Source organism: Bidens hawaiensis, unplaced genomic scaffold (genome assembly GCF_021521415.1).
Source record: "Bidens hawaiensis isolate Kalapana, Puna unplaced genomic scaffold, B.hawaiensis_p1.1 tig00053977_1, whole genome shotgun sequence".
Lineage (NCBI taxonomy): Eukaryota > Viridiplantae > Streptophyta > Magnoliopsida > Asterales > Asteraceae > Bidens > Bidens hawaiensis.
The window spans coordinates 3,971-76,059 of NW_027506279.1; the positions used below are offsets into that span (position 1 = coordinate 3,971).

Below are 72,089 nucleotides of genomic sequence, written 5' to 3' on the forward strand. Positions count from 1 at the left end.
ATTTAAAATAAAGATATAAAATAAACAGCTGAAATTAAAAAAGAAGATAAAAGTATGAAACTATACTCGACTCTGCAAAATAATAACAACCACCGAGCCAATAAATTTATATGTTGAATCTTTCTTTATTACTATTGACAATGCTTGCATTGATTCCATATTGCCTATTTGGCTACACACATAACAAAATCAATAAAATGTTAATCTAAAATTGGCATTTAAATAGAAATAGATTGAAAAACATAAAAATAAGATTCAATCAAGTGATTAAATTAAAAGTAACCCCTTGAGACCAAGAAATTGTATGCCTTTCTGGCTTTCTTTACACTCTGTTCCCGAGTTTCATTTAACAAGTGAAAAGAAAGGAAAGAAAACTATGAGGGGAAAAGAAAGGAAATGAAATGAAAATTGTGAATTCATTTTGTGTTCCTGAGTTTAAATTAAAGGAAAGAAAATTAAACATTTCGTGTGTTCCCGAGATGGATGGAAAAAAAAAAGAAAGTTGCATTTTTACTATTATACCTTTTATAGAGAAAATTAAATAAAAACACTCCAACATGCCAAACCGCGAACCAAACCATTGGTAACGGTTTTTGGTTTTTGCAAACCAAAACTAGACCGTAGAATTCTTAAACCGAACCAAACCAAACCGTTAACGGTTTGGTCCAGTTTAATTTCATGGTTTGGGCTCGTTTGGCGTTTTATACCAGATGTCCAAAATGACATACAATATGCATACAAATAAAGTTGTCTATAATTTCCAGATTTTAAGTAGCTGCACTACTGCACTAGTATCACAAGAAATAGAAATTACAAGTATGTGCTTGTTAACACTAATTTCATTTGACTTCAAAATTAGAGAAATTACAGCATGGCATGTGAAGGTCCCTGTATGATACATTTGACTTCAAAAGCTTGACTTCAAAACAGAACATGTTCCTTTTATGGTTTTGTGTACATTATGACATATTATATGGCATGTGAAATTACAGTATGGCATGTGAAGGTCCCTGTATGATACATTCTACATTTAGCAAACACATTCTACTAGTTTTGTATAATAAAAATGTGCTAACTCTGTATTTTGTTCATAGATAAATAATGTCATTATCTATAATGTCAAAAACCGACTACACCATCAACCCAAAAAACATAGCAAAGCCAAGAATCAATAAATGCATAAAAGTAATCACTTAACCATAACCAAAAGATAATTGTTCACAATATCCATAACAACTTACAATGTCATCTTTGCCTGAATAACAAAAAAAAACACATGGCATCTAAAGATGACAACTAATAACATCATCAAATACATAACCAACATCTACTACAAGTGCCATCTTTGCCTGAATTACCAAAAAAAACACACGGCCTCTAAAGATGTCACCATTTCCTAAGCTTACTTACTTACCATCCTTCATCATACCTTTCAGTATACCCATGCGCATCTGAAGAGGACAACTAAATAACACCCTTGCTTTTGCTTGATTGTTAGCCAAATAAAATAAGCGTCCGGTATTTCATTAGGTTCCAAACCCATTGGCCCCAATTCTTTACAAATTTCCTCACCTTTAAACTCACGATGATAAGCTCGATCAAATATTTCGTTCGTTTCTGCCAATATTTTATTACCTTCTGAAATAGCATTAGCCACATTGTCAAGGCAATTCACAAGCTTCGAGTTAAACGCTTCAGCTTCATCTTCTTGTTCTAGTTTTCTTTTTTTACTTTTACATTTTTTTGCATTTGAAGATGGCTTGGGTGGAGAAACCACAGAATCTAACACTTGAATATCATCATCAAAGTTGCATTGGTTCTCTAGAGTCACTTCTTTGGAAGCTAGTAAGTCATCCAATTCAGAAATTGTTTCTACTTTAATGTTGTCATTTTCCAGCAATCGAGCATTTCGTTCTTTAGCGATTTCAGCATGTGCACCGGATGCCCTATCCCTTCCAAACAAGTCTAGCATTTCATTGTAGTTTGACACTTTTTTCGTCTTCAACATTATAGCATCAGGCTTTGACTGTTTACAAAATAAAGATAATTAGTATTATTATAATCGGTTAAGTAATTGTTTAAGAAAAGAGCTAGAACGCTTACAGCTATTAATTTAGCCCAAACTTCGTCCTCAGCCTCAATTAGTTGAGTCTCATAATTCCATGAAAAACCACTCAATGAAGTTCCTTGAAACATATCATACCATTGAGAAAAATGGCCTTTCAATGTTTTTAAATGATGCAACAAATGATTTTTGGTAAAATGCATTTGAAGCTTTGTAGTTAGCTCCTAAATCATATTAGTGTATGCTTGTGAGGTGAATTTTCCGTTTATCCTATTGCCCTTGTCTTTTTGTGTTATCATCGCTTGAACGAATGCATCATCCATCATCTCTGTCCATTTGAAGTGTTCCTTCTTACCAGTGTTTCTAATGCCTTCTTGTTTGCTCATGATAACTTCCTACATTATAACAAAAATAAAAGGATACATTGCTTAAAAATTGAACTGCAAATGCTAAATATCATAACTATGATATATAAAAATACTAAATAACGTCAATAATTTCAAACACCAATTCTCATTTAGCAGTTAACGTGATAATAGGGGCGTATACGAGCTCGACTCGAGCTCGGCCGATTCGAGTTACTCTTTTAAAGCTCGAGCTTGGCTCGTGAGTTGCTTTTTCGAGCTCGGGTTCGACTTGTTTATTATCTATTAATCAATTTATATAAGTTTTTAATTATTTATATACACTTTTAAAAAAAATCCGTAACAGATTTGATCAATAGAAAGTATGTATATGCAACAAATAAAGATTTGAAGTTGGTTTGGTGCATAACATTATTCCCAATTGCTTCAAAATTCTTTTAGCAAGCTTAATTAACTCAGCACAAGAGAAACCATTACTAACTCAGACTAATACAATAGAATAACATGTAAAAATCAAAACAAAGTGTTGTAAAGCAAATGATAATACATGATTAGGGAAGGGTTGCTTGGGGTGTTGAGAAGAAGACATGGTGACGGCAGCTTAGGTTTAGAAACATGAACAAATATATAACCTAATACAAAAAGAAGATGACAACATGGTAATTTTAAGTTTGATTACAATGTCCAGTTTTCCTTTTCTCACGTATTCCTTCCGATTTGGAAGGAAAGAAATTGGTATCAATGTTAATAACTTTCTTTTCCTTTCTCATCCTTTCCTTAAAAAAATCTGTGAAACACCTTTCCTTCCTTATTTCTTTCACTTTCTTTTCCTTTCTATTGCTAAATGAGGCTCTGGAACAGACTGTTATGCTTTTGACCTTGAGAGTTTTTTTTTTCATAAATTGTATAACTTTAAAAAAAATAAGAATAAATCCAATTAATTATACATCTTTTATGTAATCACTAAATATTAAATCAAATTCTTGGTTGATAGTTTACAATGAACTCAAAAATTGTGCATTAAGTTGACGAAATATACCAAAAATTCAAGATTGAGGGTTTACATTACATGGGCCAATAAGAACCTTTTAAGCGAAATACCAAAAACATCCTCACCTGGATCTAATGCAAACACATCAATCATTGAAGGTAACAACAAACAAATATATTTAGGGTTTACGTTTCTTGAAAGAAAGAGAAAATCAAATCAATTTACTACCTACCATTGAAGTAAAAACATAAGGTACTAAATTGATATATTACTTGAATCAAAACGAACCATTCAAAAACCCTAAGATTTCGAAGTTATGGTTCGTTCGTTCGTACCAAAATTTTTGTAAATCAAGCAAATCGCCAAACAAAAAACAGTCAAAAGTGTGCTATTCATGAGTTTTACCTTTGAAATCAGCAGAGCTTCCGACTGTAGAGGTGGAGCTAGGGTGGGTTTGCATCTGGTTGAGTTAAATCGATCTTCAGATTTTCCATATTCTTGGAGGAAAACCACCTTGGGTTTTGGTTCTAAGACTGCCACCAAATCCCTATTAATCAACATAAACTTGAACTAATAAACAATACCCAAAGTCGCATCAATGGAAGTAAAAGGTTAATATTCAACATCCAAGTACTTCATGTTTCTTCAATGCAAAGCATAGGTAGATAACTTATGACATCTTCTTAAGTAAGCAATACTTATAAAGTGAAGCTATTAAACATATCATTTATGCTATATATACCATTTTAAAGAATAATAATTCTATAACTATTTGAGCATATAATCCAAAAACATAAGATTTAGAAACTCCATCAAATAGGCTAATAGAGTAAATTGTGTTTATCCCTCCACGTGATCCACCAACATAATAGAGTAAAATGGATTAACACTATATTGTTTTTTCTAACAGACCTATAACCAAAATAGAGTAACTCCATCAGTGAATTAGTCTAATAAAGCATATATTCAGATACTAAATGTTCTAAACAACTATCGATCACCGTATTTCATAAATGCATATACCAAAAATCTTAACAAATCCAGCGTTGAGGAACACACCTAAAGTCCTAAATTCGTGTAGCGAGATACGAAGAACACACTTGAAGGCCTAACTTTATGTAGCTTTGAATTATGTAAGAAGCCCTAACTTTATTAGATAAAGGATCCTTAAACAAATTCGTACTTCGAGATTCTGTGTTTAATTGGTATGTAAGAAACCCTAAACTTTATCATACGAAGAAGACATTTTGGAAAGAAGAGGCGGACCTTGCGATTGCGTTGAATAAAAACAAAAAAGGTTTATAACAATATATAGATCCAAAAATTAATAGTTGAGTCGGGTAAGACCCACGCGAGATCCGAAAATGAAACCATATATTGAAAATGGGTTTAAAACTATGAGGAGGGTTGAAAGAGTGACAAGTGACAACAAGTGGTATTCTTTTATTAGAGTCGATAGATACGATAAGTCGAAAACCCTAATATAATAATTACAATAAAGTATCGAAACAAATTACTATGTCGGATTCTCAATGCATCGAACATTGATTGTCTAAATAATTAAATTAAATACTTATAACAATTAACAAGCATATACGTATACGTCATGTGTCACAACTAATTAATGAATGACATGAATGTCTATCAACAAATGAAATCAAATGGAATAAAAGAAGCTTTTGTGTCAACCGACAAATAATGAAAAGGGAATATATCAAATAAGTAAACAACTATATAAAAAGAAGAGGTTCAAATGAATTTATTTGTGTTGCTGCAATACTTTCAATCTCTTAGCAAAGATGGCGCGACTTCCTTTTCTTATAAACCTTCAACGCGTAAAACACGGGATTTAGAATCCTTTACAAAAAATCAAATGATCATATAATAATCGTTTCCTTTAAACTGATACACTCTTCCCTTAAATCTGTCTAAGAGCCTTCTGTCCTCTCACCACCCTCTGTTCATCTTCAAGACAATTGAAGAAATCTTAGCCAAAGTTAACTGTTGTTGCAGAGAAAACCATAGATAGCCAGAGTCACTAACGCCGCCGTCATCACACCCCGCTTCTCTCCTACCACTTTATGCTTGTTCGCGTTAAGGACCTCCACCACCGGAAAGCACTATTGCCGCTCGTTGGAAGTCCGAAACCCAACAGTTCACCTCGATTCAAGGTAATATTATGTGCAGTTGTTAATTCGATGTTATTTTAAACGAAATTCCTTTGTCTATAAACTTGGTTTTAGTTAGAATAAAGGTTTCTGAATAATAATAATAATAATAAGTTTTCAGGTCACCATAAAACGAACGTGAACGTGAAGATGCAAGTTCCTTCCATATGAAATTTGTTTTCTAAACCTTCAACCGTAGTTTTATCAATTTAATATAAAAGTAGTATTATATAAACTAATTTAGTTGTTTTCCTTAAAAAATTCTACATATTCTTCCTGGTTGCTACTATAATATGTTTATACAAACTTAACAATGTGTGCTCTTGAATCCAAGTAAATACCAAGTAAATAAGGTGTATTTTATTTTTATGAAAATGTGATAATGTGCTATAGATATATCGGCCTATGCATCCTATTAAAATCAACTCCAACTAAGAATTAACTTTCCATGAATCAAGAGTATTTCTTTCAGATTCGGTGAGGTAAGTATTATAAGCCTACGAACTGAAGAGTAAAATTTTACAGGATTGTCAAATATTAAAAGCGAGACCATTAGTATGTAAACGCCAACAATAAACGCGAATACCAAAATATAATGTTAGTTATGATAGCATTATAGGTTCTTGTGGCGATTAATTCAAGCTTAAGGATTTTTACGATTTTATTTCTATTGCTATCGCTATCGTTAATAAGGTACGGATCCTGTGGTATTTAAATTATAGCTTAATATTGTTTTTCATCAATCTTATAGTGTACGGACTTCGTGGTCTTGCACTTTTAGCGTCATACCATGTCTTCCCCCTCATAGTATATGGGTTCTTGAGTCGTTAATCGCGTTATCATTATTGAATTATTTTATAGTATCGTGTCACCTTTATTAAATAAATTCTTTTACTTATTTATTACAAGTTGTTAAATTGATCATTGTTATATTGATAAGTGAAATCATCATGCATGATATAGAATATATTTTTATTGTACTCGTGATCGCATGTTCCTAATAGACCATTCATTGATTGAAAGTTATTGAAACCTATTGAATTGACATTGATTAATGTTATTGCCTTTTATTTGACCTTAATATCGGAGCATTTATCCACCTATGGGGACATAGGGCGTCAATCAAGGCACCATTGACGTCCTCTATCTGTTGCGGAGCGATTAGTCCACAACGTCTCTAATGAATTGATGAACCGGAAGCTTTGGGATGATGTAAAATTGTCCTAGGGTTCTTCTCTGGCTGCTGGAATAGAAGATATCTCGAATGGAGCTCAAAAACTAATTTTATATGATTTAGGTTTAATTTTCCATTTTAACTCCCTTGGCGTAGCGCGAACTACTTGTATACTGGTCCTTCGCGTAGCGCGAAGGACAAAATAGTCGGGCTCCAATTTAGCTTGCTTCGCGTAGAGAGAAGCCTTTCTTCCTGGTCCCTTCGCGTCGGGCGAATGACAAACATGCCAGGCCAACTTTGGCATTTTCTTGATTTGTGTATTGGGAAGTGTGTCAATCCAATTCCATTCTTCTAAGTCTTCATTCCAAGCTCGTAAATCATTCGAAAAGCATCCTTAGCATTCAATGACCTGAAACACGTACACACGCTTGAAATATGTGTTAAGTTTCTTCTTTTTATGGTTTTATATTGATTTTGTTACTTAACAGCCCTTTAATAACAAAATGGAGGCTACTTTGTGTTATTATCCTGTTGGTTTAGAATAAAGATATTGATATCTTAATCATTATTTTCGGCCACGCTTCTTTTTCAACCTAAAATTTTCAAGCTAAAATGGCAAAACTAAACCAAAACCGAAAAGGCCAAAACTAAATGGTTTCAAAAATTTTAGCCCAAAACCACACGGAACGGCACCACGCACACCCCAAGCCATCATCGACTGTAGAAGAAAACCGTGAACAAAGGTAATTGATTCAAGAAACCGATTATGGAAATAACTTTGTTGTATGTTTTAAATTTAACTCTTCATTATATACTTAATGTTGGCATCGTGTGATTTCAATTTTGTTTGTTGTGGTTAACTACAGATTCTATCTTAAGACGATGTTGCAATTGTCAATTCAAACTTATGTAAATCCAATTCACTATGTAAGCAGCCAAGCAGGTTGCCATTATTAAATATTGTTTTTAGGATTTTGTATGACATTTTAGTTTGCTTTTAGTAAGTATAGTACGTACTCGGTACGTTTATTTTGTACGCTTATTTTGTAATTACTGGAGAAATGAAACCTATAAAAGGGTCACTTACCCATTTCTCTAAAGAACTCCAACTCCAACTCCAACTCCAACTCCAACTCCAACAACACTCATTCATGACAACGTTTGGAAATAAAGTCTCTCTCTCTCATCTCCATTTTCTCTCTTTTACATAAACAAACTAAGATCCGAGTGTCGTTGGTGATTTCCGCTAACCAACAACACGGATTGATCCGAGTAAAGTTGTGAGATCAATCTAGAGGACCTATAAGTGGTATCAGAGCGGGTCGAATATTATGATTCAATTTTGCTCTTGATATTCGGGTTCTATTTCCGCGGTTACCCGAACCGATATGTTAAAGACCCGTTGAAGTTTGAAAATAAAGTTAGAAATAAGCGTGTTTGAAGCTTCTCCTTGTAGATCCGGATGTTCGGGAGCTACAAGTGCCAAATCCGGGCGTTTCGGAAACCGTTCCGCCATATGCCGAAAATCCGGCAACCCTGCGGTCCTTCCCGGCGTTGATTCCGAAGTTTAAGATGTAAAAATCAAACTCCGATGTGCGTGAGCGTCGGTTATTTCTGATCGGCAACTGTTGGATAAAGATGTGACCGACGGGTTTGCCGGTAACTGCTGGCAGTAGCGGTGGTGGCTGCGTTTTTCCAGCCGATATGTAGAAGAAAAGAAGAAGACGGCAGCGGCGGTGGTTTTGAACGGCGGGCGAAGAGAGCTAACGTTCAGCCGCTTAGGTTTTGTCCGCAGATAGATATCCGGCAGAGGGTTTATGAAAAAAAAATTATGACTGTTGATTTTAGGAGGTTGGTTATGGTCGGCGGTGACCTTGACGGGGGTTCGTGATGATCTGGGATGATGAAGTAGGGCGGCATTTTCCGGGTGGAAGGTCACCGGTGGCTTTGATCATGGCGGCTGTTAGAATGATGCTAGGGTTTGCATCACCTTAGTAATTAAAGATTAGGTACGACACTTTTCTGGAAATTATTAACTTCTGCCATATCCAGAGACCCAACTTGTTAATTTGTTTCTTTTAGACCGAGTTTGTTTGTTGTGGGCCAAAAACTACTTTGGAAGCTTTGATGTTATTATTGGTATGGACTGGCTCTCGAAGAATCACGCCGAAGTTATTTGCGCCAAGAAATTGATTCGCATACCTCGAGAAAATGGTGATCTTCATATTTACGGCGAGAAACCCTCCCGCGGTCTTAAACTTATGTCTTGCGCCGAAGCCAAAAGACTCATGCGGAAGAAGTGTATTGCATTCCTAGCCCATGTGGTTAAACCCGATGAAGGAAAGAAGCTTCGCGATATCCCTGTTGTGCGTGATTTTCCTGAAGTTTTTCCTGATGATCTTCCTGGTATCCCTCCCGCTCGTGAAGTCGAGTTCCGTATTGATCTTGTCCCTGGTGCTTCCCCCGTAGCCAAATCTCCTTATCGTCTTGCACCCGCTGAGATGCAAGAATTGGCCAGCCAACTTCAAGAGTTGACTGCTAAAGGATTCATTCGCCCTAGCTCTTCGCCCTGGGGTGCTCCGGTGTTGTTCGTTAAAAAGAAAGATGGATCGTTTCGCATGTGTATTGATTACCGCGAGTTGAACAAACTCACCATTAAAAACCGGTATCCCTTACCGCGTATTGACGACCTCTTTGATCAACTCCAAGGTGCCTCCTGTTTCTCGAAGATCGATCTCCGTTCTGGTTATCATCAGTTGCGTATCCGCGATGAAGATGTTCCGAAGACTGCTTTTCGTACTCGTTATGGCCATTTTGAATTCTTGGTCATGTCCTTCGGTCTAACCAACGCACCCGCCGTTTTCATGGATCTAATGAATCGGGTGTGTAGGCCTTTCTTGGATAAATTCGTGATCGTGTTTATCGATGATGTTCTGGTGTATTCTAAGACCAAGACCGAGCATGAGCAACATCTCCGATTGGTATTGCAAAAGCTTAGAGCCGAGCAACTCTATGCTAAGCTTTCCAAGTGTGAATTTTGGTCTGATGAAGTACAGTTTCTTGGTCATGTTGTAAACAAGATGGGTATTCATGTCGACCCATCCAAGATTGAAGCAATCAAGAACTGGATTACGCCATCCTCTCCTTCTGAGATCCGTTCCTTTCTGGGCTTAGCTGGTTATTACCGGCGTTTCATTTCGAACTTCTCAAAGATCGCTTTGCCTTTAACAGCTCTGACGCACAAAGGTAAACCGTATATTTGGGGCTCGAAGCAAGAAGAAGCCTTTCTAACGCTTAAGCGATTGTTGTGTGAAGCTCCTGTTCTTGCGCTACCTGAGGGTAATGATGATTTTATCGTGTATTGCGATGCATCCAACCAAGGTCTCGGTTGTGTTCTTATGCAACGAGGCAAGGTTATCGCTTACGCATCAAGGCAACTTAAGGTTCATGAAAAGAATTATACAACTCACGACCTCGAGCTTGGTGCAGTTGTTTTTGCCTTGAAGATCTGGAGACACTACCTTTATGGTACTAAGTGTATCCTCTACACTGACCATAAAAGCCTTCAGCATATCTTTGATCAAAAGGAACTTAACATGAGGCAACGCCGATGGAACGAACTCATCAGCGATTACGATTGTGAGATCCGGTATCATCCTGGTAAGGCTAATGTGGTAGCCGATGCGCTCAGCCGAAAACCCTGCCAACTTAACTGTATCTTGCCGCGCACCCAGCTTCACTTCGCGCCGATTCAAAGCAACCTTGAATCGCGTATTCGTGACGCGCAGCGCGCATCTATCAGTAATGGTAACCTTCGCGCCGAGTTAGCGTGTGGCGCGGAAGCACTCTTTGTCCCTAATCTGAGTGGAATTCTCTGCTATCTCAATCGCATCTGGATCCCTTGTGATGAGAATCTTCGCGCTGATATCCTGAGTGAAGCGCACAAATCTCGGTATTCTATTCATCCCGGCGCTGATAAGATGTACAAGGATTTGCGCATAACTTATTGGTGGCCCGGTATGAAAAAGGATATTGCTGTGTTCGTAGCTAAGTGCCTGACTTGTTCTAAAGTTAAAGCTGAACACCAACGCCCATCTGGTTTGCTCGAACAACCGGAAATTCCTACGTGGAAATGGGAAGGTATAGCGATGGACTTTATTACCAAGTTACCTTTGACAGCAAGCAAACATGATAGCATCTGGGTAATAGTGGATCGATTGACTAAATCTGCTCACTTTCTGCCCATTCGTGAAAACTACCGTGTTGAGCATCTCGCGCAGCTTTATGTCAAGGAAATTGTCTGCCGCCATGGTACTCCTTTGAGCATCATATCCGATCGCGATGGCCGTTTTATATCTCGCTTTTGGAAATCTCTCCAATCTGCTCTAGGAACTCGCTTGGACATGAGTACGGCATATCATCCTCAGACTGACGGTCAGTCTGAGCGAACTATTCAAACTCTTGAGGATATGCTCCGATCTTGTGTTCTTGATTTTGGAGGTAATTGGGATTCACACCTGCCTTTGATCGAGTTCTCTTATAATAACAGCTATCATTCCAGTATCGGTATGGCCCCATTTGAAGCACTTTACGGTCGTAAGTGCCGCTCCCCGATTTGTTGGAGCGAAGTGGGTGAAACTCAAATCACAGGACCCGAACTTGTTCAAGAGACAACCGATAAAATCGCCAAGATCCGTGATCATTTGCTGACTGCCAGAAGCCGACAGAAGAGTTACGCAGATCGTAGGCGAAAGCCTCTCGAATTTCAAGTTGGTGATCTTGTTCTCCTCAAAGTGTCGCCTTGGAAGGGTGTTGTCCGCTTTGGGAAGAAAGGTAAGCTTGCTCCTCGTTATGTTGGTCCATTCAAGATTCTCGCGCGTGTGGGAAAAGTTGCCTACAGACTTGACCTGCCGCCCGCGCTCAGTAATGTGCATCCAACGTTCCATGTATCCAATCTCAAGAAGTGTTTAGCTGACGAGAACCTTCACATTCCGCTTGATGAAGTTCAAGTTGATGAAACTATGCATTTCGTTGAGAAGCCTGTTGAGATTATGGATCGCGAGGTTAAGCAAACCAAGCGCAGTCGTATCCCTATCGTGAAAGTTCGCTGGGAGTCCAAGCGCGGAGCCGAGTTTACATGGGAAAGGGAAGATCAAATGAAGATCAAGTACCCGCACCTGTTCTCTGCGCAACCTACTTCGAGATAAATTTCGGGACGAAATTTCTTAAAGTAGGGGAGACTGTGACATCTGACCCGATCCGACCCGACCCAGGTACCCGTTTCTCTGACCCGATCTCTCTTTTATGATTTAATATTTATTTATACTTATATTTTACTTTTAATAATAATATATATTTTCCTTCCCGCCTCTTTCTCTCTCTTTCTTTCCGCCGTCCCGTCCCTCTTCTCTCTTTCCGCCTTCTGTTCCCTCTTGTCGCTGTCCCGCCCTTAAGCCTTCCTTTTTCTTCTAACTCTTTGCTTGTCCTTTGGTTCCTCCCGCCTAAGGTTGTCTGCGCAGCTCCACGCGCCAGACCCCTTACAAGGAATCCTGCGTGAAGACCACCTGTTTCAGCGATACGCGAGACGAACTCTTCTCGCAGCGCGCTAAGAATTGTAAGTCTTCTCGCAGCGCGCTAAGAACGGTAGTTCTTCCCGCGACGCGCTAAGGATTGTAGTTCTTCTCGCAGCACGCTAAGAATCGTAGTTCATCCCTCGACGCGCGAAGAATTATAGTTCTTCCCGCGGCGCGCTAGGAATTTTAGTTCCTCCCGCGGCGCGCTAAGAAATGTGATTCTTCCCGCGGCGCGCTTAGAAATGGTAGTTCTTTCCGCGACGCGTTAAGGTTGGTTCTGTCTGCCTTCGCGCTCGCGCTCTCATGACCTTCTGTGTCTGCCTTCGCGCCTTAGCCTTCTCGCGCTAAACCCTTTGAGTTTTCTTCTGTTTAATCTAGCCGTTTGCTTTTGTGTTGTCTTATCTTTTGAGCTGTTGACCTAATCTGCTTTATGTCTGAAAAGTTACTTTCGGCGCAACATGCGCGCCAACCCCATTGGTTGGCAGATAAAGTGACTGACATAATCTTTTGAGATCTGCTTTTTCCATGCTTGACCAGTACCTTTATCTGAACTGCCCATGCCTTTTTACTGTTCGCTGACAGCTTTATCTTGCCCCCTGCAGCTGCCATATCTTTTGATATCTTTTGCTTTTGGAATCTTTTGCTTTTTGAGATCTTTTCCCCTTTTCTAGGATTGTGTTCCCTAGGGTTTCTCTATAAATAATAGCATTATTTTTCCTAACACATCACACACAAACACTTAATCTCTCCTGTTCTCTTCCTCCCTTTTTGCTCTCTGCCGTTGTCCTCCTGCCGCCTCCCTCTCCGCCTCCGTCTTCCTCCGTTCTGCCCTGCTTTTCCGGTAATGTATATATGTATATATAATAATTTACTTATTAATTATGCTAACTTATAATCAAGACTTAAAACCAATCGTTAAAACAATAATCTTATTTATAGGTTAACTTGTGCTTGTTTAAAGTTGGTTCTTGCTTTATCTATCACCGCATCGTTTATCATGTGAGTTATCTCGTATCTAATCCCTTTTTATTTTAAATGCTTTGGGGTGTTCATGTGTTCATACAAAACTTGAGTCTTAAACTTGTTTACGAACTTTAGTCGCGCAGTATCCCATGTGTTGAGGACGTTTACTTGGCTGTTTATTTGTATGTGTGTATCATTAACCGCTTTGTTCGGCCTATTCCGCAGTTCCGTTGGTACCATTAGTTGAACACGGGAGACCTATCGTTTACGGTTTTCTTTGTTTACACTTGCACAGATGTTTTCTCGTTTTTATGCTCAATTGGGAGCATGGATTGAACTATGATCTATGAACTATCTTAGGCTTGATCACAATCTGATTACACCCTTATTAAACTCTAGACATACACGTGTTGCGCGCAGATTTACTGTGATTATCTATGATTATCTATTAAACTTGATTTCTCACCAACACGCAAGTGTTTGACGTTTATTTTAACACATGTTCAGGTTTGCAGTAGCTGTTTTGGAGCTTGTGGACACGTAGGACGTTTTTACTTTTGGACCTAGAATTAAAATGTATCAAGACAAGTTAATGTTGTTTAAATGTTATAATTTATAATATATTGATTTATGTTTGATTCATGTTCTTTATTTTCCCCGCTGCGCGTGCGCGATAAAATGTGTATTAATAAATATTGACACCAATAGTGTCGCGAGTAATGAAGCAATATGTGGCGCCCCGATGTATAATCCGCCTTTGGTCGGGGTGTTACAGATTGGTATCAGAGCTCGTTGACTTTAGGATAGGTGGTTAGACGTAACGGCCTAGAATACCTAAGAGTCCCTTCTCGCGCATGAGAGAAATCTCATGTTTGCGCGCTTATTGTTAATTACTCGTTATTTATGAATATGCTCGCGCTTGCGCAGTATATGATTTTATGTTTTATTTCGCGATATTTCGATTTTTGTCGAATTTCGATTTTTATTGATTTTTCTTACATATTCGTTTGTTGGGTTTGAAAATCCGAAAAGTCATGGTGATACATGAATAGTTGATTTTCAATTTCCATTTACGATTATGTTCTGAGGTTGGAGACTTGAAAAGTCATGGTGATACATGAATTGTCAACCTCCAATACTCATTTTCTTGTATATTTTATATTGAAGATTGGAAAGTCATGGTGATACATGAATCGTCAATCTCCAATACTCGTTTACTCGTATATTTTAAATTGGGAATTCGGAAAGTCATGGTGATACATGAATTGTCGATTTCTGATTCGAATTTGTTACCTTTATTAAGTCTGCATTTAGGATCATTTATTTTACTTTAACTTTTGATAGTATCTAACTCCGTGAAACCAAGCTTTATAAGATTAAAACTTTGCGCTAAAACCAAGATATTAACTAAAATTAAAATTTTTATAGAATGCCTCCGCTATCTCGCCGATTTCAGAGAAGAGAAGCCTCGCGCATGCGTAGACAGCAACGTTCCCAGGAAATGGCCGCCGCAATAGCCCAAGCTTTGAGCCAAAACAATACCAACACCACCAGTTATAACATTAAGTCCTTTAATGCGGGTAACCCTCCGAAGTTCACAGGTCTTGAAGGAGCCACCGTGATGCTCCAATGGCTTGAGAAGATTGAAAACGCTTTCCTCCACACCCAATGCCCCTCAGACAGACGAACCCTATATGCTTCCAGTGTCCTGGAATCCAGAGCGCTTACATGGTGGAATGGAGTAGCTCATGCGCGTGGCGCAGAGGCTGCTTCTAGCATGACATGGGAGGAATTCAAGGAAATTCTTACGCGAGAATTCTGCCCTCCCAACGAAGTTAAGCGCCTGGAGGAAGAATTCTGGAACTTGAAGCAATACAGCGGTGAAGCGCGCGAGTACGCGACGCGCTTCCATGAACTAAGTCTGCTTGTCCCTCACCTTGTTACCCCTTCCCGCCGAGCCATAGAGAAATTCCTTGGGGGTCTCCCCATGGAAATTCAAGATTCTGTATGGGCCAGAAACCCAGTTACCCTCTCTGACGCCATCGAATTGGCCGCTGTGCTCAGCGACAACCATGTCAGAGCAGGAACCCTGTTCCTGCGGGGAACTGAGAAGACCAAACCCACCAAGACTGTCCCTGAACCAACAGAAACCAAACCAGAACCCTCAAACCATAACCAGAAACGTAGGCGCAGACAAGCCTATGCGCTTACCAACCCGCCCATTGTCCAACAACCCATTTATCAACCCCCAGTTTACGCGCCTAACCCACTGTCAACCTACCCAGCACCTCCTGCAGTCCACAACTATGCCTTAACCAATCCCGCACTCCCTGCCCCGCCAACTAAGAAACCTTACACAGGAAACCAACCCTTTTGCCCAACCTGTAGACTTCATCACCCACCTCAAGTCCCGTGTCGACAATGTAACCGATGTGGCCGCGTAGGTCACTCCGTTGAGTACTGTAGAACCCCTCCCTCCAATCCGATTGCGCCAACACCACCAGCTTACCCGCAGAACCCACAGCCAACTTACCAAAACCCACGACCCAGATCGTGCTTTAACTGCGGTGATCCAAGTCATTTCCGGAACGCGTGCCCAAGGCTACAAGTTCAGATTACTCAAGCGAATCCGGTGAACCAAATTTCGAACCAAGTGACGCGTGGCCGAGCTTTTAACATAACCGCGCACCAAGCGCAAGCGAATAACGACGTAGTTAATGGTACATTTTTGCTTAACGGATTTTATGCATCTATGCTTTTTGATACTGGCGCCGATCGAAGTTTTATCTCTCGCGCCTTCGAGCAGAAGCTTGCGCGACCGCGCGATAACTTAAAAGAAGATTTTTCAGTTGAATTGGCTAATGGCGAAACTGTTTTAATAAACTCGGTAATTAAAGATTGCACGCTTAACCTTAACGAAAACGATTTTCTGATCGACCTCATCCCTATGCCTCTTGGAAGCTTTGATGTTATTATTGGTATGGACTGGCTCTCGAAGAATCACGCCGAAGTTATTTGCGCCAAGAAATTGATTCGCATACCTCGAGAAAATGGTGATCTTCATATTTACGGCGAGAAACCCTCCCGCGGTCTTAAACTTATGTCTTGCGCCGAAGCCAAAAGACTCATGCGGAAGAAGTGTATTGCATTCCTAGCCCATGTGGTTAAACCCGATGAAGGAAAGAAGCTTCGCGATATCCCTGTTGTGCGTGATTTTCCTGAAGTTTTTCCTGATGATCTTCCTGGTATCCCTCCCGCTCGTGAAGTCGAGTTCCGTATTGATCTTGTCCCTGGTGCTTCCCCCGTAGCCAAATCTCCTTATCGTCTTGCACCCGCTGAGATGCAAGAATTGGCCAGCCAACTTCAAGAGTTGACTGCTAAAGGATTCATTCGCCCTAGCTCTTCGCCCTGGGGTGCTCCGGTGTTGTTCGTTAAAAAGAAAGATGGATCGTTTCGCATGTGTATTGATTACCGCGAGTTGAACAAACTCACCATTAAAAACCGGTATCCCTTACCGCGTATTGACGACCTCTTTGATCAACTCCAAGGTGCCTCCTGTTTCTCGAAGATCGATCTCCGTTCTGGTTATCATCAGTTGCGTATCCGCGATGAAGATGTTCCGAAGACTGCTTTTCGTACTCGTTATGGCCATTTTGAATTCTTGGTCATGTCCTTCGGTCTAACCAACGCACCCGCCGTTTTCATGGATCTAATGAATCGGGTGTGTAGGCCTTTCTTGGATAAATTCGTGATCGTGTTTATCGATGATGTTCTGGTGTATTCTAAGACCAAGACCGAGCATGAGCAACATCTCCGATTGGTATTGCAAAAGCTTAGAGCCGAGCAACTCTATGCTAAGCTTTCCAAGTGTGAATTTTGGTCTGATGAAGTACAGTTTCTTGGTCATGTTGTAAACAAGATGGGTATTCATGTCGACCCATCCAAGATTGAAGCAATCAAGAACTGGATTACGCCATCCTCTCCTTCTGAGATCCGTTCCTTTCTGGGCTTAGCTGGTTATTACCGGCGTTTCATTTCGAACTTCTCAAAGATCGCTTTGCCTTTAACAGCTCTGACGCACAAAGGTAAACCGTATATTTGGGGCTCGAAGCAAGAAGAAGCCTTTCTAACGCTTAAGCGATTGTTGTGTGAAGCTCCTGTTCTTGCGCTACCTGAGGGTAATGATGATTTTATCGTGTATTGCGATGCATCCAACCAAGGTCTCGGTTGTGTTCTTATGCAACGAGGCAAGGTTATCGCTTACGCATCAAGGCAACTTAAGGTTCATGAAAAGAATTATACAACTCACGACCTCGAGCTTGGTGCAGTTGTTTTTGCCTTGAAGATCTGGAGACACTACCTTTATGGTACTAAGTGTATCCTCTACACTGACCATAAAAGCCTTCAGCATATCTTTGATCAAAAGGAACTTAACATGAGGCAACGCCGATGGAACGAACTCATCAGCGATTACGATTGTGAGATCCGGTATCATCCTGGTAAGGCTAATGTGGTAGCCGATGCGCTCAGCCGAAAACCCTGCCAACTTAACTGTATCTTGCCGCGCACCCAGCTTCACTTCGCGCCGATTCAAAGCAACCTTGAATCGCGTATTCGTGACGCGCAGCGCGCATCTATCAGTAATGGTAACCTTCGCGCCGAGTTAGCGTGTGGCGCGGAAGCACTCTTTGTCCCTAATCTGAGTGGAATTCTCTGCTATCTCAATCGCATCTGGATCCCTTGTGATGAGAATCTTCGCGCTGATATCCTGAGTGAAGCGCACAAATCTCGGTATTCTATTCATCCCGGCGCTGATAAGATGTACAAGGATTTGCGCATAACTTATTGGTGGCCCGGTATGAAAAAGGATATTGCTGTGTTCGTAGCTAAGTGCCTGACTTGTTCTAAAGTTAAAGCTGAACACCAACGCCCATCTGGTTTGCTCGAACAACCGGAAATTCCTACGTGGAAATGGGAAGGTATAGCGATGGACTTTATTACCAAGTTACCTTTGACAGCAAGCAAACATGATAGCATCTGGGTAATAGTGGATCGATTGACTAAATCTGCTCACTTTCTGCCCATTCGTGAAAACTACCGTGTTGAGCATCTCGCGCAGCTTTATGTCAAGGAAATTGTCTGCCGCCATGGTACTCCTTTGAGCATCATATCCGATCGCGATGGCCGTTTTATATCTCGCTTTTGGAAATCTCTCCAATCTGCTCTAGGAACTCGCTTGGACATGAGTACGGCATATCATCCTCAGACTGACGGTCAGTCTGAGCGAACTATTCAAACTCTTGAGGATATGCTCCGATCTTGTGTTCTTGATTTTGGAGGTAATTGGGATTCACACCTGCCTTTGATCGAGTTCTCTTATAATAACAGCTATCATTCCAGTATCGGTATGGCCCCATTTGAAGCACTTTACGGTCGTAAGTGCCGCTCCCCGATTTGTTGGAGCGAAGTGGGTGAAACTCAAATCACAGGACCCGAACTTGTTCAAGAGACAACCGATAAAATCGCCAAGATCCGTGATCATTTGCTGACTGCCAGAAGCCGACAGAAGAGTTACGCAGATCGTAGGCGAAAGCCTCTCGAATTTCAAGTTGGTGATCTTGTTCTCCTCAAAGTGTCGCCTTGGAAGGGTGTTGTCCGCTTTGGGAAGAAAGGTAAGCTTGCTCCTCGTTATGTTGGTCCATTCAAGATTCTCGCGCGTGTGGGAAAAGTTGCCTACAGACTTGACCTGCCGCCCGCGCTCAGTAATGTGCATCCAACGTTCCATGTATCCAATCTCAAGAAGTGTTTAGCTGACGAGAACCTTCACATTCCGCTTGATGAAGTTCAAGTTGATGAAACTATGCATTTCGTTGAGAAGCCTGTTGAGATTATGGATCGCGAGGTTAAGCAAACCAAGCGCAGTCGTATCCCTATCGTGAAAGTTCGCTGGGAGTCCAAGCGCGGAGCCGAGTTTACATGGGAAAGGGAAGATCAAATGAAGATCAAGTACCCGCACCTGTTCTCTGCGCAACCTACTTCGAGATAAATTTCGGGACGAAATTTCTTAAAGTAGGGGAGACTGTGACATCTGACCCGATCCGACCCGACCCAGGTACCCGTTTCTCTGACCCGATCTCTCTTTTATGATTTAATATTTATTTATACTTATATTTTACTTTTAATAATAATATATATTTTCCTTCCCGCCTCTTTCTCTCTCTTTCTTTCCGCCGTCCCGTCCCTCTTCTCTCTTTCCGCCTTCTGTTCCCTCTTGTCGCTGTCCCGCCCTTAAGCCTTCCTTTTTCTTCTAACTCTTTGCTTGTCCTTTGGTTCCTCCCGCCTAAGGTTGTCTGCGCAGCTCCACGCGCCAGACCCCTTACAAGGAATCCTGCGTGAAGACCACCTGTTTCAGCGATACGCGAGACGAACTCTTCTCGCAGCGCGCTAAGAATTGTAAGTCTTCTCGCAGCGCGCTAAGAACGGTAGTTCTTCCCGCGACGCGCTAAGGATTGTAGTTCTTCTCGCAGCACGCTAAGAATCGTAGTTCATCCCTCGACGCGCGAAGAATTATAGTTCTTCCCGCGGCGCGCTAGGAATTTTAGTTCCTCCCGCGGCGCGCTAAGAAATGTGATTCTTCCCGCGGCGCGCTTAGAAATGGTAGTTCTTTCCGCGACGCGTTAAGGTTGGTTCTGTCTGCCTTCGCGCTCGCGCTCTCATGACCTTCTGTGTCTGCCTTCGCGCCTTAGCCTTCTCGCGCTAAACCCTTTGAGTTTTCTTCTGTTTAATCTAGCCGTTTGCTTTTGTGTTGTCTTATCTTTTGAGCTGTTGACCTAATCTGCTTTATGTCTGAAAAGTTACTTTCGGCGCAACATGCGCGCCAACCCCATTGGTTGGCAGATAAAGTGACTGACATAATCTTTTGAGATCTGCTTTTTCCATGCTTGACCAGTACCTTTATCTGAACTGCCCATGCCTTTTTACTGTTCGCTGACAGCTTTATCTTGCCCCCTGCAGCTGCCATATCTTTTGATATCTTTTGCTTTTGGAATCTTTTGCTTTTTGAGATCTTTTCCCCTTTTCTAGGATTGTGTTCCCTAGGGTTTCTCTATAAATAATAGCATTATTTTTCCTAACACATCACACACAAACACTTAATCTCTCCTGTTCTCTTCCTCCCTTTTTGCTCTCTGCCGTTGTCCTCCTGCCGCCTCCCTCTCCGCCTCCGTCTTCCTCCGTTCTGCCCTGCTTTTCCGGTAATGTATATATGTATATATAATAATTTACTTATTAATTATGCTAACTTATAATCAAGACTTAAAACCAATCGTTAAAACAATAATCTTATTTATAGGTTAACTTGTGCTTGTTTAAAGTTGGTTCTTGCTTTATCTATCACCGCATCGTTTATCATGTGAGTTATCTCGTATCTAATCCCTTTTTATTTTAAATGCTTTGGGGTGTTCATGTGTTCATACAAAACTTGAGTCTTAAACTTGTTTACGAACTTTAGTCGCGCAGTATCCCATGTGTTGAGGACGTTTACTTGGCTGTTTATTTGTATGTGTGTATCATTAACCGCTTTGTTCGGCCTATTCCGCAGTTCCGTTGGTACCATTAGTTGAACACGGGAGACCTATCGTTTACGGTTTTCTTTGTTTACACTTGCACAGATGTTTTCTCGTTTTTATGCTCAATTGGGAGCATGGATTGAACTATGATCTATGAACTATCTTAGGCTTGATCACAATCTGATTACACCCTTGTTAAACTCTAGACATACACGTGTTGCGCGCAGATTTACTGTGATTATCTATGATTATCTATTAAACTTGATTTCTCACCAACACGCAAGTGTTTGACGTTTATTTTAACACATGTTCAGGTTTGCAGTAGCTGTTTTGGAGCTTGTGGACACGTAGGACGTTTTTACTTTTGGACCTAGAATTAAAATGTATCAAGACAAGTTAATGTTGTTTAAATGTTATAATTTATAATATATTGATTTATGTTTGATTCATGTTCTTTATTTTCCCCGCTGCGCGTGCGCGATAAAATGTGTATTAATAAATATTGACACCAATAGTGTCGCGAGTAATGAAGCAATATGTGGCGCCCCGATGTATAATCCGCCTTTGGTCGGGGTGTTACATTTAAATTATAGCTTAATATTGTTTTTCATCAATCTTATAGTGTACGGACTTCGTGGTCTTGCACTTTTAGCGTCATACCATGTCTTCCCCCTCATAGTATATGGGTTCTTGAGTCGTTAATCGCGTTATCATTATTGAATTATTTTATAGTATCGTGTCACCTTTATTAAATAAATTCTTTTACTTATTTATTACAAGTTGTTAAATTGATCATTGTTATATTGATAAGTGAAATCATCATGCATGATATAGAATATATTTTTATTGTACTCGTGATCGCATGTTCCTAATAGACCATTCATTGATTGAAAGTTATTGAAACCTATTGAATTGACATTGATTAATGTTATTGCCTTTTATTTGACCTTAATATCGGAGCATTTATCCACCTATGGGGACATAGGGCGTCAATCAAGGCACCATTGACGTCCTCTATCTGTTGCGGAGCGATTAGTCCACAACGTCTCTAATGAATTGATGAACCGGAAGCTTTGGGATGATGTAAAATTGTCCTAGGGTTCTTCTCTGGCTGCTGGAATAGAAAATATCTCGAATGGAGCTCAAAAACTAATTTTATATGATTTAGGTTTAATTTTCCATTTTAACTCCCTTGGCGTAGCGCGAACTACTTGTATACTGGTCCTTCGCGTAGCGCGAAGGACAAAATAGTCGGGCTCCAATTTAGCTTGCTTCGCGTAGAGAGAAGCCTTTCTTCCTGGTCCCTTCGCGTCGGGCGAATGACAAACATGCCAGGCCAACTTTGGCATTTTCTTGATTTGTGTATTGGGAAGTGTGTCAATCCAATTCCATTCTTCTAAGTCTTCATTCCAAGCTCGTAAATCATTCGAAAAGCATCCTTAGCATTCAATGACCTGAAACACGTACACACGCTTGAAATATGTGTTAAGTTTCTTCTTTTTATGGTTTTATATTGATTTTGTTACTTAACAGCCCTTTAATAACAAAATGGAGGCTACTTTGTGTTATTATCCTGTTGGTTTAGAATAAAGATATTGATATCTTAATCATTATTTTCGGCCACGCTTCTTTTTCAACCTAAAATTTTCAAGCTAAAATGGCAAAACTAAACCAAAACCGAAAAGGCCAAAACTAAATGGTTTCAAAAATTTTAGCCCAAAACCACACGGAACGGCACCACGCACACCCCAAGCCATCATCGACTGTAGAAGAAAACCGTGAACAAAGGTAATTGATTCAAGAAACCGATTATGGAAATAACTTTGTTGTATGTTTTAAATTTAACTCTTCATTATATACTTAATGTTGGCATCGTGTGATTTCAATTTTGTTTGTTGTGGTTAACTACAGATTCTATCTTAAGACGATGTTGCAATTGTCAATTCAAACTTATGTAAATCCAATTCACTATGTAAGCAGCCAAGCAGGTTGCCATTATTAAATATTGTTTTTAGGATTTTGTATGACATTTTAGTTTGCTTTTAGTAAGTATAGTACGTACTCGGTACGTTTATTTTGTACGCTTATTTTGTAATTACTGGAGAAATGAAACCTATAAAAGGGTCACTTACCCATTTCTCTAAAGAACTCCAACTCCAACTCCAACTCCAACAACACTCATTCATGACAACGTTTGGAAATAAAGTCTCTCTCTCTCATCTCCATTTTCTCTCTTTTACATAAACAAACTAAGATCCGAGTGTCGTTGGTGATTTCCGCTAACCAACAACACGGATTGATCCGAGTAAAGTTGTGAGATCAATCTAGAGGACCTATAAGTGGTATCAGAGCGGGTCGAATATTATGATTCAATTTTGCTCTTGATATTCGGGTTCTATTTCCGCGGTTACCCGAACCGATATGTTAAAGACCCGTTGAAGTTTGAAAATAAAGTTAGAAATAAGCGTGTTTGAAGCTTCTCCTTGTAGATCCGGATGTTCGGGAGCTACAAGTGCCAAATCCGGGCGTTTCGGAAACCGTTCCGCCATATGCCGAAAATCCGGCAACCCTGCGGTCCTTCCCGGCGTTGATTCCGAAGTTTAAGATGTAAAAATCAAACTCCGATGTGCGTGAGCGTCGGTTATTTCTGATCGGCAACTGTTGGATAAAGATGTGACCGACGGGTTTGCCGGTAACTGCTGGCAGTAGCGGTGGTGGCTGCGTTTTTCCAGCCGATATGTAGAAGAAAAGAAGAAGACGGCAGCGGCGGTGGTTTTGAACGGCGGGCGAAGAGAGCTAACGTTCAGCCGCTTAGGTTTTGTCCGCAGATAGATATCCGGCAGAGGGTTTATGAAAAAAAAATTATGACTGTTGATTTTAGGAGGTTGGTTATGGTCGGCGGTGACCTTGACGGGGGTTCGTGATGATCTGGGATGATGAAGTAGGGCGGCATTTTCCGGGTGGAAGGTCACCGGTGGCTTTGATCATGGCGGCTGTTAGAATGATGCTAGGGTTTGCATCACCTTAGTAATTAAAGATTAGGTACGACACTTTTCTGGAAATTATTAACTTCTGCCATATCCAGAGACCCAACTTGTTAATTTGTTTCTTTTAGACCGAGTTTGTTTGTTGTGGGCCAAAAACTATTATTGGATCACATGTGAGATTTTGCTTGAGCAGGATTATGAGTTATGGACTTACATGGGCCGAAAAACATCATGTCCAGATTTTTAGCTGGTTACGTGGATATTTTTTGTGGGCCGAGTAAATGGTTTATTAGAGTTGACCAAACTGAAGAAAGTCAAACTTGTTCGGGTTTTTCGTCATTATTGGACCGTGTTCAAAGCATATTATTTATATGTTATTTTCAAGGCGTTCGAGAATTGGATCTTGAAAACGTAGGCTACGAGCATCTTAGATGCTTATTTATTAAGGTGATAATTTTTGAACAAGTTGGATTTAATAGGGAATTAAATTGTCTAGCTCTCAACCTGAAAATGTGGGATACGAGTATCTGGGATACTTATTTATTAGGGGTGAGTTACTTAAATAATTTCATTCACGGAAATAATAAGCTTTGTCATTTGATCGTTGTCCCCGGTATTTCGTCAAGCTCTTCTGAACCTATATTGCTTAAGATCCGAGATGGATAAAGAAGCGAGAACGTCTTCATGAATGAATTAGGTGGACCATACCTTAAGGGGGTGATTGAAGAAGCTTCGGTTATCGGGTTGATTTGGGAAAATACGAGACACGGATTCGACAATGTTTTGAGATCACAAGTCAAGGGGGTGATTGTAACGCCAATATTTGTGACTTGCGATATCAAATTACGAAACCCATTATTTATTCATGGTCAAGATAATAATTAATGTCGGCGAGAAATACGGACACGAGAAGAGCGCTTCGGTGCACGCGTTTAACTTCAACGGGAGAAAGCTTCTAGATTGTTTTTTTAGCTATAAATAGGGACTTTATTGTTAGTTTGTGTGTGTGTTTTCCATGGTGTAAATCATCCACCCAAGGAGAGCTCACCTTGAGTGGGTCGGTTCGTGTTTAATATATTAATTCTTTTAACCTATAACGAGATCGTTCATATACTTTATATTATCTTTATATTATGTTCGATCGTTTGATTTACTGCACCCGTCTCAAGCACTTATCAAAAGCAAAGCCGTTCGTTGTCGGATCCGGTTTCGGAACCTACAGCAATAAAATACCATTTCATTGCGCATCTACAAGCATGCAACATGTACCATCAAGACCTTCTCGATTTGTTTTCGTAGCACAATTTGTGGAAGATGATGACAATAACATCAAAGCCTCATTTTCGGTTTTTGGGTCAAAATCATTAGGAGATAATAGAGATGGCCGAGTGGTTAAGAGTGTTGCATTGGGACTACTATGTAGACTTTTGCTAATGTCTACATGTTATATGGATGTGTAAAAAAATTCTGAACATAACGTGAAACAAAACACAAAAATAGTCATGTTTTAGATTTTATTACAGCCTAGTTAATAAACAAGCCACGTTTGGGTTGACTTATTTATCTCACTTAATTAAAGACCCAGCAAGTTGTTTAATTAAACAGGCTAACCGCTAACCCATTTATGACCCTATAACCCATTTAACAACCTATCAGTATGATTAACACATTTATAACTTGATTACCACTTGTAAACCTGTTTGATGCGTTTAGATTGGGTTAAGTTAAGCAGGTCATGTTATACTCATGATTTCAAGTGTGGGTTTAGGTTTAACGTTTTCAACATGAATAAAAATAAGGGTTGACCCGAACCCATTAGTCCAACACTATTGATACCAAGTAGAGAACCACAAACAATACAAGTACATTTACTGACGTGGTTCTCAGACATTAAAATTGATTATGTACTAGAACATATACACACACACCGACACACCATTATGAAATCCATATGCAAAGATCACAAGTATGCTTGGCATATGAACTTAAATCTACCAACTTTCAACCATCACAACTATGTACTGAATCTGGTATACAAACTTTGTGTTTCCTTATTCTGTTCAACTAGAAAAAGATCAAAAAACCTATATTTTGGTTCCACAATCCGAAAACTGTTACCACTTACAAGTATGCCTTGAAACTATTCAAATGAATTTAGTCACTGTAGCAGAAAGTCGCATTCCAGCTTCTGATATTTTTGTTTTCTAAGTAACCCCTTTACACTGTCCCCTCAGTTTGCTGCCAAATGAATAAAAAACAGGTTATCAAAACGACATACTAAAACAAACTTTTGAAAAATAAATAAAAACCGATTCTACCTGCTGGCCACTATAGCAACCCTGCTACAAGATTTCAAGACACTCCTTATGTACCTAACAGTTTGATTAATATGACCAACAAATTAGCCCTGCTTATCATATTACAACAAACCATCAAAAGCAAATTTATTATGAGAAGTTATGAACAAACCGCGCTCATGTAAATGATTTCATGATTCTGGATCTGGTTCCAATTTGGGGACAATTGCAGACTTTAGCTCTAGATGGGAAACCCTAACCGCACCTATAAGCCGCTCTGGCAACTCATCTGTTGTGTTTGCCTGACAAACAAAAAAGGAAAACATGTGGAGGTGTAAAAGAGTCGACCCGCTCGTGAGCGAGACTGGCTCAAGCGGTGCTTAAAAAACTCGAGCCTATAGTGAAGCTCATTTAATAAACGAGCAAACGAGCCTGGGCTTCACATTTCGACCTTGAATAGGCTTGTGAACCTTCGTTATATGAATGTTCTCTAATATTTAATTACGTAATAGATAATAGATATTGTATATTAAATTATGAAAGAAATAACTAGATAAAATTTATTATTATTTTATACATAAAAATACAATTATAGATACACAAAAATAATTATAAATGCATATAAAATAAATTAAATAATAAATAAACAATAAATTATTTGAACTCGAGATTACTCGAGCTCAGTTTGTTTACACCATTAGTTGAGCCTAAAGGGGTACACAGGGCCATCTCTGAGAATAGTTAAAATTTTTTGGGCCAAAGGTGAAAATAAATTGGTTTTGTTAGGTTTAAATAATTAAATTTTTAAATGGGCTTACTTGGTTATGATTTGGGTTGTGCAAATTTTTTTTAAAATAAAAATAGGCTTAAATGAGTTGAGTAATTGGGTTTAAACATTAAAGATACATAATCTTTTTCACAATATATATATATATTTTTAATAAAAAAATTCGGGCCTAGCGTGGTGATCGGGCCAGGGGCCGTCGAGCACCCCGCCCTCCTATGAAAGCTGGTCATGGGTATACAAAAAAAAAACCATTTTGGAAGCCAGAACTGGTTTGTAACCCGGATATGAAACCAGTTTGGCAAGAACTGGTTAGGAACGAATCCAAGCCGAATCACCAGTTTATAATCTAGTTGGGAACTGGTAAAAACCAGAAGCAGTTTGGAACCAAACAGATACTTTTCCACTTGAAAACTAAAATCCTGAGTATAATAAGCCGACTTGCAAACACATTTTATCCTATTTTATTTCTATATATAAATAAGATGCCAAATATGGTTGCAAAAATAATTTAATCTTTTTAAAAAAAAGCTATTTAAGAAGGTTTTATGCACTAGGAATGCTCTTCAAATGGCTTTCAACACATTTGACCCGTTTTCTTTTTAGTTAAATCCTAAATTAAAATGTGTATTTGATAAACATACCTGTACAAGGAAAGCCATGTCAACCACAAGGCTAGTTATAACACCAACTACAAGACCCAAGACACCATTAGCCACAGTCGAAGAGCCAATGTCAACATCAACCTGCCAAGTAGCAAAAATTTAACCAATCGTATGAGAGATTTCTCAGATGTGTGTATAAACATTAACAAAGATATAAAAAAGAATATTACTTCTAAGTAATTAGCACCACGAATATAGTTGCAGTCAACAGCTTTTCCCAAAAGACAAGGAGTACTTCCAACACTCTGTCTCACTATCCATGAACCCTATCACATCCATTAGTGACAAGTCAGCAAATGATTGAGGTGGTGAGATGAGGTGACAGAAAAGTGATCAGGTGGCAAGATGGATACCTTGGGGACTGATGGTATGAGTTTCATCCTACTATTGCGAAACTCATCATCACCATCAACAAACCTTTGCAATAGAGAGCCGGCTGCCAATTCTTTTGTCACAAAATAAAAAACCATGCTGTAGTTGGTTGAGCCAGGTACCTTCAGTATTAATATGCTATTATTAATACCACAGCATTATAAAAGTTGTTCAAATTTTTATACTTTATGACAGCTTACTTGAAGATTGTAAACCAAGCAAAATTGTCCTTTTTGAGAAGCAACCTATAGAGAAAAACATTACTGTCAAAGCAAGCATTATAATCTCTATGTATTTATAAATTTCGGATAGTTAAATTAATAAAATTAATTAAATGTTCTAGAATAAGTAGAGATTGTTAGTTTTCAAAACATTGACAATCCTAAAGCACCATTGTTTCTAAAAATAGAAAGAAAACTTAAGTGATGACTATGTCACAAGTCTACGGATGTAAATGAGTCAAGGAGGCTTCCTCAAGATTGGTTCGTTAAAAGCTCGAATTGATTCACGCTTATACGAGTTCAAGCCCCAGCACGAGTTGCTCACGAGTCACGAACCTAATATTTGTATAATTATTATTTAAAGTATTATATATATTTATATAATAATATTTATCATATGTAATATTATGATAAAAATAACTAAATAATACATACACATTATACATATAAATTCTAACTAAAAAATACATAAAAATAATTAAACTGTATTTAATTTAATTTAATTTAATTTAATTTAATTTTAAATTAATTAATAAATAATAAAGAAGCAGAGGTCGAGCTTGAAAAAACAACTCAGGAGCCAAACTTGATGTTTAGAAAAAGAACTCGAAATGAGTTGAGCTCTCGTAAATCAAAACGAGCCAAGCCTAATCAAGCTTGGGCTCGGGTCGGCTCATCTACACCCCTACACAAGTCTTTAGATTAATAATGCACCATGCTTTATTTGTCCATTACTACAATATCCACTTTATTTATTCCAAGCATAGATTCAATATTCAAGTGTTCATTAGTTGTTCATATTTGGTAATTTCAGATTTTTTTCATATGAAAATTAAATAGTCTAAAAACCTACTTGTGCGGCGCAACCCATGCGTCTAGCAACATGGTCCATTCGCTTGGTGTCTTTAAACCAGTCAACAGCAACAAGATCCATAAGGGGTTTGCCTCCCGGCATCTTTGGTCACGTTAAACAGTAAAAATTAAAAAATTAGATACAAGATTGAACATCTTAAAAACTAAAATAACAATAATGTGATGGAATAAGAAAATAACTGACCTTTGATTTATCATAGCAAAAACGCTTACTGCGGAGTTTAAAGTTGTTTCCATCAGATATGTTCCAACAATCACGACCTTTCTCATTGTCATCTCGCCGAAGATTACCCGAAAAGCAAGACAGATCAATTTCAACAACGGGTTCTTCTTCAAGGGCTTCAACATGTAAATATTATCATAAGTAAAATTCAGAAAATATAATGATTTAAAAAAAACATATCCATAATCTACCAGCCCGTCTTCTCTCCTGCTCAATTATATACTCCTGAAAATGTCAACAAAATAAGAAAATATAAGAAAGAGTACATTTACACTTTTCGTTCTTAAGTTTATGCCATTTTTCAGAAATCGTCCTTAAACTAAATAAATAACATGAAGCATCCTTTATGTTTTAACGGTGTTATCTTTTCTGTTAAGTCCAGTCATGTACATTGCACATGAGGGTACTTTCGTCATTTTACTATATTAATTAAAAAATAAAAAATATACAAAATCCTAGATTATCCACTCTCTCTCTCTCTTCTCTTCTATCATTCTCTCTCTCTCTCTCTCTCTCTGTCTACTCTCTAGAGTTTTGTATTTGCTTTTAAAAATTTTTAATTAAAAGAGTAATACGACAAGCATGCTCTAATGTGCGAAGTACATGATTGGACTCAACAAAAAAAGCCTAGTGCCCGTTAGTGGAAAGAAATAAACATGCAAATTTATTTAAACATGAAGGATGTTTCTTGCTATTTCCTTAGTTTAAGGACGATTTCTGAAAATGGTGTGTATGTGTGGTGTAAACACCAATTACCAACCTCTTCATCGGGGATTTGAAAATCTTCATCTTCATCTGAGTATTCGTCCATCATTTTTGCCACATTCTCAAGAGAATGACTTCGGTCATGAACAGAAGTCAAGTTTATCTTTTGTGACTTCTTCGTAGGAACTGTACAAGAGGCCATATTAACCATAACAGGAATTCTTTGGGGAGCAGTCCTTTCATCAGATTGTGCAAAATATTCCCGCAATCCTATTATCAAAAATAAAAGTAAATAAAGCACTTACTCATTTTAAAAACGCAATTTAATTATTGAACTTATTGTATGATATATTGCAACTAACCAGCAACACTATTTAACATTTGAAGCAGGCAATGCTGTTGAAATGAAGAAGCATAACCGACTCCCCATCCCTTTAGATCAATTTGCATAAGATGCTGGACCTGTGATCTGGGCCGTCCATTTCGGGGTTTTAAAGGGGAAATATTATAACCCCCACCTATATTATAATATTGTAATTGTAACCTGTATGGCGTGGATCTTAACACCTTAAAATCAGTTTATATGAAAGGGGAAAGAGTTTACTCTCAATATGTGCACGCACGTATCCTGGTTGTGGACCACAGTTCTCATGCTCCCTAGAGCAAAATAGTACAACTGCAGATAACAATAAACCTCAATATTTAATAATAAATAAACAAGAAAAATTAAAAAAATTATTTTGTATATGCATGGCTGCATGCACTCACCATAACTCCCATCATCATTTCGGCGCCAATACCGCACATAACAAAGGTCACGTGGCCACACAAATCTGTAACAGAAACGAAAACATAAATTGCTGTTTTAAACTTCAAATAGGTTAGAATTGACAGTCGACTTTTTAGTGTTATTGGGTTAAATGACCTTGATATATACTTATTATTCAGAGAGAAAGAGAACAGAGAGAACAAAAAAACCAAAAGAACCTTAGATACTTGATAAATGAACTTAAATACTTGAAGACAGTCTAAAAGCCCAGGAGTGATCTACACATATTCTAGAGTATTAGACTAGTCACATAATTATAATATCTAGAATGTATTCAAGTGTCATGCAATTCTCTATATATAGAGCCCCTATATAACCCTATTATACAAACGCAACCAATATACAATTTACGTTCTCTACTATTCTCTAGTTTATCTTAAGAGGTTATCTTTACCTCATCATCAGTTAAAATGATCCAAATCTGGAACATCTGTAAGTGTATGTGCATCTTTTGCAATCTATATACGTTAGACAAACACACACATACACACACTAAGAAGAAGAAGAAGAAGAAGAATTGCTGTATGTCCATCCACCAAGAAGAAGAAGAAGAAGATTGTATTACGTGAGGAACCAATCCAACTGAAGCCTGTGGTACAGAATTGCTGTATGTCCATCCACCTCCTCAACCAAGCTACCATCGAGAAAACTACAATCCCATCTGCACATGTGACAATGCAATATAGCATGTTATAAAAACCATGAGTCCAGCAATATGACATAAAACTTGAGTACACAAAAAAGGATAAAAGAAAATAGAAATAGTCATATAGAAGTATGAATATTTAAACACATAACGGATGCTTACTCAGAGCGTGTTCCATCCATGCTCATTACAAGCTCAAATATTTCTTCACAACTAGCTTCAACAATACCAACAGCCTTCATAGCCCTACTACAGCTCTTTGGCTGAAATGACATACAAAAACATATACACGTCTTTTCTGGTAATTGTGTAAATACTAGATCATATAAAAAATAACACATACAAGGAAGTCGACTTCAAGAAGCTCTTCAAAGATACGAAGTCCTACATCAAATTTTACATAGCAAAAATAATTAATGATTTAGATTTTCCATTAGAGTCAATACCTAAGTTCCTAATTTCATCAAAGACAGACTAAAGTACCGTTTTGGCATTGAAGAAGCCGCCAATGTTTCCTTGAAAATGCTTGATTGTTAGCATTCTGGCTTGCCAATGTTGAACTTTCTTGGGTCCAATCCAATATAGATTCAGGAGGGCCTATCAACAAATATTAAACAGACTAATAAAGGTGGGAAAACAAAAAATAGCCAGCATGCAGCAAATAGATGAAAAAAAAAAACAATCACCATTCCCAATGGTTGTTCTTCGCAACAAGCTTGGCCGTGATGAATCTTCTTCATCTTCAGCAGCACTGTACCTACAAATCAAGAAGTGATTGCATAAATAAAAAAAATAGCCACAGGATAGAAGAAAAATAATTAATAAAGCCCAAGTTACATATGAATTGTACTTACTGGCTTTCTTGATCCGATGAGGAAGCATTCCTTCCACTATCCATCCCAGACTTATATTCAAAATAATGGTATTTATTCCCATTGGCAGCTAGTGACTCTTGATGCTGTTAATTGTTGAGAAGTTGTTAGTTTTCACAGTAACAACCTATGTAAAAGATTAGTTTGAAAAAACATATACCTGATCAATAACAGAGTCAATTTTTTCTTTCCAGATAAGTGCCTCCTGGATGTTGAAAGCTGCCATCTAAAATAGCAATGAAAATTTTTATATAACAACAGAATACCAAACAACATGTATTATCCTTCAAGAGAAGATAAAAACTAGAGCATGTCAAATGACAAAAGACCAAGTATTTAGAACTATAAGTGTAAAACAGAATTGCAAGAAGATAAAGAGAATACTTTTGCAATTTCACTCCCGACACATATTAACAGTAACTTGAGTCACAACAATGTACCCCCTTTGACTTGGTTGAAAATTAAAGTAAAGATCATGTACCGTGATTCGATTGTACTTCTCCTTCTTGTTGTAAACTGATAACACATACACCATCTGTTGCAAAGATAATACGTGAAGTAACATCAACACTATATGGCAACAGCAGAAAGAAAGCTTTTCATTGTTCATAAACATAGATTGTAATCTCATTATGCTAGGAACATAAACAAACTTCTGAATATAAAATATACTAACAATATCCTACGGACTGAAGGAGAGAGCAATAATGATGCATACACATGTGTGTTTGTTTTTGTATGTATGACCTTTATGACAAAAGATAAAGCATAGTATGTGAACTGTGACTGAAAATCCACATGCTTCTGAAAGACAAAAGTATATTTCTTCAATAATTATGATCCACAAGGCTTAGACTTCAAATTATGATCCGTAAGGCTTATATTATAATCAAAGCTCTACACACTGAAATAAACTACAAGGAAACCAAAAAAATTATGTATGCACAGTTCTGATAATAGAAAATATATTTTTGGCTTTTCAGAACATGTAGATTTTAGATCACAGCTTACAAAAGCGAATACTTGTGAGTGACAAATGAAGCTAAAAAAGCATATGCCAACTATTAATTTCTCAAATACCAGTAGTTGACTTCATATTCTTAGTTTGTTCTTAAAGTCACATATGAACAAGAAGTTTAGATCACACACTTTCAAGTTCCAAACAAAGTATGACTTGTAAAGCAAGCAACAAAACTAATTAATAAAAACTCACATGTCCATGCTGAGTTTTCAAACCCCGGTCCTCCACTCTACAGTTGCCATCAATAACCAGCGTTTTGATCGGAACCTAGCGTAAAACAAATATACATAAATACACACCTACTAAAACTCATGGTTAACCAACATCAATCACAAATTAATGCAAAACTGAAGTTAATGATTAACAATTACCACATTATCCTGAGGCTTCCTCTTGTAATAAGCAAGCAGCCTCGAGTCGAGAACAAAATACCGCATATGCATAAAAGATCTCCCAATCTTCCTCCTCCCATACCTCACCATCCATCCATCATACACTACTTTTGAATTCGACATCTCGATCTCCTCCTCTTCGGCTATTCCGATCCTCAAATAATCAAAAACTAATCACTCATAAACCCTAAACCCCCAAATTCAACCAAACCTAAACCCTAACACTTCCAAAAGTCAAACTCAATCCGTCAATCGGTCAAATCCGCAAAGGCGATCTGCAGAATCTAACTTCACCGGTTCAATTCGACCTACAGAAGTAAAATTGAAGTGAAAATGAACGAAATACAGTAAAGAAGAAGAAGATGAAGTAACTTACGATCGGTGAATATGGCCGGCGAGTAGTTAGGATGCCGGTGGCGGTATTATATTACAGAGAGAGTATTATTATTATTATTATTATTATTATTATTATTATTATTATTATATGATGACCAACGAACGGCAGCGTGAGAATTCTGACTGAATTGGAATTTTTAATTACTAAAATTTCAAAGGAGGCCAAATTGGATGGAGATGATAATTGAGTTGGTGGTTACTGGTTAAGTGGTTAACTTATTATTATTATTATTTTGATACAAAATTAGGGTCATAATGGGGGAGGTTCAACTACAAACAACTATATAATGTGAAAAATATTATGAACAATCACATAAAATCTTGTTTGGTTTGATAGGAGGATAACCTCAATATTTAATTCCAACTTAGTAATTTACTCTGTTAGATTGTCCTTACGTTATGAATTGTCTTGACCTACTGTGTTAACATTTTTACTTGTATTTTTCTTTTTCTCTATCATTAACTCGTGATAAAATGAAGAGGATGGTTGTTTTGGGTTCTTACCATCCACGATATATCTAGTAGTGTTCCGTCCTAAACCTCTATATTTAATGAAGCATGTTGTCCATCATTACAAAACGATTAAAATAAATCTATTTAATCACAAAACCATGTGCATATATCACGTGTAAATCTACTCCTGCTCCGTATATATAATCATGATATGTGATCCATGTACGGGTAGAAACATGTTAACCATTATAAAAGATATCAAAATTAAAAAATGTTTAAATATTAATTCTGTTAGTTTTTTTGACTTATAAGTGTTAAAATTTATAGGCATCAATGTATTTTTAAAAATTGAAATATATTTTCAGGATTTAAATACTCATATTGTTATAGGTTTATTTGTGTTTTATAGCTTCGTATTCCTACTATAATAAAAAATTTATCACTATACCTATTACATTTGAATTTGATGTCTATGTCCAACATGGTGAGTGTACCCTTTGATATTTATATTTCGTTGCAAGATGTCTATCAAATCTCTTATAAATTCAATATGAAATGTCTTTTCCAAAATCAATACGTTAGAACAATATTTTTATTAGTAATATCAATATTATTTTAATTAAAGTTAACACGTCTCTAAAATTATTATTTTAATTATTGCAGTTGGCTTTCTGGCCCAATGGCTTGAGATTTTAAGGTCTCCGGTTTGAAATCTGATTAATCAAGAAGCTTTCCCACAGTGGTGTATTTTCTTCATAACGGTTTAAAGCGTCAAAATTAATATGAGTGGTTGACATCTCACCTTAGGAAAAAGAAATCATCCCTTACCTATATGTTGGAGACTTGAGATTCGATGACGTGGACCAATTAAGGATGATGCTCGTGGCCCTAACAAGATCCGGTTTATCTTGTTATTTTGCATGAGATCATTTTTCATTTGGACCCGGTTTACCTTGTTAGAGAAGGACGACCGCTCACCTTAACTTTTTTTTTTTTTTTTATTCTTTGTGAAAATCCTGATCCCCCACACCCCGAAATAAAAAAAAAATTACTGGATCCATTGTTGTTAAAACCCTATCTTATTTGAGGTGTTATGAGTTATACTTTTTGGTTCTGATTTTGTTTAATGCTTTCAATCCTGTTGTGTCGGATTCACTTAATTTTCTCCGGTGTTACCCATTTCAACAATAGTTATAACTAGTTTTTTTACCCGGCGCGTTACATCGGGGCAGCTGGCAAAAATCAATCGTTGAAAAATGGGCATTGGTAAAACCCGAGCGTTACGACGATAAGTCGACGCAAATTCAATCAGTATCGGTTGCGTTCGTCATGATATAAACACCACTGGTAAAATTTGAGCGTTAAAAACCAAAAAATTAATTCGTCAAATTAGCATATAAGAAAAAAAAACATTAAAGACGATGTTTATTTGGTTGGCAAACCCGGGCGGTGGTCAAAACCCAAGCGTTGTTGGTCCCGACTCCCGAGCATTGAGGCGGTAACTTGACATGAATTCAGTCCAAAACTGAAAAAACAAAAAAAATATAAAAATTGAGGTGGACCAACGACCATTTGGGGGGGGGGTGTCGGTAAACTTGTGCATTGGTAAAACCCGAGCGTTGTCAGTTATAAGCATTAAATAAGGCCGCGAGTCTACTAGAACTTGTTCAGTTTCTTTCAGGTATGTTATGATACATAAACTTAAACAAAAAAAACTGGCGTTTGATCGATTTCTATTACGTTTATTATGGTAATTGAACTAAAAAAGAAAAACAAAATTCGTCAACCAATACGATGCCGCCAAGTGGCCCAATAAGCCACTTGCGACACCTAAGTTGTTCTTTATATATATAGGAATAATATAAAGATCTAAGCATTTTTCATCTACAAATTAAATCTAGATCGACAAAGCATTTTCAGTCGCAAAGCTTAGCGGTTAAAAACTCAACAGACTCAAATCCAATAACGTCTGGCTAGTGCCAATAACAAATTCGATAACAAAATTAGACGTTTTTTATAAATGTAAATAACGGATTTCATAGTGAAAAATGCGAGCAAATGACTACTATAGATGGATTTGTGATTTTTTTTAATGGTGACAATCATCGATCTTCACAAGCGAAGCTTAATAGAGACCCGGGGAGTCCCGCCCCGCCCCTAGTTTTACCCGCTTCATCCAACATTTTTGAGCCCCTGCGTTTTCCTCCAAGCTTCGCCACTATTGATCTTGTATTACGGGTGTTTTGAGCTTAACTTTAGAGATAGAATCGGTATTTTAATTGTATTTTAGTTTTCAATGTTATCTGTGTTATATCACAAAGCATTTTACATTTAATATTCAAAACGTGTTTATTATAGTACACATCAATTGAAAGGTTTGCAATATTTTTTTCAAGAGGATTAAGCAACTAAAGAATCTTAAAAATTGGTTTAATAGATAACCTACAGGTGTTACAAAGATGAAATAGTTAATTTAAATGTAGAATAAACAATCGAAGAATTAATGAATCAAAGAAACAAGCAAGGTAACTTATTGTAAGCTTCAATTCTAATGTTGAAGTTCAAACAAAATCCAATTTAAAGTTTGAACTAGATCGAGCGGTCTTGAAATATTAGTTTCATCTTAGCAGCCTCTGAGAATGCTTGAGAAGATTATTTAATGGTGTTTTTCGTGCATCTCGCAACATGTTTTTCACCTTTTCTGTCATCTGTTTTGAGCGAAGAGCAATGAAAAGTGAGTAGAGATTATATATAATTGTGAATCTTGTTCTTTCTAGGGTCAAAATTGGTGAAATTCAGTTACGCGCTTGATTCACCAGTTTGACACTAGAAAAATTAAATGGGGTTGTAATAACTATACCGAACCTGTCCAAGACTTTCGGTTGGATAGGGGACGGCTCGACGATGATTGAGTACTGTAGGAGATTTCCGACTTGCTTCTTCCTCTTTTGGTTTGCTCCTACTTCTTGTTGTCATAGTTGGCGTTGCCACTTGATGCCATCTTTTGTTAATTGTGCTTGATATGTTTGGTTCCTTAGAATTACAGCATATTAATTATAGACATATAATTAGCATCATAGTAACAAGTACAAATTAAAAATGTAGCATACTTAATTAATGAAGAAACATGATTTTGTTTTTCTTTTTTTGGTATGACCAGTGGTTTAAAAAAACCGCTTTCACATTCGCTCGTTACACAAACGAAATTAAGCCATGTCTTACAAAGATTTCACGAATTCGCTGGGGGTGTCAAGTGAATTGATCACCACACCAAGTATTTTTAAATAGATTCCCCGTAGCAAGTTTGTATGTCTTCTTTTGAACTGACGTAACCGAAACTGATGAATCCCTAAACAATATTTTCTCTTTGAATTGGTGCAAACGAAATTGATGAATTCATTTGGCACCTCAGAGAATTGTTGAAATCTTTGTCACACACACACCTTTAATTTGCTTTTGCAAAGGTGAAGAGGTATGTACCCGCCTCAACAACGAGCAAGGCGGGTCAACCCACAAGATAAACACATTATGAAGGCACAAAGCCAAAACCTATGCGCATGGCGCATACAAAACATGCTCAGGCATCATCTGCCCAGGCACACATATGCTCGCGCATCACATATGCGCGCGGCGCATCAACGTGCGGCGCATATCACATGCTCATGCATATCACATCTGCCAAGGCACACATATGCTCGCGCATCACATATGCGCACGGCGCACCAGCGCGCGGTGCATATCACATCTGCGCATGAAATATCTGCGCGTGAGAATAAAGAGAAGACCTCGCGCACCCTCAGGATTGGCGCATATCACACATGCACATAATCGACCTCGTCCTTATCCAAATCAGGATTAGGGCAACCTTGATTGTGCACGTCAGACAACCTTCCAGAAGGCATCTTTTTAAGGAGTAAGAATATGCTGATGTTGACAGCTGCCAAATGAAAGGTCGACAACTCAGCATGACACATGTGCTACCACGTGATTACAACCAACGAGAAGGCGCCAGGTGTCCCAGAGGACACGTGGCGCAGTGCGATTGAAGGAGGCCAACGAGGTTGAGCCCAACCAGTGGAAACCCTAGCACTATAAATACAGCATCAACTCCACTTTGATGGCACATTCATACTCAATCATTGACAGTTACAGGCAGTGATATTACATTCAATCATATTGAATTACATTCACTCACAGTCAGTTACATACAAACACACAGTCTCACAATCAGAGGGTATTCAGCTATTAAGCAATACTCTTGAGATTCCCTTACACACATTATCATCTTCTCCTACATTTACTGATTCTCACGCCGGAGGGTTACCCCAAAGAGGACCCCTCTGTCCCTTTCTGAGGGGTAAGTAACGGCGCTGTTCATTTTGTAGGTGGAAGAACACAGATCCAGAAGAACCATCGGTGAAATAGTATAATCACACCCGAGGAAAGTAGATCTGCTACCGGTGAGTAGATCCACGTTTCTTCATTGGCGCCATCCGTGGGAGTATTCATATACTTCTCCCCCACCGCGGCCATGTCCGCGCAGGCCGCGTCGCTCTTGTAAGGGTACTCGGATGGGTTCTTCTTCAACATGCCGTATTCATACCCATCCGTAAACCCTTCAGCTCGGCCCACCAAGCGCGCGGCAGCATTGCAGTCCATCACAAGGGCCTGAAACTCGGCGGAATATTTCATCGCCAAAGCGCAACGAGTCATGCCCTGTGACACCAGCCATTGGCGATCCTGCGCGAGGCCAGCAACAGACGTCTCGAGGGCGGGAACCTGGGAGTTTAATAACTCAACAGTTTCCTTGGTCTTTTCTAGCTCCTCCTTATCAGACGTTGCTGCCGCCAAAATTTTTTCTTTCTCCGCCTGCGCAGCATCAAGTGCTTCCTGGCTGGACGCTGCCGTCGCCAAGGCCTCATCTCTATCGGCCTGCGCGGCCGCCAACTCCTTCTTCAGGCGCGCAACCTCGCTCTCCAGTGATGATTTCTCAGTGATACTCTGGACGATAGCTTGGTCACGCGCCTCCGCCTGCTGTTCCAAGACACGCACTCTCCGCGCGTACTTGGCAACTTCGGCCTCCGCCGCCTGCTGCTTCTCCCGCGCAGCTTGGAGCTCATGCCCGCGCTTAATAAAGGCGGTGTTGGCACTTGCTCGGTTTTCGCTGAGCTCCGCCTGGAGTTTCTCAGCTCGCGCGGCGAGCATCAGAAAGGTTCCAGGCAGCCACCTTAGCCTCTCGCTGGGCTTCCACAAGAGCATCGCGTACTTTAATATAATCGCGACGAAGCTCTTGGGAAGCAGCGAAGAAAGCCGACCCAGCGAAAATATGGTCGTTCAGCAAGTCCGCGCGGGTGCGCTCCTCCTGATACCTCCTTTCAGTAGGAGGCACGGCATGAGCCCAGAAGTCCTCGCATACGCCCATGGATTGGAAGGAACTGTCTTCATTAATATTCCATCTCGGGCGGTAAACGTGGTCACTTCCCTGCAAAACACAAGAAATGTTCTAAGTCATAGAACATACTTATATGGAGGTACGCGCAGCGGAGCAACAAATTAAAACATACCTGCGGGGATGAAGCAGAAAAGTCAGCGCCAGCACCACCTGAAGTTTGCGCAGCGAACTCTTGTGGCATCGCAGGGCTGGCGCGGTCTCCCAAGGAGTCTTCAGCTTGAGCCCCCTCATCCTCCTCATCTTCTTCAATAGGCCTCTTCTCCTGCGACCTGGAGGGCTCCAAACCAGTCTCGCGGGGAGGGCTGCGCGTAGGAGGAGGCGAGGGAGGTCTCGACGCCGCCAGTTCGGCGCGCAATACGGTTTCCTGCTCCTTGGTAATCCCAATAAGGGGAGACTCAGCACTAGCAGGAGCAGGAGCAGAACCAGCGACGCCGGCAACGGCGCCAGGAGTGTCACCAGCAACTTGTGCGCCAGCTACAACTCCTATGAACAAATCAACAAGGAAATATGGTTTATGACTGAATCCAAAAGAAAAATTCAGAAGACAAATGTGCAAAACATACCTTGGCGCAATTCTGTTCGCGCGGCGAACATCGCCATAAAGTTCATTCTACCCTTTTCAGAGGGTAGAACAGGGGACTTCGAAGCAGCCCCCGGCGCAGCCTCAGCACCTTGTGGCGCCTGCGGCTGATCTGTGACCGTCGCCGGTTCTGCAAACATTCAAAGGAGCAAAGGTTTAATAACAATTCAATCAGATGAAGACAAGCAAAGTATACCTATTGCAGGCGCGGCACTGCTTCTCTCTTCAGCCGCGCGAACGGAGGAGGTGACGCCACCATACCTCAAGTGGACAGGAGGTCTGCCCACTCTCACAGGCAGGGAAGCTAAAGAAACCTTGGTGGTAAACACCTGGGTTTCCTTAGGTCCCTTCGTTTGAGCATGGGGATGAGCGACAGGGGTGTCATCTTTCTTCTGTTTCTTACTGGCCCCTGCGCCAGATTTCCCCTTAGCTTTGCGCTTTAATAGGGGCGCCTTCTCTTCCTCCTCCTCCTCCTCTTCCGCGAGCTCCAGCTCGTAGTTTTCAAGCGCATCTGCAAAAACAAGCAACAGAACTGTTAATAAACTTGGGTATTCTAAAGGAATGAGCATAAGTGCAAAGGCTTACCAGGCGCGTCACTGTCAAAGTCAAAATCCAGATCCACTGGGATGAACATGTCATCGAAGCGATCTGGGAAACCAACCTCCCCAGCGCCAAGCGCGACGGAGCCACCCTCCACTTGATCATCATAAGCGGCAAGGATATAATCCTTGGTGACTGCGCAAAAACAAGTCAAGTGATATCAGCAAAAGAATTATGTTCGCGCAGAAAAATAAATAAAGCAATGAAATAAACTTACACAACCCGTCGACTTGGATAACGGGCTCAAGCGCGCTGTCGGCCCATAGCTTACTCATGCCGACCCCCACCAGCGCCTCCTCGCAAATTTTCTTCGCGGGGGATGGTTCGGCGGTCAGTTTCTTAACCCAGGCGCCGGTTGGGTTTTTAATAACATCCGCATCCGCGGGCGCAGAATCGATCGCGCTCATCGTCATGCGGATGGGGATTACACCAGCCCTTATGTAAAAAAACCTCTCAGACCAGTCATGAAGGCTCTTGAATGAAACAGTGGAGCACTTCACCTTCTGACTGCGAGGAATAAAGGAGATCCAAGAATCTTGGATCTTGGGCTTGTAAAAAAATTGAAAGCGCCGAGGGGTGGGCTCCTCGCGCTGTGATTTGCACATGAACTCGAAATGAGTCATGCGCACAAGTCCAAACGGATGGACTTGGGATATATGAATCCCGAAAAAACGTAACACCGCGCCTACAAACCTTGTCATCGGAAGACGAAGGTTGCAGTGGGTGAAAAAATGGGTGTACAATGAAATATAGCCGGCAGGCGGGTCCGCCGCCGTTTGCCCGGCCCCAGGCAACATGCAGCCAAACAGGGTGGGAAAACCCTGAGAGGCGATGAGGCTGTCGAGATCGGCCTGCCTCAATTTGCAGGGAATTTCATTCCACCTTTTGGTGGCTTTGGTCCTCCCTACTTCCTCCGATGTGGTCTCAACAACCCTCTTCCCCTTCCCCTTTTGCTTCAATGTCGACATCACCACAGATTTCACACGGCGTCTTCGAGAGGCAATAGAGGTAATTGAGGGGTTAGACGAGTCTGAACTATCAGACATACAACTGCAGCAGCAAATAATAGAAGTTTCGAAACGATGAAAATACTCAATTCAGAATATGAAAGGCAGAAACTCGAAAATTAGCAACAATGAAGATGAAGATAAAAAATTTCCTAAGGGCCTGCTTTTATAGGCCCAAGAGAGAGAAAAGTGGTAACTGATGGGATTTCACGTGCCCCCACTCGCAGGTGTGAGCCAACGAGGGCGCGGCACGTGTCCCTAACACTGTTGAGGGGACATAAAAACGTAACGGACCTGCCACGGAGCAGAGACGCGCCCCCACTCGCAGGTGGAAACCAATGAGAGCGCGACACGTGTTCCAGACAGCTGTGCGAGGGGACATGAAAGGCAACTGTAGCACCTCGAGCACACGAAACGTCTGACACGTTTACGGCGCACGACACCACCAACCAACCACGTGTTTGGACCCTTCGTTTCAACCAAATGGATAGAACTTCGCGCAACGATGGAAACAACCAGGAAAACGACAAAACCCCATTAAAAGACCAAAATCAGTAAGTCTAATATCTATCTTACCGCGCTCGCGCGAGATAAGACACACATTAGACTGGGGGGGCTTGAAGAGGTATGTACCCGCCTCAACACCGAGCAAGGCGGGTCAACCCACAAGATAAACACATTATGAAGGCACAAAGCCAAAACCTATGCGCATGGCGCATACAAAACATGCTCAGGCATCATCTGCCCAGGCACACATATGCTCGCGCATCACATATGCGCGCGGCGCATCAACGCGCGGCGCATATCACATGCTCGTGCATATCACATCTGCCAAGGCACACATATGCTCGCGCATCACATATGCGCACGGCGCACCAGCGCGCGGCGCATATCACATCTGCGCATGAAATATCTGCGCGTGAGAATAAAGAGAAGACCTCGCGCACCCTCAGGATTGGCGCATATCACACATGCACATAATCGACCTCGTCCTTATCCAAATCAGGATTAGGGCAACCTTGATTGTGCACGTCAGACAACCTTCCAGAAGGCATCTTTTTAAGGAGTAAGAATATGCTGATGTTGACAGCTGCCAAATGAAAGGTCGACAACTCAGCATGACACATGTGCTACCACGTGATTACAACCAACGAGAAGGCGCCAGGTGTCCCAGAGGACACGTGGCGCAGTGCGATTGAAGGAGGCCAACGAGGTTGAGCCCAACCAGTGGAAACCCTAGCACTATAAATACAGCATCAACTCCACTTTGATGGCACATTCATACTCAATCATTGACAGTTACAGGCAGTGATATTACATTCAATCATATTGAATTACATTCACTCACAGTCAGTTACATACAAACACACAGTCTCACAATCAGAGGGTATTCAGCTATTAAGCAATACTCTTGAGATTCCCTTACACACATTATCATCTTCTCCTACATTTACTGATTCTCACGCCGGAGGGTTACCCCAAAGAGGACCCCTCTGTCCCTTTCTGAGGGGTAAGTAACGGCGCTGTTCATTTTGTAGGTGGAAGAACACAGATCCAGAAGAACCATCGGTGAAATAGTATAATCACACCCGAGGAAAGTAGATCTGCTACCGGTGAGTAGATCCACGTTTCTTCAAAAGGCACAAATTTCTTAGATGCACGATTGTTTTCAAAAACCATCTAAATTTTGCAAGTGATTTTTTCTAAACCACCTAATCTATAAAGAGTTCTAAGAATCATACCATTACATTGCTTCTGCTTCGGGTTGCGATGCTCGGAGATCTATCATGCTGCCATTGATCCTCAAGAACACCAGGAAGCGCCGATTCCTTGAATTATTTCATGGAAAAATTAGCATTAATTAAACAATATGTAAAACCAACATTGAAATACATAAATAAGTTAAAGCTACACATGTTTCGATTTGTTAATTACCAGAAACAACACGGTCGCACAATGCTTAACAACTTCAAGATTCATCCGAACATCATCAAGACTCCTGAATATCAACAAAGCATTCATATTGATCAACTCTTTCACTTCTCTTTAATGTCATAAAAATATAATTAAACACATTATATATATGGTATCTATTTACCTGTGTTTTTGTTCACCAAGACCAAAATAGTTAGCCAATGAGGCCATCTTCATGTCACCAGCTCGTCTACCAAACCTATCTGACAAAACCGGTAAAGAATCGATCAACGCTACAGGCTCGGGCGCAGCCCGACCAATCTCCTTAAACGCTTCCGTAATCCTTACACAATCGAACCTTCTAATATTATGCCCAGCCCATATCCTACCATTCAAAATGTTAAATATTTTATCAGCAACTTCTTCAAAAGACGGCGCGTTTATAACCGTCCCTCGAGATATCCCATGACACCTTGCGGGATTCACCCCGACCACCGACAAGTCACCCGGCCGGATCAACGTGCAATAGCTCTCGAGCTCGACTAGCTTTCGTGGGCACACCACCATCGCACCAAATTCGAGCACCCAGAACTTTTGCCCAGGATTTTTCGGAACGTTTGTTTCTAAATCGAAGAATACAATCTCATTTGACATTTCTCGAATGATTAATGATTAATTAAATAAATATAACTTATGAACTCTGATTGAGATTGATATTGAAAGATGAATGTACTGTATGTATTGTGCATATAATGTATATATACATGAAGACATGAAATGCATGTAGGGATGGTTGATTGACTTGTAGTTAAAGTTAAACAATAGTTTGAAACAATGGAGGTTTTCCAGGTAAGAAGGAACAGGAAACCTCGGATTGTGTTGTGGGTTTGTATTGAGGGGAATTTACGTTTCCTTACTGTATGTATGCTCATGTTGACGAGGAGAATGTTTTTGTGTTGTTTTTAGGTCTAAATTTACAAAAGTAGCCCTCAAATGGAAGCAAAGTGTATTCATGCAAGAAATTAGTTAACTCTTGTCTTACGTAAGTTTGAATCCTTTTGGTTTAGGTTTACCCAAAGGAGTGGATCACGTTTTTATGTTGCTTTAAAACATTCTAAAGCGTTGGTATATTCTTTGTTCAGATTTAACTTATTAAATAACACTAACTTTTTTGATTTATTTGTAAATTAAGGTATAATCACTATAAAATATTTGAAAACAAATAAAATGGGGATAACAATTAACTGGCGGGTGCAAGACTAAAATAGTGGGGAACAATTATGTTTTGAAGTTGAGTAAATATGTGTCCACAAAGTGTAACATTCATGTGTGGAGGGCCGAAATAGACAGAATTCCTACTTAGGAAACGCTTGAGCAGAGAAATCTAACGATTTTGGATAAAGCTTGTGTCTTAGCGAGTTGGGGTTGGAATCAGCGGGTAATATCACCACGGGATGTTTGTGTCACACCCCAACCTAAGGCGGAAATGCCGGGTCGTGATCCGATTGCTCACAGCTCGAAGATACTATCATAAATATAAATGACAATATCTAATTAATTATTTTGTTCAAATAACACACACAATAATCAAATACAACGATACAATTCAAATAAATAGATACAACCAATTAAATTTAAGTTTGTCTTCAATATAACCTATGGTCTTGACTAAATATCCATACTTCAATCTAAGCAACCTGCATATGCGTAGAAAATGGAGTTTGTCAACAACACATGTTGAGTGAGATGATCACCAATTTTGAAACATTAAATAACAGCATATATATATATATATAGTTGATAAATGATAAATGATAAATGCGCAAACCAACCATGTGATAATAATCAATCGAATTATAACAAACATGCATATAACCAAATCGTGTGTGCCAATGAAATCGTTGCCAAGCGAATCGGGCATTGATTACAATGACTAAGGTTGTCGTTTTACCTTTGCCAAGCGAATCGGGCTCCGATTACTAAGATGGTCGTATGATCATAATAATGAGAACCTTCTCCAAGGGGATATGCTGGACATCTCCGAACGTTATTAAGTAAACAATTAAACATGTAGCAAATAACAAATAACATTCAACTGATATTCACACAATAATTATATTTGCGATTTTGTGTATATATATAGATAGAAAATATGAATAAGTACGCATATATCCTCAAAACATTTGAAAATAGTGTATAAAAAGGGGAATGATCAAACTCACCTTAGATAGAAGGCAAGTGATTAATAAATATGATAAACGAGTAAGGTTTAAGCGAGTCATCCAATACACGTCCAACGAGATTAATGATCAAAATCTGAAACTTTGTGATATGAAACTAGAAATAAAAACAAACTTAATGCCGCTAGAATCAATCCAAACGGATGAGTAGAACTCTAGTTATGTTGATTTTAATGTTACTGACCAGAATCCGAACTTCGAGTCGGAAGTTGGGTTTTGGGCAGTAGCCTTAAAATTTAATTACGAGAAGAAAAGTCTTCTGGACCGAACATTGAATCCGACCAGAATTATGAGAAAACGAGAAGTTAAAGTTGTTGATTGTTTTACCCTTTATCAAGTTTTAAAGCAATTGACCAGTCAATACCCTTCAATCTCATAAATTGATTGAAGGTTATTGACTAGGGAATATGTATGAACAATTTTACAGTTTACAACTTACCCGGGAAGTGAAAGGATCATGAGATATAACAAGTCAAAGATCAACGTATAAGCAAAGTCAAACGTCAAGGCTTGTGTCTTTAACGAATATGCAAAAACCGAAGGGTTTGAGAATGAGCAGAGGTAGGTGATGGCTGTAGGAGATGTAGTAGGGTTAGTTTAAGGTTTACAGCAGGGAACTATGATGTGTTTATATAAGAATAGCTAAAACGAACCAAATATGGACTTTTTGGCCCGTTTAAGCAAGTATATGCGATTTAAGGAAAGAATCTTTGATTTATTCACAAAGATCTGATATTGGACAAGGGAAAACGAATTAGGAATGGTATTTTAGTTGTATGATGTTTACTTGGACCTTAATTCACTCTAACATGCCTAAAATAAATGATTTTATACCTTAAACGAACTAGAAAACGAACTAAGGCTTAAACGATCTGTGTAGGTACCCCGTCGTGCCGCGCGGCCACCTAGGGTGGTCCCGTCGCGCAGCGCCCTGGGCCACAATGGGGAAAGTTTCATTTTTTACATTTTTAGTCCCTGTAGTTTGATATTTGGTCCATTATTGAACTTTTTATGTTTTAAATAAGGATTTAGACATTATATAAAGTATGAGGGGTATAAATTGAACATTAGAAACTTAAATATATATATATATATATATATATATATATATATATATTTTAATAATGAAAATCTAAATTATTCCCAGTCGGTTTAAACGTAAACGAAAAATTCGAGATGTTACAGTTTGGTCCCGACGGTAGTTTGAGAACATATTAGTCGATGGTGTAAAATATCTCCTATTTTCGGATTTTCGGTAAGAGACGTTTTGGGGCTTCATAAGATCATCAAACTTGGAGATACCAAGACAGAGGTGTTATATGGGATAATCATAATTGCATGTTGGAGAGTCTGGAAAGCGTGTAATGAAAAGGTGTTCGATGGCAAGGATGTAAGCTTGGAAGAGATAATAGGAGATTTAAAATGCCTTAGGTTTTTTTTTAGTTCAAAAGCAGGTCCAAGTTTAGGTCATTAGATTGGTTGAGAGTTGGTGTAGATTTGAATTCATGTAATTTTTTTTTGTTTTGGCATTGTGTGTTGCGCTCTGGCTTGTGGAGGTAGCGCACGGGTGTTTGTTCTTTGTTTATAAAGTTCATAGTTTGAAAAAAAAGACGAGTCTTGATATTTTCAACCTCAACCTTGACGATGTAACTAGTTTCCAAACCACTGTCAACCTAACTGTAGGTCCTAAAAATTATCAAGCGATTCTTTAAGTTAGGGCATGTTTGCGATTGAGTTTGAAAATAAAATATTAACAAAGCTGAGGCTTTTTGTTAGCATCTTAATGGAACCATTAAGAGGTGACATCTGATTCGGTCATACTTCAAACCCCTTGATTCCAAAAAGAAAAACATCTGAATGGGTAAAGCTGGTTTGAATCAGTTAGCATTCGATTGATGTTGAATGAGAAGATGAAGATGTTTGATATGGTAAAACAGAATTAGGAAAAAAAAATTCTTGATTTATAATATATTTTCACTCAAATTTTGGTGGTGGGAGAGCTACTAAGGATGTTAAAAAAATCCGTCCGTATCCAAAATATCAGAAAATCTGAATCCGAGTTATCCAAAAATTCGGATATCTGAATTTTCATATTTGGATAGTGATTTTGAAAATTTTTGGATAGTTCAGATATCCGAACTATCCGAGATTTTTTTAATTATTAAATAATAAATATTATTTATAAAATTCGGATAAGTTTTGGATATTTTGGATAATTTTTGGATGTTCTGGACAAATTTTCAAATATTTTGGATAATTTTTGGAATATTTCAATATCTAAAATATTTTTAAATGCAGTTCTTAAATTTTTTTAATATAATCATAATTATTTTTTTTTTCAAAATTCAGATATCTGTTTCAATATCTGAATGAATATTCGAAGTTTGAATATCCAAAATTTCGGATGAATTTGGATAATGAAATCCACTATCCAAAATGTTCGGATATCCGACTTTGAACACCACTATTATTTACCTTACCAACTAACTAATCAAATATGAACCCTCCTTGGATGGATTCCTCGTTTTGCTCCTCAATTGATGTGATATCAGCGACCGTTTTCGGCTATTGCTCCCCTGATGAACAGAGAGCTAAAGCTGGACCGCTGAAGGAACCTCTTTCCATTGTTAAAGCAAGTACACTTTTACATCTCCTTTTTTAATCTTTTTCTAACTAAACTTATCATTTAAATTGTGTATTAGATATACCAACACCTTTACTGAAAATCTTGGGACCGAGTCAGATCTAATAGAACCAAACAACATCAAATTAAAAAAGTGTTTCGTAATCACAAATTTCTATTTTATTTTCACCTTTTGAAAATGTTAGAAAGCAGTTTTTTAAATGCCATAAATTTTGACTTTTTTAAAATAAATTTTTAAAAAAAAACTAATAAGTCAATAATTTATTTTCAAACTCATATTCCATTTTCTAAAATTTCAACCCATTTTTCTTCAATCCGTTAGAATTCCAGGGCAGCCGTTTACGCCCTCATTTAGTTGACTAGTTCTCGCAACATTTAGGAAAAAATGAATCGTGCACTCAAGGGTTGTGTGAGTTTCATAGGTCAAACCAATGGAGGTAACAAACCCTTTCCCTACGGAGGATACAATCCATTCAGCTTAAAGGGAAACTTTCCTCATCATAACTAAGCCGAGGTTAATGTTTTTCATCTAGGGTAATTATGTTAGATTCATCTACTTTGTTGTCTTTAATGTATAATAGGGTAGTACATCGGTTATCAAGAAGTTCGACGATCAACCTAAAGTCATAGACAATGGCAATGAGACATTTGTAAATGAAAATGAATGAAGATTCTATAGATAATGGATGGCTTATTCTATAGATTCTCTAAGCTCGTCAACCGACGCCTCCTGCCTTACCGACATCGAGCATGTAAATGGGTCCCTGTGTTAGACAAGTAACTAACGTTGAAGGTGTTACCAATGGAGGACGTGTAACAACGTTGGATGCCAACATAACCAATGTCACACATGATACTATCGTCGGTCACGTTACCAGCATAACCATACATGAAATAGATATTAGACGATAAACAGGCACTAGGCACGTTATTGGTGTAACCGATTCCAAACACGTAACGACGTCGGTTGTTGGCATGCATTGGGTGCGAGACTATATTGTCACACCCCAAACTAATGCAGAAATGTCAGGGCGCAAACTGATTCCTCAAAGTTCACAAGACACTATCATACAATATTTATGGCAATATCTAAATTATTTTATTAAATCAATCAAATACATAATTCAACCAAATATGAAATAAATTCAAAACAAATACTCATAAACATCCAACCTTGTTGTCTTTTTATTTAATAACCTAAAAGTCAAATGAACTATGTTCTTCAATCACTTCAACCATCAAAGATAAACATCCTATAATATGCATAAAAATAGGTTTATCAGCAACACATGTTGAGTAAATAATCATAGGATCTTTTTTATAATAAATATAATATATAAGAAATATTCAAATCAATATCATGAGCATCAATAATTAAATGCTGAGCAAATAACTTGTGTCGTTTGACCATTGCGTATCAAAACGGGCTTTGACTACTATAAGACAAAGTAAATACAGATAATGGTGTCGGTTGACCATTGCCTAACGAATAGGGTTATGGCTACTAAGACGGCGTATGATCATACTTACTGCGATATATTATGATTTTTCTCTTCGAATGCGAATAAAGTAAATCAATTAAACAAGTAGCAAATAAGCATTTAATGGTTCAACCACACAATATTCATGATTTGAAAGTGATGTATTAAGTATTATAAGGTACGCATAAGCAAGGCCGGCTGGAGGGTGGCACCGGTTGGACTGTCGGCCGGGGCACGTAATTTTTAGGGGCCAAAATTTTTTTATCTATATTTTTTATATATACATTTGAAAATATAAAACTTATAAAATATGAATTGCTCTTTACCATCTAATAATTATTGAGCCCGAAATTATTTTTTATCCATAATCTATTTAATTAAGTTTAAATTATTGGGCCTAAACAAAAACTAAAAACTAAAAAAAATTAAATAACAACCTTATGCAAAATAAAAGAAATAGCGGTCGATTGAAATTTCTCTTTGGTTCCTTCCTTTTTTGCGAATGCTGAACAACGGCCAACCCAGCCGACCGCCACTGTTGGTTCGTTGTTAACCACCAGGCTCCTCCACGGTTCACCAAGCTAGCCACCAAGGACCAAGCTATTTTTTTCCCCAATGCTAGGACTTAGGATAGTTTCACGAATCATTGGTTAATCATTAATTATTACGGTATTTGATTTTAATAATATATTTTTCTATATTTATTGTTATAATATTAAGCCTCGTTTAAAAAAAATTAGCTTATATATTTCGTTACTCGTTAAGGCTATGGGCCTTTTTTTTCCAGTACGGCCGAGGTATTAAAATCCTCGAAGACGGCCCTGGGCATAAGGTCCCCCAAAGATTGTTTAAAAACAGTAAAAGAGGGGAGTGATTACTCACCTTAATTAATAGGCGAGACAAATAATAAAATAAGAACTAAACGAAGCTCGAGTCTTTAATGTGCTGATTGATCCATCACAAACAAACCTGGAACTTTGAGACGATAAAATAGAATTAAAATGGAGAACATAGCCGCTGGAATTAGGTCAAATGGATTAATAAAACTCAAGATATGAAGTTTTTAATATTTAAGTGAGCTGATAATGTTCAGAATCTAAACTTCGAATCTGAAGTTGGGTTTTGTCCAGCACACTCAAAGTTTCATGACAAACATAAAAGTCTTCTGGCCTAAAAGCTAGTTTTAACCAAAAGTAGTAGTAATAAAAAAAGTATCAAAACTAACTTTTTTAACCCTAAATTGGTCGGGATCAAATTGATCAACCAAACTCCATAAATCGGTAAAATTGATTGAGTAGTTTTGTTAGTTAGGTAAAAATAAACGTTTTATCAGAAGACAACTTACCCGAAAAGGCAAAGGAACTATGAGAAAAGACGAGTAAAAGGTTCTTGAGCCTTAAAAGTCAAACCATATAATGAAGATTCTTGAAGAAAAATCACAAACACCATATGCATGAAAATTAGAGATGGAGACTGATGTTACAGAAATATTTAGGGTTTTGGAGACTAGGGTTTTAAAGAAAATAGTTTAAATTCGTTTATTAATAGTACAATAAGTAGACAGGCTCGTTTTGAAAGTAAATCAAACAATAAATGACAAAATCGGGCCTTTTAACAATCAAAATTGTTTTTTTATTTTTTAGGGAATGAACTTGGATGTTTAACAAGACCAAATAATAATTTCTTGGGGCTTAATATTCGTTATTTGGTTCAAAAATAGGAAATTTTGATGATTAAAACGAAAAAGAAAATATTTTGCTAATCTGGCTGTCGGTGGCGCTATGCGACAAACATATGGCCAATCCCGTCGCGTAGCGCGACGGGTGTATTTTTGCAGTATTTTCAAAATGTCATAATTAGTCCTTGAACTTCTATAAATGAGTTTTTAACCATTTTAAGTGATTTTAAAGGTGAAAATAGATCCAAAATATCTATTTAACATTATTAAATATTTTTAATAAAATATATAACTCGGAAATTTAAATGGGTTGAGTTTTCGACTCTTTAAAATTCACGAATGTTATGTGTATCGGGAATAGACTTTTGTATCTGAATCATAATGAACCCAGTGGATGGGGTGTTTGGGAGATTCCTTTTAGTTTTTGTGAAATCCTTTAAGCTAACGAATGAGAAGGAATAATTTAAATATTAAGAATGAAAATGGTTGTCACACACAGCTTTCATTATTCATTATTGTCTAATTCTTTGTGCATAGGGGTGGTGGGGTAACCCAAGTACTACCTCGAATCAACCAAAGCCATACACTCCAATAAGTTCATCCGATTACTTATATTTGATCCCAAGTACCCAGGCCACTACTCGATTTGGCCGGGGTGGTTTACCCACTGAAGTATCTGGGGCACTAGAGGCGGATTCAGTTCTTAGCTAGGGTGAGCCGATGTCCATCGTCTATCTGCTAGAGTACTGTGTTTGCTTGTATGCTTTAGTATATGATGATCCAACAATCAGACTATGCCCACCGTCTGCCTGCCTGCTAGAGTATCGTGTTTACTGGTATGCATTAGTATATGATGAGTCAACAATCATTCAGTGTGCATCATCCACTGACTTTATGGCGCGTCAAATATCATACTGAACTAAGATCTAACTATGGCATGTCTAGGAAGTTTTTTTTTTCCAATCGGTTCGCAGCAATTGCAACATTCTCCAGTGATTTTTTTGTAGCTTGGACGAAGGGTATGAAAGAGAAACATGATGCTTTTGCTTTATGTTATTTGAGATTTCAAATGTTTCTTTCACACGCGATGGGACCCCCGACCATCCTCGCGCGCATCATTTGGCCAACATATGATCGTTAGATACCCCAACGGCTAGTCTTTTTTAAAGAAAACTAATTATTTATATTATAAAACACGCACACACACACACACATATAAACAAACCGTTAATTCTCAAAACATTTAAACAAACCCATTTCAACCAAAACAAAACCATTCCAACCAAAAATTAGGTTAGGGCACGTTTGGGATTGAGTTTGAAAATAAAATGTTGACAAAGTCAAGGCTGTTTGTTTAGATCTCAATGGAACCGAGAGCTAAAGTTCGACTTAAAGATGCATGTTTCCGTTGTTAAAGCAAGTATGCATTTATATCACCATTTTAATCCGTTTCTACCTAAACTTATCATTTAAATTATGTATTAGACATACTAATACCTTACCCGGCTTATCTGGAAATCTTGGGACCGAGTCAAATCTGATAGAACCAAATAGCCCCGAATTAAAAAAGTGTTTGGCAATCACAAAATTCTATTTTATTTTCGCCTTTTGAAAATGTTAGAAAGTTGTTTTTTAAACGCCATAAATTCTGACTTTTTTGAAATATTTTTATTGAAAAAAACTAATAAGTCAATAATTTATTTTCAAACTCAATCCCAAACATGTAACATTTTGGATTTTTCGTACTCATATCTGTATTCGTTTATCGCGTTACGAACCTTATTCGGATCTTTCTTATTAATAAAGTTATGCATTTATTAATGAAATAATTATTTTTTTCTTAGTTTATAATTTCTTAACTTTCATTTGTGCCAAATAGCACTTAGAAATTCTTAAAATCGCTTAAAACGGCTTAAAAATGCCTTTTTGGAACTACATGGACTAAAACTGTTAAAAGTTGAAAGTTTGGTGAAGCAGCACCTTCACGCGGCGCGAAGATGTCAGCCTTGCATCTTAGCGCGGCACGAAGATGTCACCAGATCAGCCATTTTCGTTCCAGATCTTCGTTTAATGCTAAATCTTTCCTAAATCAACCCTAAATCACGAAAATTGAGCACCAAGTTATTGTATCTGCTAGGGAATGATGTCTAGGTTCATACTCTATAATTATATCAATTTATCGATGGATTCAAGACTCGATTTCATCTTTAATTGTATGATTTGGTTATCAAAATTGACCCGTTTCTTGTCCAACAAGTTGGTTTAACATCTATATAAACACATTATAATTCCAAACCCTAATGTTTACTGCAACTAAGCATTCTCAGCCGTCACATACCCTATACCCGACGTTTTCTTGCTCGTTTTTGCTTGTTTACTTGAAGACTAAGAGCTGAAGTTTGACTTTGACATTCGTTAAACCTTTGACCTCGATTTCTCGCTAAAACAAACATCATCCGGTTAAGTTGTAAACTGATCAAACGTTCATTAATACTCCCTTGTCAATAATCCTCAATCAATTTATGAGATTGAGGGGTATTGACGGGTCAATTAGAGTCAAACAGGTTTAAGGGCAAAATAGTCAATAACTTTGACTATCCTTTTTCTTATACTTCTGGTCAGATTCAACGTTCGGTCCAGAAGACTTTTATTCTGGTAACGAAATTTTAAGGCTATTGACCAAAAGCTGACTTCCGACTCGTTGTTCGGATTCTGGTAAGTACCAACTCGCTTAAATATTAAATATAACATAATTTGAGTTCTAAATGTCCGTTTGGATTGATTGCAGCGGCCACAAGTTCATTTTTACTTGTATTATCATATCTCAAAAATTTCAGATTCTGATTGTATATATCATTTGACGTGTAGTGGACGACTCGCTTATTCGTTAGCTCGTTTAATCGCATTTATTAATCGCTTATCATTAATCTAAGGTCAGTTTTATCATTCCCCTATTTTACTCAATTTTCACAACGTTTGGGGACAGATGCGTATATCATATTATACATATATAACAAAAATAGCAAACGTGTAATTGTGTGTGATTAATCAAATATACTTGTTATGTGCTTACTTGTTTATGGGCGCATTCGTGCTCGGAGAGGTCCCGCTTATTTCCACGTATTGGGTTCTCATATTATTGACCAACTCCCGATTTTCTTGGCAACGGTCTTACTATTATTTGCTCATGGTTGATTTACCGGCGCCCGATTCGCTTGGCAATGGTTTAATCGACAACTTATTTGCTCATGGTTTGATTTTATTATCGCATTTATTACGTTTTGCTTATTTCTTTTATTTATTATATTAACATTATTTTATTGCAAAACTGGTGATAAACTCACTCAACATGTGTTCTTGACAAGCTCTGTTTTCTACGCATATATAGGTTGCTATTGAATTGAAGTTGAAGTATGGACATTTAGAAAGACCTTAGGGTTTATCAAAGACAAACATAATATAAATTTTTTATATTTACTTGTTTGAATTGTTTTGCTATATTTGGATATTGTGTGTACATTTGAAATAAAATAATTAAATACATATTGTCACATTTATATTATGATAGTATCTTCGAGCTGTGAGCAATCGGATCACGCCCCGACATTTCGTCTTAGGTTGGGGTGCGACAGATTGGTATCAGAGCCGAAGGTTTTAAGATAGGTCATTAGAAATTGTCCTAGTCATATGCTAGGACCCTATACGTGCTTATCTAAACTGCCTTATGTGCTATGTAATTGTTTACAGCTTAATTAGATTAATTATTTTATTGTATTGTATCTTATTTATTTATTGCACGCACACACGAATCCGAGGTTACGCCTCACTTTCAAAATATTTTTAATCCTCTTATTTTTGGTAGATTGCCTTTTAATGTGGGAAAATTCCTTAAGAATTGCCGTGTTTTGTTTTGCTCCATCACCTTGAAGCATGGGAGTATGACAAATGTCGTACAATCATAACTTTAAGTGGTACACATAACCGGCTAAACGGTTGTGTGGTAAACATAACCGGCTAGACGGTTACACTCCAAATTGTATTTTTAATCATTTTAAAATGCTTAGTTGGGTGAAAAATCCATGGGCACTCCAACTATTCATTTCTTAAACAGTTTTCAATTTGATTTTTGGTTGGAACATATTGTCCAGGGTGGTTCCCGAGATATACCAACTACTAATCTTTGATTCGTTGATTTGAAATTTAGTTGGGTCGGTTAAATGTCATGTAACGCTCATGGTCCGATCAACTCCATTGATTTGATAATTCGTAGTTGGGTCAGTTAAACGCCATGTAACGCTCATGGGCTGAACACTCAATTGTTTATTACCCTTTATTTTAGTTGGGCCATTCAAATTGCCATGGAAAACTCATGGGAGGCCAACTCATGGAATATGTTTCGTTATTTTATTTGGGATCTCGAGCTACCATGGGAAGCCCATGGAAAGCCCAACCCAATAACATTTTACTTTTGAAATTTTTATAAACATTATTTATTAAATTAAATATCTAAAAAATTATTCACATTATTTTAAATCCCGACTCGTCCTCGAGTCATCACTTGCACAATTTTATTTAGGTACACTTCTCTACTATCTGACATCAACTTATTCACACAACTTACCCATCATTTCATAAGAATTTCATCTTTGGTTCTCATAGAATGTCTTCCCTAGAAAATCATCGTCGTAATGAACGTCGTCCGTCGACTGCTCGTGATCGCCATTTGACTGCTAGGATCACTAAGGAAATTGCTGCTGCTATGCTTGGGATTGCTACGACTGTGCCTTGGGAGGAATTCAAGGAAGCTATTGCTCTTGCTGCCTCACTTCTCGATGACCCTATTAGAGATGGACCCTACCTCGCAAGGACGCTAACCCTACCTCTGAAAACTCCAACATCGAATCCTCAACTGATGCTAAGGCAAAATCCAAACCCACTCCGCGCAATGACAACTCTTCTCACCACAAACGTAAATCTAACTACCAAAATATCCCTAACAAGAAACCTTATACCGGACCTTTCCCATTATGATTTACTTGTAACTATCATCATCTGACCCAATCCTCGTGCCGACTTTGCACCCAATGCAACCTTTATGGTCACCTTGCTAACACTTGCCATATACCGCCCGGTACTCAAGGTGCTCCACAACGATCTGTTCCGCCTACCCCTAGAATCACTACTACCCCGTATGTAACACCCCGGCTAAAGCGGAAAACGCCCAAGTGTGACGTACAGATTACTCAAACTCACGTGGCACTATTAAGTGACCATAATAACATTAATTTTAAATAGCCAAGTACACAAGTTCAATCAAGTAAACAATACAAGTTTAAATCAAAGATGAACAATAATAAAAACAAATGTCTCGTTTATTAAATAACCTAGGTATTCTAAGCGTCTTCTATTCCTTCATCCTCTTTTCACGGTACCTATAACATATGTATAAAATATAGTCAGCTATAAATATAGCTGGTGAGATTTCCACAGTTTAAATACTACTTAAAATCCATTAAATTCCATGAAAAACTTGTGAAAATCACATAAGGGTTCTTTACACTCGATGCAATGGACCTGAGTGTAAAGAACAAACGAACATCCTTTCCAGTTGGGGCTACCAACGTACTGGGATAATGAGGTCCCTTTCCCACTCGATACAAATGGACCTGAGTGCAAAGGGGGCGTATGATCATACTAAATGAGGCAACCACTTGAATTCCACGTATATAGCAATTAAACAAATAAGCATACAAGTCCATGATTGAATTGTAGTTTATAAGTAAAAGTAATAATACTTGAAATTTTATAGTGGATACATAAGCCACCCCAAAACATTAAAACATTTAAAAAGGGGTTGTGAAAACGCACCTTAATGATTGAGGCAAAAAGGGAATAAGTACTTGAAAGCGTTTGAGAATAATCACAACCGAACTCGTCACGTAAGCCGAGCAAGCGATCCGCGCTAACTAAATTGAGTAAAAACAAGACATAATCGATAGTCGTACGTGGTTGTTTTTAATGTCTAACTTATAAGCAGTTATTTTATATTATTTTATATTCTTTGATTATATATTATTATTTATGTTTTAATGAAAATAGGTTATTAATATGATTTAAGTATTTTAACAGCGAGAAAGCGAAGTTTATATGTTCGAAAATCTTGAACTATTGAATATAAGTTACAATTATAATTATTGCGTTGCCAAAACGATTTTGAGGAATTTAAAGTTTACTTTACGTTTAATAATCAATTTTTAATAGTGGCTTACAAAAACGAGAAACTTGGTTTTTAAGTTTAAAATGGTGAGATATATTTTATAGTTAATCTACATAATTTTTCTTTAATTTAAAAAGGTTTTTATAAATTTATTTTGATTTTTAATTGATTAAAAAGGTTAATTAATATTAATAAACTGATATTAAATAATAAAAAAAAATATTGTCTGACCCGGGTTTCAAACCCGGGTCCTTATGTTGTAAACTCTGTGTGTTAACCAGTTTCTCTAGGCTTCATATTCATTTTGAATACCGTTTTAATTATATATATATATATATATATATATATATATATTAACAGATTGTAATGGTTTTAATTATTACAAATAATAATACTAACAGGTTATATAAAAAAGAATCGCGCTTGACCCGGGTTTCGAATTCGGGTCTGGTGCTTTACAACACACAGACATAACCAACTGAGCTACATGAAACATTCGTTAAAGGCTTAAGAAAACATATATATATATATATATATATATATATGTATATATATATATAATATTTCAGGCTCTTCTTCAAGATGAACCCTAGAATGCAATTGAGTAATCCGTTCCATGTTTGTCCAATTAAGTTTAGGGGTTTTGATTACAGGTTAAACGACATTAGAATCCATATATCAATTACCTTATAATGTTTTTATTTGGCCGAGATTAAGGTCGTCGGAAAATTAACAAAAAACTCCCAATTACAGAGAAATCCGTGTATTAGAGGGGGATTGGAGAGAATGAGCAAGTTGTAATGAAGCTTAGGGTCCTATAAACTATCAATTATAGTGTGTACGCGTTAACTCCATAAATGGTGAATCCCGTGAAATCCGGCGACGATTACGGGTCAATCCGCGGTGAATAAACGCAATTAAGTTGTTGGATATTGTTTAGTATTGACGGCAAATCGTTTTTATATATTTAATTTGGGTTAAAATACGTTAAACGGGGATTGGCCTACCTCTGGCGCCGATTCCGGCGGCCGGAGGTGTGGCCGGAAAAGCGTGGGGTGGTGGGGTGCGGGTAGGGTTAGTTTATATTATTTAATATATTATATTTTGAATAATTTACATTCAGGTCCCTCAAGTTTCAATAACCATTTAAATGATAATGTAAATGCCTTTTAAGTCAAATATAGTTTTTGGAGTTTACACTTTCAACCCTAAACTTTATAATTAGATTAAATAGTTTTCGGTTTTATATTATTTACGCGCTTAACCCGTACGGCTCGATTACTTTAAGGCTTGGAAATTTATAAACACTTGAATAACAACGAACATCGAATATTGAACAGTAAATGTCGGGGATACTTTATTAATGATAAATAATACAACGAAATGACCCAACAGGTCGGGTTTACAAACACAAATACGAATCGAAAATTGACGAATGTCACAGCATTCCCTAATTTTGAAATTTTCGTCCCAAATTAGGCTAAAGAATCCGTATCAAACAAATGGGGATACTTAGTTCGCATTTGGTCTACCCGCTCACAAGTAAATTCAGCGCCTCGTTTAGATTCCCAACGAACCTTTACCAAAGGTATACGGCTACGTTTGGTCTCTTTGTCCATGCGGTCCATGATTTCAACCGACTTCTCAACAAAATGCGTAGACTCATCGATGTGCACTTCGTCAAGTGGTATGTGGAGATTTTCCTCGGATAAGCATTTTTTAAGATTCGACACATGAAACGTCGGATGAATATTCGCGAGTTCTTGCAGAAGTTCAAGAGTATAGGCCACGCTACCAACACGATCGAGAATTTTGAAAGGTCTAACATATCGAGAATATAGTTTACCTTTCTTACCGAAACGAACAACACCCTTCCAAGAAGATACCTTGAGAAGGACACGATCACCAACATAGAACTCAAGAGGTCGTCGACGATTATCCACGTAGCTCTTTTGGCGACTACGAGTGGCTAAAAGATTTTGTCGAATTTGCGCAATTCTATCAGTGGTCTCTTGGACTAGTTCGGGACCGGTGATTTGGGTTTCACCAATCTCATTCCAACAAATCGGAGAGCGACACTTACGACCATAGAGTGCTTCAAATGGAGCCATACCGATGCTCGTTTGAAAACTGTTATTGTAGGAGAACTCAATCAAATGAAGATGATAATCCTAGTTTCCACCAAAATCCAAAACACAAGACCTAAGCATATCCTCAAGCGTTTGAATTGTTCGCTCAGATTGGCCATCGGTTTGAGGGTGATAGGCGGTGCTAAGGTCTAAACGAGTTCCCAACGCAGTTTGCAAAGATGACCAAAAGCGAGAAGTAAAACGACTATCACGGTCGGAAATAATACGCAAGGGTACACCATGACGACACACGATACGTTGAAGATAGATTTGAGCGAGTTGATTAACCGAGAACTTTTCATTGATCGGAATGAAGTGCGCGGACTTAGTCAAACGGTCAACAATAACCCAAATTCCATCGTGGCGGTTTCGAGTGGTTGGGAGTTTGAATATGAAATCCATGGTCACATCTTCCCATTTTCAAATCGGGATGTGCGGTTGCACGAGTAAACCAGATGGTCGCTGATGCTCGGCTTTAACTTTTGTGCAAGTAAGGCACTTTGCGACGTACAATGCATTGTCTTTCTTCATACCTGTCCACCAAAATGTGGACCGTAAGTCGAAATACATCTTATCCGCACCGGGATGAATAGAATATCGTGACTTATGAGCTTCGTCCATAATGAAAGTACGAAGATCGTCACGATTGGGAACCCACAAATGATTAAGGTAATACAACAAACCATCACGCTTAGTTTCGAGTTGAAGCTCCGCGCCACAGGACATTTCGTCATGCATATTACCCTCGGTGACCGAGACATGTTGGGCTTCAAAGATTTAGAGTTGGAGATCTGTTTGGACGGTCACACTATGAAGCAAGATTGATTTCACATGAGTATTTAGGCTAAGTGCATCGGCTACAACATTCGCTTTACCGGGGTATGATCGATGTTGAAAGATCAATCAAAAACATTTATAAAAATTACCTTCACTAGCTAGGGCAAGTAAGGTGTCGAATCCAAAGGGAATCAGTGGAAAGTGCTAATCGAGCTTAATGTTTAATAAATAATTATGCTAGGCGGGCAAACGAGGTCAAGCAGATTAAATATTAATTTAGTTGTGAAATAATTAAAAGAAAAGTAACCAAACTCCAGGTTTCAGGTTGTGAAGCAACTAGACCAATTGATTAAACTTATTTGGAAAACTCGTTTGCTTACACCTATAATCAAAAGACTAGATATTTGACCTTATTGATTGACAAAACTTGATCTGAACAATTGGTTTGGTTGAATAATAACCTAATTGATTACCAGTTTTAGGATTTGATAAATGTAAGTGATTTAATGGCTAGAGATAAATGGGTCAATGACTCTAAGAACCTAATCCTAAAAGTTGATGACTACAAATCAATTAACTGATAAAATCACAAAACATTCAATTACGAAAAACTGTTGAATGCACAAACAAACGCAAAAGATTAATCAACCGAATGACTAATCAACTATAGTTCCAATGCAAAGATTCAAAATACAAAAGGTCTTGCTTACAAACACAACCCTACTCCCGGAGATGGTCACAGAAGCTTTAGCCTTGCATCTTCATCTTGAATAGCTTGATTATGGTGTGGAAGGATGAAATCATGGATGGTTGTGGTGATTAGTAGGTATTGGGATGGTGGAAAATGGCTTCCTAATACCCAAAAACGGCTGGGAGAGCTTCCCTTTTCGTAACCCTAAGGTTATATTTATATATGGAGGCAAAAACCTAAAATCCGCGTCTTTTTACGAGCTAGGCCGCAATTTGTGCTCAGAGGACCACAACTTGCGGCCTCCTTTACCAAAATTCCCTGATCTGCGCCCCTGCATGCGACCTCTCTTACCAGACAGGACCACAAATTGCGGTCCTTACAGCACATTTGCGGCCTGTATGGTCTTCTTCATTTTTTCTCCATATCTTGACTATCAGCCTCATTCATCTTCGTTCTAACTTTCAAGTATCATCCTAATAGTCTCCATTAAGCTCCATTTGGCTCCATTAAGCACAAACACACCTGCAATCATAAAAGATCTCAAAGTAATCGTGTTTGATATATATAAATAGCTAAAACACACGATATTAGACATTAAAAACGCATTCTTTTACCCACTCCTCAGGGTGATAGCGAATTTCACTGTCGTAATCACTAACTAATTCGGCCTATCGACGTTGCCGCATGTTCAAATCCTTTAGGTCAAAAATGTGTTGAAGACTCTTGTGGTCGGTGAATACCACATTTTGTGCCATAAAGGTAATGTCTCCAAATTTCAACGCAAAAACAACATCACCGAGCTCGAGATTATGCGTCGTGTAATTCCGTTCATGAACTTTGAGTTGCCATGAAGCGTAGGCGATGACTTTACCTTGTTGCATAAGGACACAACCGAGGCCTTGGTTAGAATCATCGCAATAGATAACAAAGTACTCGTTGCCCTCGGGGAGAGCAAGGATCGGCGCATCGCAAAGCATACATTTGAGAGTTTACTTTGATCCCCACACGAAAGGCTTATCCTTGTGAGTCAAAGCGGTTAGGGGCAAAGCGATCTTGGAAAAATTGAGGATGAAGCGACGATAATACCCGCGAGACCAAGAAACGAACGAACTTCGGTAGGAGAGGTTGGAGTCTTCCAATTCTTGATGGCTTCGACTTTGCGGGGTCAACGTGAATACCTTTTTCATTTACTATGTGCCCCAATAACGGGATTTCGCTCAACCAGAATTCACACTTCGAGTACTTCGCGTAAAGTTGTTCCTTCCTCAAGAGATCAAGGATGGAATGAAGGTACTTTGTATGCTCGGTTTTGGACTTAGAATATATGAGAATATCATCAATAAAGACAATCACGAATTTATCTAAGTATGGCATGCACACGCGGTTCATGAGGTCCATGAATACCGCGGGTGCATTGGTTAACCCAAAGGGCATAACCCTAAACTCGTAATGTCCGTATCGAGTCCGAAAGGCGGTCTTGGGTACATCATCTTCATGCACGCGTAGTTGATGATAACCCGAACGAAGATCAATCTTGGAGAAGCAAGAAGCTCCTTGAATTTGATCGAAGAGATCGTCGATGCGAGGCAAGGGGTAACGATTCTTGACCGTAAGCTTGTTGAGTTCGCGGTAGTCGATACACATACGGAAGGAACCATCTTTCTTCTTGACAAACAAAACAGGTGCGCCCCATGAAGACGAACTAGGGCGGATGAACCCTTTTTCCAAAATTTCTTGGAGTTGGGTAGACAATTCTTGCATCTTGGAGGGTGCAAGACAGTAAGGAGCCTTTGCAATCGGAGTTGCACCAGGCACAAGGTCAATGCGGAATTCAACTTCATGAACGGGAGGAAGACCAGAAACGTCATTGGGAAACACTTCGGGGTACTCACGAACAACCGGAATGTCTTCAATCTTTTGCTCCTTCTTTTCAACAATGTGAGCCACGAATGCAACATATTTCTTGCACAAATATGTTTGGGCTTGAAAGAAAGTTATGAGGTTAAGGCTCGAAGGAGAAGGCTTTTCACCAATAACACGAAGATTTTGACCATCGGCAATCGGAATACGAATGACCTTCTCGAAGCAAACAATTTTGGCACGATGAGAGGACAACCAATCCATGCATACTATGATGTTGAAACTTCCCAATTGCATCGGGATGAGGTCGATTGAGAATGTGTGGCCATTAAGATTCATCTTGCAACTTCGAATAACAGAATCGATCATCACGGATTTACCATTCGCTACTTCAACAGTGTACGAGCTCTTAAGTTTAGACCGAGGTTTAGCAAGCAAGGACTCAAATTCAAAAGACCCAAAACTCATATCGACACCGGTGTCAAATAATATAGATGCGAAGTGGTCGTCTACAAGAAATGTACCGTTCACCACATGCCGTTTTGTTGCGCATGGTGGGCATTCATCATGAAAGCACGCCCATGGTTATCTTGAGGAGCTTAAATGGCTTGACCCTCTTGAGGTGCGGGTGCTTGGATAGCTAGTGGTTGAGTAGCCACCAATTGAGGGATTTGCGGTTGGATAGCTTGGTAGGCTTGGTATGCTTGGAGTTGAAATTGCGGAGCAAGATCTAGCCGAAGTGTGTTAACGTTTGCTAGTCGTGGACACGCACTACGAAAATAGCCAAGTTCACACAATTATAGCATGACCGCATTTGGTTAACGGGTTAGACATATGGCACGGGTCGGGGATTTGGTTGAGCAGCACTCGGGGGAGCCGCTATGGTGGTTTCATGACAGGTGGTACTAAAATGCCCGAAACGGTTACAACGGTTGCATTGGCGGCAAGTGGAATTTGCCGCAAGGTGACGAAGGCAAGTGGTGCAATGGAGATGGGGTCCATTGTAAGGCTTCTTGAAAGGTGGTGCGGGGTTGGTTTGGGGTTGGGGTGCAGCTTGTTGGGTTAGCGCGTAGTTCTTGCGTTTTCTTTCGCGGTGATTGGTGGAAGAGTAAGCGGGTTTGGATGGTCCGGGCTTGGTTTCTTTTGGTTCAGCAACGGGTTTTTCGATCGGTTTCTTGGATGATTTCAGTGTCAAAGTCCTGGCTTTGACATGGTTGTCGGTTAATGTAGCGGCCAGATTGATTGCGTCGCCAAGTTCTTTAGGAAAACTATTGAAAACACTGTCTTGGATCTGTCTCGGTAGTCCCCTAATGTACTTCTCGATAGCACGCGAAGTAGGGTAACAAGATGCGGCACCAACACACTAAGTTCGTTGAAATGAGAGGTGTAAGCGGAGTGCTCACCACCCTCTTGCTTGAGGTTCCAAAACTCAGCCTCCAAATTCATAAGCTCACTTGGAGGACAAAACTGTCGGGTCATGAGATCCTTCATTTCGTTCCATGGCAAGGCCATCACAGCTTGAACACCACGGGTCGACTTTTCCTTGACCCACCATGTAAGAGCGCCTTTCTCGAACATACCCGTAGCGAATCGGGTTCGCTTATCATCAAGACATTCGATTTGGTAAAACACGCTTTCCACTTTTTCGTACCACTGAAGTAGGGCAGTGGCACCTTGAGTTCCATCGAAATAGGTAGGTTTGGCATCGATAAAGTTCTTAAAGGTCACAACGGGAGCTGAAGGTGGGGGAGGAGGAGGGTTAACGTTATCCATGATGTTCTGGTGCATCTGGGCCATGATATTAGGGAGGACCGCTGTCAGGTGCTTGGTGATCTGAGAAGTTATCTTGCTGCTAGAGGTTCCAGATGATCGGCACTTAAGGTTGTGGGATGCCATTCTGCGAACAAGAGTAACGAAAATCGTGAGACTAGGAATAGTGCATGATATATATAAAGAAAAGAAATCTTTGTTAAAGTTTGTTAAAATATGAAAACCATAAATATACCAATTGTTGTGAGGAAATTAGAGTTTTCATGAATCACCATGGACTCTTATGTTCCAACATAAAATCGAAATTTCGAAAATAAATCAAACCAAAAGTTGGGTATTCGTGTATCACCACGACTTGACAGACTATTGGCTAAAACACATTGTAAAACATAGAGGGTCGGAGTCACACGTTGCATGAACCACCATGACTTGTGTGACATCCTAAGGGATGCAACCATATCCTTATCACAAAGGGGACATGATCACGATTGAAAACATAAAGTGGTGACTCGTATGGCGTTTGGATGGTACATTTTGGCCTAATAAGTTTCATGCCCTTCCCGAACTCTACAGGTAAGCAACCGGGTCCAGCGTCTGATTGTATATATGGCATTGCTTATCCTTAGGTTTCATGAACCTTGGTGTCAAGAGTTCGGGAAACAAGCACGTCCCCCTTCCAGTTACTACATACCCGCCATGACGAATCATCTTTACGCAGAAGAATTATCGGAACACCCAAACGAAACTTGTTTGTAAATCCTTTGAAAATTTTGATTTTTAGGCCTAAGCCTTGGACTTGTGTGTGCTTTTGTGTACATGAGGCATAAACGAATTAAGCAATATAATAATAATAGTAAGTGCGTTCAAACAATCAAATAAAGGCCCACATAATTTTCTAATCATGCAACCTAAACAATTTAAACAATTAAGCTATAGCTAAACTAGAACACTACGTCTAATGCCCTATCTTATAGCCACGGCTCTGATACCAATCTATAACACCCCGGTTAAAGCGGTAACGCCCGAGTGTGACGTACAGATTGCTCAAACACACGTGACACTATTAAGTGACCATAATAACATTAATTCATTAAATAGCCAAGTACACAAGTTCAATCAAGTAAACAATACAAGTTTAAATCAAAGATGAACAATAATAAAAACGAATGTCTCGTTTATTAAATAACCTAGGTATTCTAGGCGGCTTCTAGTCCTTCATCCTCTAATCACGGTACATGTAACATATGTATAAAATATGGTCAGCTATAAATATAGATGGTGAGATTTCCACTGTTTAAATACTACGTAAAATCCATACAATTCCATGAAAACTTGTGAAAAGCACATAAGGGTTCTTTACACTCGATGCAATGGACCTGAGTGTAAAGAACAAACGAACGTCCTTTCCAGTTAGGGCAACCAACGTACTGGGATAATGAGGTCCCTTTTCCACTCGATACAAATGGACCTAAGTGCAAAGGGGGGCATACTTAATGAGGCAACCACTTGAATTCCACGTATATAGCATTAAATAAATAAGCACATAAGTCCATGATTAAATTGTAGTTTGTAAGTAATCGAATTAATAATACTTGAAATTTTATAGTGGATACATATGCCACCCCAAAACATTAAAACATTTAAAAAGGGGTTGTGAAAACTCACCTTAATGATTGAGGCAAAAAGGGAATAAGTACTTGAAAGCGTTTGAGAATAACCACAACTGAAAACGTCACGTAAGCCGAAGCAAGCGATCCGCGCTAACTAAATTGAGTAAAAACAAGACTTAATCGATAATCGTACGGGGTTGTTTTTATTGTATAACTTATAAGGAGTTATTTTATATTAATTTATATTCTTTGATTATATATTATTATTTATGTTTTAATGAAAATAGGTTATTAATGTGATTTAAGTATTTTAACGGCGAGAAAGCGAAGTTTATACGTTCGAAAAGCTTGAACTATTGAATATAAGTTACAATTATAATTATTGCGTTGCCAAAACGATTTTTTATGAATTTAAAGTTTACTTTACGTTTAATAACGATTTTTAATAGTGGCTTAGAAAACGAGAAACTTGGTTTTTAAGTTTAAAATGGTGAGATATATTTTATAGTTAATTTACATAATCTTTATTTAATTTAAAAATGTTTTTATAAATTTATTTTGATTTTTAATTGATTAAAAAGGTTAATTAATATTAATAAACTGATATTAAATAATAAAAAAAAAATATTGTCTGACCCGGATTTCGAACTCGGGTCCTTATGTTGTAAACTCCTTGTATTAACCAGTTTCTCTAGGCTTCATATTCATTTTGAACACCGTTTTAAATATATATTTATATATATATATAAACAGATTGTAATGGTTTTAATTATTACAAATAATAATACTAGCTGGTTATATAAAAAAGAATCGCTTTTGACCCGGGTTTCGAACCCGGGTCTGGTGATTTACAACACACAGACATAACCAATTGAGCTATATGAAACATTCGTTTAAGGCTTAAGAAAACACACACACACACACACACACACATATATATATATATAATATTTCAGGTTCTTCTTCTTCAAGAAGAACCCTAGATTGCAATTGAGTAATCCGTTCCATGTTTGTCCAATTAAGTTTAGGGGTTTTGATTACATGTTAAACGACATTAGAATCCATATATCAATCACCTTATAATGTTTTGATTTGGCCGAGATTAAGGTCATCGGAAAATTATCGAAGAAACTCCCAATTACAGAGAAATCTGTGTATTAGAGAGGGATTGGAGAGAATGAGCAAGTTGTAATGAAGCTTAGGGTTCTATTAATTATACTATCAATTGGAGCGTGTACGCGTTAACTCCATAATGGTGAATCCCGTGAAATCCGGCGACGATTACGGGTCAATCCGCAGTGAATAAACGCAATTAAGTTGTTGGATATTGTTTAGTATTAACGGCAAATCGTTTTTATATATTTAATTTGGGTTAAAAAAACGTTAAACAGGGATTAGGCTACGTCCGGCGCTGATTCGGCGGCCGGAGGTGTGGCCGGAAAAGCGTGGGGTGGGGGGTGCGGGTAGGGTTTGTTTATATTATTTAAAATATTATATTTTGAATAATTTACATTCAGGTCCCTCAAGTTTCAATAACCATTTAAATGATAATGTAAATGCCTTTTAAGTCAAATATAGTTTTTGGAGTTTACACTTTCAACCCTAAACTTTATAATTAGATTAAATAGATTTTGGTTTTGGATTATTTACACGCTTAACCCATACTGCTCGATTACTTTAAGGCTCAGAAATTTATAAACACTTAAATAACAACAAACATCGAATATTGAACAATAAATGTCAGGAATACTTTATTAATGATAAATAATACAACAAAATGACCCAACGGGTCGGGTTTACAAACATAAATACGTATAAAAAATTGACGAATGTCACACTGTATGCTCAACTTGGTGTTCCTAAACCCCGTGCTTGCTACCATTGTGGAAATCCTAGTCATCTTCGCAATATGTGCCTCAACTAATCTGTGTTCGCCAAGCTCAAACTAGAACTGCACCCTACTACGCTACCAATGCTTATCAAGTCCAAACCCATCAGACTTACACTTTCCCAGCTCTTCCTGTCAACCAAGATCCCTCTTAGTTAGCTCAAATTTATCAAAACCTGTACCCGCAAGCCCAAGTCTACCAAGCTTACATCACCCAAACCTCACTAGTATCATCCTTTCGAGCTCAACCTAACCCAACTATTCCACATACACCTACATCGACTGCTCAAGTAATTATGGATCCAACTACCTCAAGTGCTCCAAGTTGAGTGAATCAAGGCAACCGTAACTGAAGCTGCTTGAAGACTCTGAAGATTTTGCCTTCATTATTTCTATCTTAAGTTATCTTATCTTTTTCGTTTATGCATTGTATCGACTCTTTAGTTATTTGTGATATAGGATGATTTCAATTTGAACTATTTGAGCGTTTCATTTCATGAATAAAGTTTCTTTTATCAAAGTTAATCTATTAGGATCTTGTACCGCTATCTCATTTCTTATTCTCGATTATCATAATAACATCTGTTTCACGAGAATTGTTTTCTTTCAATTTTCAAAATTGTATTTTTTAAAAGCAAAAGATGTTTTAGAAATTTCACGGTTTTATTAATCCAACTAGAACATTTATTAATTATCATTTTAAATTATATTTAAAATTATCAAAACATTTGTTTTCTCCTAAAAAAATTATTTTAAATGTTTTATAACCCACATGATGGAACGGATTATGCGGACCATCCGACGATAAGAGTAATTATGGTCGCGAACATAATTATCCGAGTCCTCGCTTGGAAATCATAATACGTATAATTGTGTGTTATAGTTTAGAACCGAAGATAGTTTGAGTAACGGTACGAATGACGAGATGATAAGGACATGGTGGATACGCCGCTGGTACATCCTCTATATAAGTGCCCTTATCGGATCTTCAATTGAAGTGTTGCTTCTGTTATTAGAAGTTCTATGTTATGATATTTTCTTTAAAAGCTTAAAGTATATTCAAAATGATGATGTTTTGGTTTTCCTTAATTCGGGACGAAATTCCCTAAAGTATGGGAGACTGTAACATTTCGGGTTTTCCGTACTCATATCGGTATTCGTTTATCACGTTATGAACCTTATTCGGATCTTTCTTATTAATAAAGTTAGGCATTTATTAATGAAATAATTATTTTTATCTTAGTTTATAATTTCTTAACTTTCATTTGTGCCAAATAGCCTTTAGAAACAATTAAAATCGCTTAAAACGGCTTAAAAATGCGGTTTTGGAACTACAGGGACTAAAACTGTTAAAAGTTGAAAGTCTGGTGAAGCTGCACCTTCACGCGGCGCGTAGATGTCAGCCTTGCATCTTAGCATGGCGCGAAGATGTCACCAGATCAGCCATTTTCGTTCCAGATCTTCATTAAATGCTAAATCTTTCCTAAATCAACCCTAAATCACGAAAATTGAGCACCAAGTTATTGTATCTTCTAGGGAATGGTATCTAGGTTCATACTCTGTAATTATATCAATATATCGATGGATTCAAGACCCGATTTCATCTTTAATTGTATGATTCGGTTACCAAAATCGACCAGTTTCTTGTCCAACAAGTTGGTTTAACATCTATATAAACACATTATAATTCCAAACCCTAAAGTTTACTGCAACTAAGCATTCTCAGCCATCACATACCCTATACCCGATGTTTTCTTGCTTGATTTTGCTTGTTTACTTGAAGACTAGGAGCTGTAGTTTGACTTTGACATTCGTTAAACCTTTGACCTTGATTTTTCGCTAAAACAAACACCATCCGAGTAAGTTGTAAACTAATCAAATGTTCATTAATACTCTCTTGTCGATAACCCTCAATTAATTTATGAGATTGAGGGGTATTGACGGGTCAATTAGAGTCAAACACGTTTAAGGGCAAAATAGTTAATAACTTTGACTATCCTTTTTCTCATACTTCTGGTCGGATTCAACGTTCGGTACAGAAGACTTTTATTCTCGTAACAAAATTTTAAGGCTACTGACTAAAACCTGACTTCCGAATCACTGTTCGGATTCTGGTCAGTACCAGCTCGCTTAAATCTTAAATATAACATAATTTGAGTTCTAAACGTCCGCTTGGATTGGTTGAAGCGGCCACGAGTTCATTTTTACTTGTATTATCATATCTCAAAAATTCCAGATTCTGATTGTTTAAATCATTTGACGTGTAGTGGACGTCTCGCTTATTCGTTAGCTCGTTTAATCGCATTTATTAATCGCTTGTCATTAATCTAAGGTGAGTTTTATCATTCCCCTGTTTTACTCAATTTTCAAAACGTTTTGGGGGCATATGCGTATATCATATTATACATATATATCAAAAATAGTAAACGTGTAATTGTCAAATATACTTGTTATGTGCTTACTTGTTTATTTGCGCATTCGTGCTCGGAGAGGTCCCGTATATTTCCATGTATTGGGTTCTCATATTATTGACCAACGCCCGATTTTCTTGGCAACGGTCTTACTATTATTTGCTCATGGTTGATTTACCAGCGCCAGATTCACTTGACAATGGTTTAATCGACAACTTATTTGCTCACGGGTTGATTTCATTATCACGTTTATTACGTTTTGCTTATTTCTTTTATTTATTATATTAACATTATGTTATTGCAAAACTGGTGATAAACTCACTCAACATGTGTTCTTGATAAACTCTGTTTTCTACGCATATACAGGCTGCTATTGAATTGAAGTTGGAGTATGGACATTTAGAAAGACCTTAGGGTTTATCAAAGACAAACATAATTTAAATTTGTTATATTTACTTGTTTGAATTGTTTTGCTATCTTCGGATATTGTGTGTACATTTGAAATAAAATAATTAAATAGATATTGTCACATTTATA

General features: G+C 38.3%; 4 protein-coding genes across 4 annotated transcripts; all 4 read right to left on the minus strand.

Annotated features, from left to right (window-relative positions):
- Positions 1-1,432: 1,432 nt before the first annotated feature.
- Positions 1,433-8,279, minus strand: LOC143617339 (uncharacterized). The gene is made up of 4 exons (XM_077089931.1): positions 8,142-8,279; positions 2,374-2,460; positions 2,104-2,289; positions 1,433-2,026 (listed from the first exon to the last, which is right to left on the minus strand). The coding sequence occupies exons 1-4, from the start codon at positions 8,277-8,279 to the stop codon at positions 1,433-1,435; spliced, it is 1,005 nt and encodes a 334-aa protein (XP_076946046.1).
- A 17,902-nt stretch (positions 8,280-26,181) lies between these two features.
- Positions 26,182-34,065, minus strand: LOC143617340 (protein ENHANCED DISEASE RESISTANCE 2-like). The gene is made up of 22 exons (XM_077089932.1): positions 33,734-34,065; positions 33,555-33,629; positions 32,823-32,876; positions 32,502-32,567; positions 32,324-32,427; positions 32,156-32,226; positions 31,953-32,066; positions 31,813-31,853; positions 31,632-31,732; positions 31,389-31,484; positions 30,763-30,827; positions 30,599-30,670; positions 30,357-30,512; positions 30,050-30,264; positions 29,251-29,415; positions 29,047-29,148; positions 28,173-28,217; positions 27,954-28,094; positions 27,771-27,866; positions 27,580-27,681; positions 26,324-26,453; positions 26,182-26,226 (listed from the first exon to the last, which is right to left on the minus strand). Exons 1-21 carry the CDS (start codon positions 33,875-33,877, stop codon positions 26,343-26,345), a joined length of 2,136 nt encoding a protein of 711 aa, XP_076946047.1. The 5' UTR covers positions 33,878-34,065; the 3' UTR covers positions 26,182-26,226; positions 26,324-26,342.
- A 3,149-nt stretch (positions 34,066-37,214) lies between these two features.
- On the minus strand, positions 37,215-44,863 carry LOC143617343 (protein NEN4-like). Its single transcript, XM_077089935.1, has 5 exons — positions 44,341-44,863; positions 44,178-44,241; positions 43,985-44,071; positions 37,469-37,636; positions 37,215-37,311 (listed from the first exon to the last, which is right to left on the minus strand). The coding sequence occupies exons 1-5, from the start codon at positions 44,808-44,810 to the stop codon at positions 37,222-37,224; spliced, it is 879 nt and encodes a 292-aa protein (XP_076946050.1). The 5' UTR covers positions 44,811-44,863; the 3' UTR covers positions 37,215-37,221.
- Positions 44,864-57,603: 12,740 nt separating this feature from the next.
- Positions 57,604-64,341, minus strand: LOC143617341 (uncharacterized). The gene is made up of 3 exons (XM_077089934.1): positions 64,090-64,341; positions 63,689-63,975; positions 57,604-57,631 (listed from the first exon to the last, which is right to left on the minus strand). Exons 1-3 carry the CDS (start codon positions 64,339-64,341, stop codon positions 57,604-57,606), a joined length of 567 nt encoding a protein of 188 aa, XP_076946049.1.
- Between the last annotated feature and the right edge of the window lie 7,748 nt (positions 64,342-72,089).

Coding starts and splice junctions, on each gene's coding strand:
- LOC143617341 (XM_077089934.1), bottom strand. CDS start 64,341: ATGAGTTTTGGGTCTTTTGAATTTGAGTCCTTGCTTGCTAAACCTCGG. Junction 63,976..64,089: donor AAATTGTTTGCTTCGAGAAG/GTCATTCGTATT, acceptor TATTTGTGCAAG/AAATATGTTGCATTCGTGGC. Junction 57,632..63,688: donor TCATGGGGCGCACCTGTTTT/GTTTGTCAAGAA, acceptor CATATGTTATAG/GTACCGTGAAAAGAGGATGA.
- LOC143617339 (XM_077089931.1), bottom strand. CDS start 8,279: ATGGCGGAACGGTTTCCGAAACGCCCGGATTTGGCACTTGTAGCTCCC. Junction 2,461..8,141: donor TCTTTAACATATCGGTTCGG/GTAACCGCGGAA, acceptor GTTATAATGTAG/GAAGTTATCATGAGCAAACA. Junction 2,027..2,103: donor TTTGGGCTAAATTAATAGCT/GTAAGCGTTCTA, acceptor TTTTGTAAACAG/TCAAAGCCTGATGCTATAAT.
- LOC143617343 (XM_077089935.1), bottom strand. CDS start 44,810: ATGTCAAATGAGATTGTATTCTTCGATTTAGAAACAAACGTTCCGAAA. Junction 44,242..44,340: donor CTTGGTGAACAAAAACACAG/GTAAATAGATAC, acceptor GTTGATATTCAG/GAGTCTTGATGATGTTCGGA. Junction 37,637..43,984: donor GAAGCAGAAGCAATGTAATG/GTATGATTCTTA, acceptor TGTAATTCTAAG/GAACCAAACATATCAAGCAC.
- LOC143617340 (XM_077089932.1), bottom strand. CDS start 33,877: ATGTCGAATTCAAAAGTAGTGTATGATGGATGGATGGTGAGGTATGGG. Junction 31,485..31,631: donor ATGGATGGAACACGCTCTGA/GTAAGCATCCGT, acceptor TCACATGTGCAG/ATGGGATTGTAGTTTTCTCG. Junction 29,149..29,250: donor TTTGCTATGATAAATCAAAG/GTCAGTTATTTT, acceptor ACGTGACCAAAG/ATGCCGGGAGGCAAACCCCT.